Source organism: Lepidothrix coronata, unplaced genomic scaffold (assembly GCF_001604755.1).
Source record: "Lepidothrix coronata isolate B3197 unplaced genomic scaffold, Lepidothrix_coronata-1.0 Scaffold199, whole genome shotgun sequence".
NCBI classification, from domain to species: domain Eukaryota; kingdom Metazoa; phylum Chordata; class Aves; order Passeriformes; family Pipridae; genus Lepidothrix; species Lepidothrix coronata.
Genome location: NW_016690379.1, coordinates 1595453 through 1664804, shown reverse-complemented (window position 1 = coordinate 1664804; position 69352 = coordinate 1595453). Strand labels below are relative to the sequence as shown.

The 69352-nt window shown below is 55.4% G+C and overlaps 1 protein-coding gene and 1 long non-coding RNA gene across 3 annotated transcripts in view; both read left to right on the top strand.

The window, feature by feature from the left end:
* The first annotated feature begins 23792 nt into the window (after positions 1 to 23792).
* LOC108505798 lies at positions 23793 to 31522 on the top strand. Of its 2 annotated transcripts, none has more exons than XR_001877592.1 (3): positions 23793 to 23864; positions 31219 to 31339; positions 31427 to 31522. It is a non-coding gene; the product is annotated as an uncharacterized LOC108505798 (long non-coding RNA). The 2 variants fall into 2 exon arrangements; XR_001877593.1 differs by having other exon boundaries at positions 23795 to 23853.
* Positions 31523 to 44260: 12738 nt separating this feature from the next.
* Positions 44261 to 69352, top strand: part of FOXP4 (forkhead box P4) — a 56575-nt gene continuing 31483 nt past the window's right edge. The window contains 2 exon segments of the mRNA XM_017832258.1: positions 44261 to 44357; positions 64083 to 64284. Coding sequence (XP_017687747.1) covers positions 64099 to 64284 — 186 coding nt within the window. The 5' untranslated portion in view covers positions 44261 to 44357; positions 64083 to 64098.

Here is a 69352-nt window from a genome sequence, read left to right as displayed (position 1 = left end):
CTGTCAGCACAGTTTGGCCTCTGCCTTCTTCACCAGCAGCCAGAGAGTGTTGGATGATCCGGTTGGGAAGGGACCCCACGGGCAGGGCTGGAGCAGGAGCAGGGCAGGGACAGGGGCTGGGGGAGCTGGTGGCAGGGGTGGAACCTCCTGCTGTCCCTGCAGCATCCCTGCCCTGAGCTGGGGCATCCCTCCCACTGCCTTCCTGCTCCAAACCCCCAGCCTGGCTGCTTCAGAGACAACTTCAGCTTTTGGATGCAGCCGATAACAGCAGCAGCCTCGAAGTTCAAGATATTCAGATCTAGACCAATCTTGAGGCCTTTTTTTTTTTTTTTTTGACAGCTGCTGCCTCTACTTTAGGCAAGGACATTAGAGCCGGGAGGAAAAAAAATTTGATTTTAATGCAAGCCCCAGTAATCAGCTATTTGTGATGGAATTTTATCTGTCCTGGTCTCTAAGGGATGAGAAGCAAGCAGAGAGGAAAGAAGGGTCAGAAATTAGTATGCAGAAATATCTGATCAGCCAAAGTAATTTTCTTTAATAATCGTATTCATACTGGCTGCTCTCCGCTCACTAGAAGAATTAAGTATTTAATAGTAATATATTTCATCTGGCAGCAGTTCCGTTTCGTTAGGAGCTGTGATGCCTCGCCGGGGTGGGGGTGGGCAGGGGAGGCAGCCCCGGCACAGGGCGACCTGACGGGGACACAGAGCTGCCACCGGCGGGTCCCGGGGGGCCGCGGGCCCGGCCAGCCCTCCCTGCTGCCCACGGCCGCTGGGTGAGCTCGTTAGGGAGAGATAATTAACGGGGAGCGTGCTCGTGGCGAGGGGAGGGGGCGTGTGGGGACCGGGACGTGGACGTGGGGGAAGGACCCGCGTGGTTCCCGTTGGGCTCCGTGTCGGGAATCCTGGGCTGCATCCTCGAATCCTGGGCTGCATCCTCAAATCCTGGGCTGCATCCTCGAATCCTGGGCTGCATCCTCGGGGCTGTGGAGCAGCAGGTTCACCAGGGAGACAGCGGGTTCCACCCCGGCCTCAAATCCCTGGTTCTCTAATTGCCAGGAGTTGCACTAATTATTGTTATTGGCACCCACTCAGCCAAGTGTTTAAGCGGTCGCTTAACTTGAGTGTCCATAAGTCCCGTTGGCTCCAATGGGACTTTAGTACCTTCCTAAGTGCTGCCCTGAATACTGATGTTTTCCCAAATCGGTGATTATTCACAACAATGCCGTGCTAAATGAGCAGCTCAGCCTGGGTCTGTCCCTGTGCCCACCCCATCCCCTCGGTCACGCACTTCCAGGGATCAGCAGCGTCTTCCTGCCCTTCCCAGCCTTGCAGCAGCTCCAGTGCCGGGGCAGAGGGGAGGGAGCCTGGGCAGCAGCATCCCTGCACCTTTGTGTGGGCAGGATCACCCCCCAAGGGCTGGGTGGGCTGGAGGCCCAGGGAAACACATCCCTGCTTATCATCCTCAGCCCCACGCCTCTGCCAGGGCTCCATCCGAACCAAAGGAATGGGATCACCCACCCCCTGCCAGGCCTGGCTCCAGTGCCAGGACTGGCACATGTAGGGTGAGAAATACCATGGAAAAATTAATCCATATTCACTCGAAAAAGAGACAGAGAGAGAGAAATTAGTTTGTGTTCAGATCCTCTCCGTTCTTTCAAAAGCACATGATATAAACAAATGGAAAGTGATGGTGGCAGGTCAGATCACTCAGTAGTCTGGAATTAAATACCTGTTTAACTGACAGTTCTCCAGGCAAAGGGGAAGGAGGCAAACAAGGATTTCAGGGTGCCTTGGTGGAGCAGTGACCTGGGGATAACTGCCCTGGAAAGGTGGGAAATGCACCCCTGTGGGCCACACTCCTCCAGAAATACCAGCAGCAAACCAGTACCACAAATCCTTGTGTTGTTATTCCTTTCTGGACTATTTACAAGCAAATTATCAATGGCAAGGCCACATATTGAGTGATTCAAGCTGGTCACAGGGGACAGACCTATTCTTTTTCTTTCTTTCTCTGTCTCTCTCTCCAAGTTTTGTGTTTTATGTTCCCAAATTTGCCAAGCTGCAGGAACCAGCACACCTTTCCCTTTGCTCCCTCCATCTCACTTCCATCCGTTCCAGCTCCTGGAGAGCTCTGGTGACGTGGGCTCTGCAGCAGGACCAAAAGCTGAGGTGCAAAACCAGCTCAGTGGAGCTTGCAAATGCCAGAAAATACTCTTCTGTTGAGGATCTGGTGAGCTGGGACTCGGCTCTTGTGATGAATTTACTGTAGTGTGGGAATAGTGAGTAAATAAATAGTGTAGCAGAGGCTGAGGTTTCTTTAATTGCAAAAATAGCGAAGGTTCAGGGTGTTAAAGCTCTGAAGTGATGGAAAACTCTGGTGCTGATGGCAGTGGGCTCTGGATAAAAGGCAGGATAAGTGATTGAGATGCAGAGCTTGTGTGATTGTGCATTTGGGGCTTTGCAAAATGATGTCCTGGCCTTGCCTAGGACACAGACAGCCTCCTTGGGGACAGGGAAACAACTGTGAAACCTTGTGGGGTTTCAGGTGTTCCTCGATGCTCCTGTCTGGCCAAACCTTGGTCTCTTCTTTCCCTCCTGAATGACTGTTCAGGCACACCCTGTGTGTGTGGGAGGGAGGAAGGGATGTCTGTCTGCACCCTCTGTCCTCTTGTCCCCACGCTCTGAGCCTGTCCCCGTGTCACCCACTGACAGTGATGTGCCCACGGGAATGGGCAGAGCTCAGTGCAGCCGAGGGTGCACCGAGCAGGTGAGATGTGGGCTCATCCCCTGCTTTCCCTGTTACCCAGCAGCACCCCGTGATGCCAGGCCCCTTTGCTCCACAGCTCCTTTCCACCTCCCTCATCCCCAGCCCCAAGTTCTGCCGCCAGCTCTCCTCCCCTCGGCACCGGAGCTCCTCCGGGGCTGTCGGTGGCACAGGACGAGCACTGGCCTGGCCTGTGCCAGTGTTCCAGCTCCTGGCCAGCACTCTGTGGATGGGTGACCCTGGACATCCGTCCCATGCACGTCTCCTTCCTTCCTCCCCTCCTTGCCGTCCTCCTCCTCCCCGAAGCGCAGTCTGGGCGCGCGTGTTTGTGAGCTCACAGGGAACGGCGGGACACGGGCCTTTCTCTCAGCTCTAATGAAACCCTTTAATCATATTCAAATAGGTTACTGTTCAGGGGGAAAATAGAAATATGGATTTGATAGCAATAAATTTCCCTGGCTGGCTAAGCCCAGTTCTTAATTGTCCTGTCCCAGGGCTCGCACATTTCATTGTTCGTTAGGTGCTTAAGTCCCTGCTCTCATTTTGTGGCGGTGACATTACCGCTGATGGCTCTAATACTCTCATAATTTGAAAGGGGATTTGCATGATAGAACGCAGAGTATTAAAAGAAAAAGAAAAAAGGAGAGTTAAAAAAAAAAAAAGGAGGGAGGGGGCGAAGAAGGAGTGTGGGGGGGGCAGGGGAGCGGATTCAGCTTCCACTTAAAAAAAAAAAAGTCACTTTCTTCAAAGTCAAATCATTGTTTTCATTAAAGTGAGGGAAAAAAAGTGTCTCCTCTGCACAGCCAGTCCGGCCTGGCGCTGGTATTATCCTTATTGTTGCTAATGGTTATTAATTATTATTATCCTGCTACACGGAGCACTGCGGACGTGATGTCCCCAATGTCCTTGGGACAAAGAGAAAAAAACCGGCGGGTGTCCGAGCCGGGGCGGCTCCGGCGGCGGCGATGGGAAGCCAGAGGGGTTTGCCATTGTCTCCATTCAGCAGTGTTTTGGCAGGAGCCTTGGCAGGGATCCGCTGCCAGCCGGGCTCGGCTCAGCCCCTGGCTTTGATCCTGGGCAGCCGCGATGCTCTGCCTGCTGCCACCGCTGCCCACGCCCAGGAAGGGGTTATCTGGGGAGAAAACACGCGTTTAAACTGGGTCACCCTCATGCCTTTCTCCCCAAACCTCGGGTAGTGTTTGGAGACCAGCCCAAATATAGAATCACAGAATCGTGGAATATCCTGAGCTGGAAGGGACCCACGAGGGTCATCAAAGGTGAAGTTAAATTGTTGATCCTCGATGTCCAGAGAGACTCAGCCCTGTGTGCAGGTCCCAGTACTGGCAGTGGAGCTGGGGCAGGTCCTGCACGGCTCCCCCTGAGGGGGGAACCAGCCCCCACTGCAGAGCTGAGTGTTCCTAATCGCTGCTTTTAAAGCTGGGAAGAGCCATTATGATCGTCTGAACTGCAAGTACCAGACCCCCTCAGCACCTGGGGCGTCAGAAATCCTGATGTGGATTTTATAGTGGCAAACCTGTCTCTGCAGAAAGAGAGGGACACGAGTCCCCAGGCTGTCGTTTTGGGACATAAAACTCGTGGGGAGCAGTGATTTCTGCCTCTGTGGCTGGCACAGAGTCCCCGAGCCAACACAGAACCCCTACACTGCTGATACCTCTGTTATTAGTGGGATTCGTGCCCTGTTGTGCTCATATCTCCCTTTAGTTCAGCTGGCTGGTTTTGCCCAGGCATGGAGAAATTCATCCCAATCCCTTTTTTAACCTCTTTATGGGAAACCAGAGTTACATCCTGTAGTTGGTCTGAAATGTAACGTTGGTGCAGGGACACACACTGCAGTGTTCCCGTGCTCCAGGGCACAGGAGTCTCTGGGAAGGCTTTATCCATCAGCTGTTTATTTTCTAACAATAAAGTGGCAGTCAGGAAGGTATTAATTATTATTGTAGTGTCCAAGGCTTGAGCAGGGTCATATTTTGGCTGCTGTTCTCTTACCGGGTGATTTAGCATCACTTAAGGTGAGCAGGGCCCAGTGAGTGAAAATCAGCCCAAGTCTGTTGATCTGGAGTGATTTTCCACAGCTCAGGATGCTGCTGTCACACCTGCCATCCCCTCTTTTCCCTGTAACTCCCTCCTCCATCCCAGAGACACTGGCAAAGCCCCAGGCTGTGAATCCAGATGCTTTCCTGGTTTCTCCACATTTGCATAGGCTCTTTCCAGGCTTGTTTCAGTGGAAAGGATCCTCTGGCAGTTCATGGAGCTGATTTTAGCCCCAGAGCCACACTCTGACCTCCCTCCCACCACCTCAGGTATTTCCCAGCCGAATTCACCACATGTGAGGCCCAGAGGTCTCCGTGCTTGGCCCATCTCACCAAGGGCTTCCATGGGACAGGGCTCCAGGCCCAGGGAGGAGTATTGCTGTGTCTGCCCATTCCCGAGACTGTTCACCACCCATTTCTGGGAATTTCACCATCCCTAATGCCCATGGGAAGGAACCCAAAGGGCAGAGGTTTGTTTGTGTGGTTCCCACCGCAGACACCCCAGCCCAGCCCAGCAGCAGCACTTGCAGGGAGTGCTCAGTCCAATTCCCAAATTCAGGTGGAATTTACCAGCCCCATCCTGAGCTGTTTGCCCTGCCCTTGCTACCAACAAATCCTCTGGCAAAAGCCAAGATTCCTTGCCTTGCTCGCCCCAGGCCTGGAGCAAGGGGCAGGGATCAGCCGTGAGAGAACCCGGAGCGCGGTGAGAGCCCCAAACCTGCCGGAGGGGTGCGGAGCTGCCAGAGCCCTGCTGGGGAGGGATGGGGATCCAGCACCTCAGATGTCTAAACCCAGAGAGACCCTGGAGGGTGTGAAGGAGCCGTTTAGCGGCACCTTGAGGGAGGGATCCTGGTCAAAATAGGATCATCCCGTCTCTCTCCTGTTCTCTTTCTCTCGCCGCCGTTGGACCACTTCCCACTAACATATTTACCCGGCGAGGTGACTGCCATCTGTCTCCTCTTTATTAAAATACTCCAGGATTTTCCCCCATGAGTCGCCGCCCTTGGGAATGGGAAGAAAGGATGTCAGTGAGCTGGAGGGAGGGCTGGGAAGTGGGTCATACCCTTCAGGAGCGCTCTCAGCCCCTCAAACTGGGGCACGCCGCGAGTCCGGGGACACGGCGCTGTCGGGCTCGGCTGCGCGACGGATCCCGGGGCGGTTTTTGCCTAAAGCTGCCATTCCAAAGGGTTCTGTGCGCTGCCAGCCCCCACCGTGCAGCAACTTGTTCCCTGATTACGTCACCCTGGATAAAAGGGAATTATTCAGACCTTCGTTTCAGCTGAAACAATACAGCAAATTAGCTAAACGTGTGCTCGCGCCCCCCGCCCAGCTGCCGAGGAACGCGGCTGGAGCCAGACCTGCGCCGAGGTTCGGGGGATTAAGTCACTGAAGCTGATCTTGTGGAGTTCAGAAAACGCCTATTTCCTTTGGAAAAAAGGGCGAAAAGAAACCTAAAAGGGGCCTTGAAGCAGGTCCCTCAGCAGCAGAGGCTGCAGCCGCTGCCAGGCACGGCGAGGGTCTCTGGCAGCACCAAGCTCTGCTCCCAGAGCCGTGCCCACCCTGTCCAGGCCCTGCAGTCTCTCTGCACCCCTCCTGCTGCCCCTGCTACCTCGAGCCATCCCCTGTGTTTGGACAGCCAGAGGTCTGTCCAGATGCCCCCGCCAAAGCCTCAGCAGCCTCCACCACGAAGGACGTGGCCGTGCCCTTGTGTTGCCACCCCAGGGCCCTGTGCAGCTCTCGGGGGGATCCCACCACCCCCAGATCACCCCCTGTGCAGCAGAGCAATGTCCCCACTGCTCTCAGGTGGACGGTGGGTGTGGGACATCTCCCAGCACTGTCCCAAGGCCCGAGAACAAACCAGAGCCAAAGTGGAGCTTAAATATTTTTGTTCTCTCATTCACTTCGGGGTGGGGGAGGAATGAAGGGGGGAGAAGGGAGAAGAAGGGGAGGGGGACCAAGGGGGTTTAATAGGCTCCAGTGACAGCACAATGTCCACATTGGGAAAAGATTAATGACGAAAATTAATCGCATGACCTTTCTTTCGAGGAGCTGGAGGTGAGGCGAGCCATTAAAGCCTCTTATGTTGTAATTAACGTTTGAGGGGAGAAAAGACTGGCTTTAGAATGGATGCGATCATTTAATTAGGGTTATGCGTCAGTGCCACAACAGGTTCAGAGAAGTCATAATTTAACTATAGCTTTAAATTACCCAGTCAGAGCGAGGCTGGCAGGGTTTAATGGCAGGGAAGCACTGCCACCGAGGAGCAGGGAAAACAATTAAATAAACACCTCGCATGGCAGAAGGAGAGGAGACACGGCTGCAGGGGCAAGGAGGGCATCCCGGGCAGGGGACGTGGAGCTTGGGGTTGTTTGAGTGGGAATCCTGTGAAATCAGAGCAGGACGGACCCTGAGCCGCCTCCGTCCAGCTTTGCATCGCCAGCCTCATGTGTCCTCCCTGAACAAGGTTCCCAGGGCAGTGGGGCCTCTTCCCCAGCCCAGGATTCACTGACCAGCCCTGATTCCCCCTTTTTTTACCCCAGTGGGCACAGGCTGTAACTTGATTCATGTCTGGGCACTGTGGCCCAAGATGCTGCCTCAGCAGAAACTCGTATTCGATGCTCCTGAGCAGGCACGAGGCACCTGCGATCACACCGACGAGCAAAACAGCGTCTTTAGAAATATAAGACTTTCAAAAAAGGTCAGGAATTCTTTTTCCCTTCTAGGGGAAAAATTCACAAAAAAAAAAAAATCCAGAGAAATGCCAGGTTTCCCCTTCGCCTGAGCAGAAGCATCCCCTGGGTGCGAGGGGGAAGCTTTGTCACTTTGGGTGGTGACAAGGGACTGACATGCTGCACCCCAGGGCTGCTGGCAGAGCTCCCCAACCCTGTCCTGCCCGGCTTCTGGGGAGCTGGATCCGATAGGGAAAAGTTGGATTGCATTTGACTTTGGCGCAGGGAAGAGGTTTAACACTGCTCGGTGTGTTAGCGAGGAGGTGAAGGTGGATGTGAAGAGTCTTTGCAAAATTATACGTGAGAAATGAGTGTCATGATCAAGTGCCGCATATTGGATGGATTATTAAGGTTCAAAATTAAAACATATACAATATTGCCGATGCCAAGAGCTCTCTAATCATAAATCAGTTCCCCTGACCCCTTCATAATCATGAGATTGCCCTAAAGAGCATGAGATTTTACATAATAATAAATGTGAAAGGGGTTTTTTTTTAATTGGCCTGCTGGTTTCCTGAGCCTGCAGTGGTCCCGTTTTCAAACTCTTCTTGGCCATTGGAAGGATATTTTATCTGGTTTTAGTGGAGGTTTTTCTGTAACGCCGTGTCTTTGTAAAATTGTGCTTTAGTAAAAAAACAGACATTCCTCATGTGCCCTTTCTTTGGCAGCACAGCAAACAGGGGTGATGGAGTTGGAACTCTGAGATCCCAGTGCTGAGCTCCTTCATGGCATGGGATGGGGGAGCAGCCTGGAATGGCAGCTTAAAGGCAGCGAATCAGAGCTCTGAACTTGGGGCAAATCACAAACAACTCTGCTGCCTTTGCAGAGCCAGAAATCTGGAGTAAATAGTGCTCTGAATCCATCCAGCTGCCTAAAATCAGCACAATACTCCTGATAAAAGGGAAGGAATTTTACATTCTCCTTTCTTGTCATCATTCCTGTGGTTGTCCTCTCTCTTTGGCTCACTGAGGGATGTGCTCACTTGATCTGTGCCTCTCACTTTGCTTTTTATCAGCGTTGTCTTTCGGTGAAGGTCCTCCTGTCCCCCCACTCCTTTGGGTTTGGGCTGTGAGCCCTCACTGCTCTTTGGGGACAATCCCTGCAATTTGTACAGCTCATACAAATCGGGAAGGAAGCCCCCAGACCCTCACATGTTCTGAACTGTGGGCTCTGCAAACCCTCCTCTCCCAGCCCACGTTTTCTGAGCACCTCTCACTGAACCGGTGCCACCCCCGTGAGCAGCAGCCACCTTTGTGTCACCACCTTTGTATCACCACCTTTGTGTTACCACCTTTGTGTCACCACCACTGTCACCCCCAGCCCACACAGCTCCCCAGGAGCAGCAGGAGCAGCTCCTTGTATTTTAATCCTGTTGGGGTTTTATTCTGAAATGAGGGAGAGCAGGAAGGAAAGGGAGAGTCCTCAACTCCCGCTGTATTTCACAGAAGGGACCCTGGGCTGTGCTGGGTGCTGTCACTGCCCCCACTGTCATGCAAAATGCTGAATTTTCCACCCTCTCTGCACTTTGGCAAGCATGGCCATGGTCCTGCTCCCCGGGGTGGGAGCTGTGTGCAGGGATACAACTGCACAGGAGGATCTCAGGACCATCACCTGTTCCACCCCACACCCTCACGCTGTTGTGTGTCAAAGCAATCACCTCATTTCCCCCCAAACACCTGTCTCTGCAGGAAAGCCTGGGATTTGGGAAGAATCACATGCAGAAAGAGAGCAGTAGCCACTCCAAGCCCACACTACTGGGAGCCCCATCCTTGGGGATGTGGTGGGACCTCTGTGACCTGTCCTGGGCCCTGCCCTCCCCGTGAGCGTGGGGGCCACGTGCCTCATCAATCCCCGCTCCTGACTGTCCCATAAACCCCAGTGCCCTCCGAAGAGAGGAAAAATGGAAATGACTTCTCTCCTTCACGGAGGTCTCGTGGCCTTAAAACTTAATAGTCTCTCAAATGCCGTAATGCAAGAGGGGACTTTTATGGACTCGACAAGGGATAATATTATTAAGGTGTGTTATTATATTAATTCCAATATTTCATGAGATGGGGCAGGGGGAGAGGGTGAAGAATAAAACCTTTCCCTGGGGAGTTCTGGGTTGTGTTATCCCTCCCCAGGGATGCTCAGAGTGGTCAGTGAGGCTGCTGGGGGTCCTGGGGTGGCAACCTCAGCACTTTGCCAGAGGGGAATAGCAAATATCCAGGGAGCTCCCTGTCCAGTCACCACAGGCACAGGCAGAGGCAATCCCAGAGATTCTCAATCCACTGAACTCCTTCACTGCCCAAACAAGTGCCGTGGGATTTTTTCCTTGCCTAATTCCACCTCTTTCTCCTTCTTTCTGTGTTTCCCTGTTCCCTTCTTTTTCCCTCTTTCTACTCCTCTTCCTCCTCCGAGCCAAAGCGGCTGCTGGGATTTTGGAGTCCAGCCACTGCCCAGCTTTCACCGTGTGTGGGCAACCCCAAACAAACAGTCTGTAAATAAAATACCCCCTCTCACACACACACATATTTTCTCCATTACCTCCGCTAATACTGTCTTTCTTCCATCTTGAGTTCAATGTTGTTTTTTGTCTCTCCCAATCCCCCCCTCCTCCTCCTCCCTGCAATTTATTCCAGCTGTGAAAACCTTCCTGCCACCCCCTCTGCCACACGGGCGGATAGGTGAGTGGCAGCGAGAGAAGCCCCTCTAAGCCACTGTGGCTAATCTATCCCACATGTGGGGCCTGGCGGGCGTTCCCGGCCGGACCGCGCGGCTCCGGCTGGAATCAGCCTGGCCCTTCCCGGCTCCGGCTCTCCCTGTGCCAGCGGAGCAGCCCCGGCACAAAACGGGCCAGCTGGAGCTTTTCTGCCCCTTCTGCCCTTGGTGTGATGGTGTGGGGAGAGCCGAGGGGGCTCGGGGGAAGCCTGTGGGGTCAGCGGGAGGAGGACAAGAGAGGACGTGCCACGAGCACATCCCGATATCCTGAGCTGCTGTGCTGACCTGAAGGGTGCCAGGAACCTTTGAATCTTTGCTCTTTGATACCGTGAATCTTTGCTCATCTCAACACCTTTAGGGAGCACTTTCCACTCCAACATCAGCCCGTTGGGTGACAGGCACCGTCCTCCCCACGGGCTGCTGGGGCAATGGCGTGGCACAGGTTGGGGTGACTTGTCCCGGATCCCACCTGAGCCCTCAGGGCTGAGGGAAGAGTTTGGCTTTTGCCTGACCTGTAACCACACAGGATTCACCTCCACAAGCTGGGAAAGGGACACAGGAGCTGTGACACCCCAGCTGGATGCACTAAACTGTTCAGCTCTGACGTGTTTGGGTCCCTCAGTGGCTGATGGAGACAAAACCGAAGTAAACCCGGCACATTATTCCCGTCCCACGGCGCTGTATTAGTCAATAACCCATCCTTGTTCCTAAGCATAAAGAGCTCAGAGCATCAAATCCTTCCATCTCGCTGTTGGTTTTTTTCTTTTTTTTAATAAATACGTATCGAGGCTTCTGCAAACCCGGACGGAGCCGCGTGTTTGGTGCTGGCCAGGACTTGGTGTGGGAGCCAGAGCGTGTCCTGCCCCGCAGATCCACTCATGTGCCACTCAGAGCTGCCAGTCACGGCACCCAGGGGACAGCTGAGAGCCCCAGCCCTGGAGAGCTGGGGGGGAAGAGCCTCACTAAACCCTTAAAGACCACTTGATTTAACAGAGAGCTTTAGCTAAGCAGTGGCTCCTGCTGGGCTGTTCTCCTGGTTTCCCTGTGGTCTCAACACCAGCAAACAGACAGGAATTCCTGTTGCAGCCCAGAGATGTGGTGAGAGGAGAGGTGTGCTCCTGGCTTTCAGGCAGGGTTGAGGCAGAAGGGACCTGCTCACTGTCCCATTGTGCCCGTTGCCACCCATGGTGTGGAAGTTGTGTCTGTCTGACCACGTGGCTTGGCTGGATTTTAGACTGATGAGAATCTTCACATCTTTCCAACTGCTTTCATCACAGGCAGCTGCTTCTTGCCCAGGTTGTGTTTCCAGCCACACTGGGAAGTAGAAAAGACCTTGAGGAGGCTGTGTCCTGGTGAGACAGCTGAGAGTGCCCATCCAGAGTCTGTGACCACCCTCAGCCCTCCCCTGCTGAGACAGAACCTCCTCCAAAAACCACATCCACGTGTGCAGACACCAACACCGTGACATCCACAGAGCACAGAGCCTTGCCACCCTCAGAGGGCAAGTTATCCCTAATTGCCCAAAAAGAAACTGGGGCAGTCAGTCAACCCACTCACCCCCCACTCCTCTCCCCTGCCTCTCACCTTCCACCAGGGCTGCAAGTAAAAACAAAGCAGAGTGTTGGAGGACCAGCGTGCTGGGGAGCTCTGTCCCACCACCATGAGCTGGTCGAGCTGATGAGCTGCAGCCTGTGCTTTTAAATGCGGATTTTAGAAAGGCAGGAGCTTGTTAAACATATAAATAGGAGCTGCTCTTAGTGAGCCTGTCCCTGAGGCAGAGCAGAGGATCCCTGTGCTGAGAGAGCCGTGTTTCCTAAATGCAGTGTACGGGGCTGTGCAGGGCTCAGATGCAGCAGAGAGGTCCTGACTCCTCCAGAGGGAACATCTGCTCCATAAATGTTGTCTCCCATCTGATGGAAGCCGTTGAGGAAAGGTGTGGATTTGTTCCAGATGGGGAGTGTAGGTGCCATGGTCTGAATTCAAACCAAAACCCTGTGAGCTGAGCTCTGCTGAAGGGATCGTCTTCCTCCCGCTCCCACTGCTTCCAAGCAGGAGGCAAAGCTGAAAATGGGAGTGCAATGGGAAGGTGCAAGGACAAAGTGCTGGCTCCTGCTCCCCTCCCTGTCTTCTGTGCCTTCTCCCTGCTCTCCTTCTCCTCCTGGTCCCGCTCTTGCCTTGCATTCCTGAAATAGGGTGCTGAGGTCTTTCCCTTGTGGGACTGCCCTGGTCATTCCAAAGAGCAACACATTTGACAGCAGGATGGAAATCCCACTGCCCAGAGGAGAACAGCTCCTGCTAAAGCCCCTTTACCACTTGGGCAAGGTTTGGGCCCCAGGTGATGGGGAACAAGGACAGCAGCCGGGCGGAGGGGTGCAGCAAGCAAGGATGGGAGCAGACCTGTCTGGTGTAACTCCTGGGGTATGGGCTGCTGGGACACAAAGGTGGGGAGAAGAAAGGAGAGTAATGGCCCTGGATTTCCCCCAGATGTGTGGCGGGCCCACATGATTGATGGCATCTGTCTCTCGCTTTATTAAACTTGTGCAGCCATGTTCAGCCGGGGATTTGCAAGCGGCTTAATGAGCATTAGGGAGGAATCTCCTGGCAGGACGGGGAGATTTCAGGGGTTTGCTGAGCCACTGGCAGGAAATGTCCTGCACCAGGCAGCGTGTCCTGCAGGACACCAGAGCGCAGGGGTGGTGCCTGAGGGCGCATTGCTCAGGTTGTCACCTCACCCTGTGGGGACAGAGGGGTGACAGAGAAGGGTGACACAGAGGGGTGGCAGGAGGGCTGGTGCTGTCTGAGGAAAACACACCTTTGTGCACAAGCGGGCCAGGACATCAGCAGGAATTGATGTCACAGCCTTGGTGTTCTCTCTGGGTCCTGAAACCAGAGTCAGAGCTCAGATAGGAACATCCTGAGTGACAGTTCACTGGTGTGTTCGGGGACAAGTTGGTGTGACAGTCCCTTTCTGTGGGGATCAAAGGCATTTTGAGAGACGAGTTAACCCAGAACCTGAGCCCTGCCCTGGGCTCTGTCAGCCCTCTGCTGTGCACAGGCTCATCTGAGCAGCCTCTTCCTCCTCTTTCCCTCCTTGACAAGGGATTTCAGGGTGCCCAGACCTGTGTCATACACCTGCTTTTCTGAGCCAGGGTCAACGTACCTGAACATGTGCACACAAGTGTATATATTGGGTAAATGAGTATAATCATATATATATGTGATATTTGAGTGTGTGTATGGAAGATTGACATGGAACTTTCCGTTTGCAAACGTTTCCAACTCAAAAACCTGATTAAATAGAAAAGTTTCTCTGCTACAGAGGAACACAGTGCCTTCCACCATGTCCCATGACCTGGGAAAACAGGGTATTTCCAAGTTGATTCTCCATCCCTGTTACATGAAGCACCATGTGAGGCTGCCTGGGCTGTGCTGGTGTAAGGGCCCGGGTAAAGCTTCCCTTTCCTCTGCCCCAAGCACTCAGAACACACAGTGCTCAGTCTTCTGCCAGACCCACTGCCCTCCAACCCTGCAGGTCACATTCCCTTCTTTCAGACCCTTTTCTGCATCACTTCAAAGTCTTTTTGTGATGGGAGACACCCCTGGATGAGCCACTGCCGTAGGAAACAGTTTGCCTTTTCCTCTGCCAATCTCTCCTCTAATCCCTCACCTACGTCACTCCCGGCTCCCTCCACACCCTCCACCCTGGGCACGTCACCATCACAAGTCTCTGCACAAACTCTGGCCTCTGAAGCACAAACAACAGTTTGAAATGGAATCACTCTGGTTTTGTTCCATTCAAATCCTGAGTTTTCACTTTGTGGGGTTTGGGGTTATTTTGTTTAAACCATCTGCCTGGGCCACAGCAGCAAAATGGTTCATTTTGTGTTTTAAAAGAAATTCTGGGGTCCCACTTCCCCAGGGCTCATGCTGAAGAGCTTCCAAACAACTTTAAAAATTATAAAGAAAGGGGATTTGGGGAGAAAGTGGACCTGGAGCAGCAGGATCCCCGTGCTGGGGCTGGCTGGGGAGGCACTGGGAGGCGATTCCCTCCTCCAAGGCCAGACCCAGGGAGCAAACCCCAGAGCTGCAGCCCAGCCCCGCTCGGGAACGTGCCCTCTGGCCTCCCATCCCTCCTTCCTCCCTCCAGCCTCCGCGCTCCCTCCTTCCCCCCGAGCCTCCCCTCCTGCCTCCTCTCCAGCTCGGTTGTTTTTCTTATTTTAATTTTTTTTTTTTTTTTGGCAGGGATTTTTTTTTTGGTGCCTCTCTTTGTCAGAATTAGTCAGGGCTGAACTGCCTCCACTCCCCAAGGAGACCCTATTTCACCCTGCCTAAAGTTCACCGCCTTGTCAAACCGAGCTAATCTCCTGCCGGGGAAGGAAAAAGGCTCATTTCAAACTGCTGCACATTCGGGGAGCGGCTGGGGGAGGAGGAGGTCTTCCTGGCTCCAGCCTGAAAAGACCCCGGACAATAATACCCCTTTTGTTCTAGGACAGTGGGAGGGGGCTCGGCGGTAGGAATGAAAGATGGGGGATATTAAAGGAGCAGGTGAAAGACATGCGTCTTCAACAGGCACAGATAAGAGCCGACCCCCTTCTAATCTGACTGAAGCTTATTATCTTACTGCCACAGTCATTACCATTAATATTAAATATGAAAAAAGAAAACTGCATGAGACAACAACCCTAAAGAGGCGGCTTTAAGGCATCGGCAGTGGCAGAGGTACCACCAGCGCTCCGGCTGGGCTGAGGACGGGCTCCTTGGGATGCTCCAGTGGGGTTTGTGGGACAGGAGCTGCTCTGGCTGCGAGTGTCCCTTGGGGTCGAAATGTTTGGTGCATCTGAGCCAGAGGCTCTTCTTACTTTTTTTTAGCAGAAAGCAGCAAAAGTGGGGTCTCTGGGCATGGGAGGGCGAGGAGTGTCTGCACTGCCCAGCATGGCCCAGCCCTGTGAGGGAAGGGGATCCAGGGAAAAACTGGCACGTGGGGGTACACACTCCCTATTCCCCCCTGCACGTTCCTTCTGCCCCAGCATCCCTCCAGCCCTCGCTCAGCCCAGGGCTGCCCAGGCCCCGCCGTGTCACCACCGGGCTGTCGGGGGAAAGGTGACCCTGAGCCCACCATGCAGCACCCGGGACTCGGTCTCTGAGTGTCCCCCCAGCTCCATCCCTGCCACAGGTGTCCTCGGGGAAAGCACTTGGGGGCTCTTTGTCCCCTTTCCCCTCTGCCAAGGTTTCCTTTGTTCCAGCAGCCGGTGAGCTCTGGGGCGGGGGATCCAGCGCTGTTTGCTCAGCGCTCGCCCCAGCAGCCCCGCGGCCTCGGTAAATACCAGCTTGCAGCCAGTCCTGCTGCCTCCCGCAGTCCTGCATGAGCAGGAGGGGAACCAATTCCCCTCCCAGCACGAGCCAGGAGCTTCCCAGCCGAGCAGAGGGCCCGTTTCTGCTGTAGTTTGACAGACCCTGTTTCTGGGGCGCTGATGCTTTTTGCCCATGGAGGGGAAAGGAGGGATTTGAGAGTTGGGGGTTACAAAAGACCAGCTGAGCATTGCACCAACCTAAGGTGCAATGCTCCCAGGCTGGCTCAGGGACTGATCTGCTCTCCCAGGTGGTTCCAAATTCACTCCCCAAAGCCCCCAGAATGCTTGGACCCCCTGGAGGACCCCACAGACCCGGGGCCAGCATCAGAGGGTCCGAGCAGGCTCTTTGTGTGGCAGCTGAGGTGCGGGCAGGCGGCAGCACTGGCAGGGCTGGGATGTTTGCTCTCCCTCTGACCTCCCCGTCCACCTCCTGCCCTCCCTGGCAGCTCCCCCTCGGCACAGTGGGGGGGCAGCAGGGATGGACAGTGGCTCCTGCCAGATGTGGGGATTTTCCTGCTGGAAAACTTCAGGGGGCCCTCGGCTGCCCCGGGGCCGGGCAGCAGCTCTTGGTGTTTGCTGGGCCATCATTTATTGACCAGCTGGGACAGGAGGGACTGAGGGGGGAAAAGCCACGAGGAGGGGGTTGGCTGCTGATTTGGGGAGGGGGCTGTGGGGCGTAACCCCCTTCCTAACACTGATGGTTCAGTGGACCCTGAGTGCGAGGACACAAAGGGATCAAGGCCAAGCTCCTGGCACAGCTGTGCCTCTGGGGAAACGCTGCCCACTCGCAGGGACGGGCTGGCGTGGCCACGTCCTTCATCCAAAAGCTCCGGGGGCTGATCCTGAACCTCACAGACCTCATTCCAGTAAAACAACCCCCAAAAGGGCAGCCGGGGCCCTTTCCCCTCCAGCTGCACCTGCACGGGGTGGGCAGAGCAGGGTCCCGTGTCCGGCCGCCTTTCCCAGGCCGTCCCGGCGCGGTGGGAGAGCTCCCGCCCGGGTGAGGCACCGGGGAGGAATGTTTGCCGCGGCCTCCTTCCCCTACAGTAAACATGAACGGGTGACCCCGCAGCGACATGCGAGGGTTCAAACAGTCTGGCTGTGCTCGGCGGAGCCGTGGGAATGCGGCCGCGGCGGCGCGGCCTCGGCACCGGGGCCGGGGGTCCCCGTGCCCGGGGGTCCCCGTGCCCTGGCCCAGCACGCGCCTCCAAACCGCCGGGGCTCGGCCGTGAGGGGAGGGAAAGGGAAGGTGATTATTTATTATCAGCAGCTGGCTGGGCTGGACGGAGCTGGGAGAGCTCAGATGGGTTGGTTGTATCGAAATACCCCTCGACTTTGGGATGGATTTGGGCATGGTATGTGAGGGAACAACCTTTGCACAGCGGCGTGGGTCCCTTATTTCCATCTAAGACAAGCTTCTGGAAAGAAGCTGGGGAAATGGCTGCAGGGAAACAGCTCAAAGCTTTGCTAAAGTTTGCTGGGATAGAGCAAAAATGGGAAAGGTCCACTCTTGGAGCCGACGGGCAGGTCCAGGACACGAGGAACAGGGCTCCTTCTGTTACACTTTCAGATTGTTTTGAGGGTTTTAAGAGGGCAGTTCCAGGAGCCCAAAGGCCTCTGGGCAGTCTTTTACTCTTGATGCCCAGAGCAGTAACTCAGACGTGGAAGGGTGACTTGTTCCTTGGTTTCATGTTCCTGTGGAATCAGCCCACTGAGGCAGGGATGGAGGCTGGACCAGTTTCACGCATCCCAGCAGTTTTCCACTCCTGTTTCTCAAAGCTGGATCCATTTTTTTTTTTGCTCTAGACAGCCTGAACGTCCAGCCCCTTATCTAATCTCGTATTGATGTGTCTGTTAGACAAGGAATGTGGCCTGTGTCACTCCTGAACACCGGCATGCAGGGCCAGCCACTGCTCTGGAGAAACCAGGAATATTTTTTGCATTTCACACCGCACAGAACTTTTTCTTTGCTGTTCTTAAAGCACTCAGGTCATTAGTTACTTCATTATCTTCCAGTTTATAAACCGGTTACAAGCAGTGTCTATCCAGACAAGCCAGCCTTTGACACACACATGAAACCACATCAAGTGGAGGGAAACGACAGCAAAACCAGAGATATAACAATTGCAGGGAACCAGACAGCCCCCAAAATAAACCCAATTCCCCGGGCTGCATCCAGCATCAATGCAGTCCTGAGATGTTGGTTATTCTGGTCTTAACAAGTATTAATTAAACCTCTGAGGATGAATGTTTGTTGTATCTTTGGCTCTTGACACAACAAAGAAGCTACAAGAGCAGCAAACAACTGTGTTTAGTAAATATGTGGAAATACCCTGGCCCAGCTGGATGTTCAGGGAGGTTTTGCCCTCCTCTCCTGCACGGGCTGGAAATGCCATCACAGGGGTGGAAACAGACAAAATTCCAACAGAAAATGTTTGTTTCACCTTAGTTTTAAAGAAACATTGGGATGGGACAAACCAGCCTTCTCTCTGGGAGCCCCAGATTCCTCATCCTTCAGGCACTACATCTTCAGCGGCCAGAATTTTTCCAGTTTTGGCCATAAATCCATATTTAAGTGACTGAACAAGAATCCTCCGGATCCCGTAGCTCCTGGGGGATGGGGATGTGCTGTGGTTGATGCTGTGGTTGGTGTTATCATCACCAGCCCCCAAACAGGGTGTCGGGTGCTTTATAGCTCGTCGGAAGGAAGAGCCTCCTGTCGAGGACAGCGAAATCTGCCCTGGAATTAATTGTGGGAGATCGCAGGCAAACACATGGATGTGCTCACATTTGCACTGCAATAGGGCAGGAAATGGGGGTTTCTCTGCTGAAAACGTGACCTTTCCTCCAGGGGAGATGACAAATCAGCCTCAGTGCTCCCCGGAAATGGGGCTGCAGGAGAGTGGAGGATGCACCGGGGGGATGTGCTTGGACCCGTTGCTGGATTCACCAGGATCCACTGCCTTTCTGGAAGGGCCAGGGGTCCCTGCTCTTGGTATAGTTCGGTTTTAAACTAAAAGTTGAATTATTCCTGGAGAAAAAGGCGCAGAAATGTGTGGGGAGGAAGGGAAGAGACACAAATTCCACTGGCACTGGATCCGTTCTGGGCACTGCGGGGTTTGGGCACGTTGGGTGGAAACAGGGACAGGACTCGGGGGGTTCCCCACGTGTCTATGGGCACCAGCACCCTCCGGGTCTGTCCATGGGTGCTGTGCCACCGGATTTTCGAATTGATTAAAAAAATAAAAGGAAATAAAAATTCGAGGGGGGGAGGGGAGGCAGGGAAGGTGGAATAAATAAAGGAACAAGATTAAAAAAAAAGAAAGGAGAAGAAAGTGTCAGGGAAAAGAGCAGAAGAAGAAGTAGCTTCACAAAGTGACACTTAATTCCAAGCTTTTACTTCGGCTTTTCCACCTCGGGAGCATGAAAGCAGCTAAATTAGCAAAACAGAAGTAAACTGTTGACTGCTTCATTGCAGGATTAAGTGTGATAAATGGAGGTTTTGTTCAGCCTCTGTCCAGATGTTGTGTCTACGCTGGGTGTTTTTTCTTCTTTTTTTTCCTTCTTCTTCTTCTTCTTTTTTTTTTTTTTTTTTTTTTTTTTACATTCTTGGCCTAAGGCCCATATATATTTTGGATACTGCAGGGAGTATATAATATCATTGGAAAATGATGTGGTCTGGTAACCTTTTAAATAACATTTCCTCCCTCCTCTCTTTTCTAATAGTTTGTTTTTCTTTCCATGTTTTCCTTTTATTGGGGGGAAATTTTTGTTGGAAATTAATGAGGCCAAAGTTTTAAAACAAACAAAACAAACAACCCCCCCAAAAGCAAAAAAACACACTATTTCCCTCTCCATTTAGGGGGGAAAAAGAGTTAAGGGACTTGTAAGGGCCCAGGCAAAGGATGTGTTTGGGACTTTTTTTTTTTTTTTTCCTGTCTAGAAAACCTTCCTGATTATTTTTTAACATTCCCAGTGCACTTGGCCCAGAAGCCAGGCTGGGTTTGGGACGGCACTTTCAGTTCCTCACTCTGTTTGTGATGTCGGAGCCCCCCGACCCCAAAAGCACATTTTTTGCCTCGTATTCCATGGATCGGAAGTACCTGTCACTCCTGGAAGCACTGGATGGAGGAGGCTGATGACCTGCCTTCCCTGAATCCCAGGACAGCTTCCAGCAGGAATTCAGGCTCCCAGTTTTAGGCACAACAAGCCGGGGAGCTGCTGAGGGCAGAAGAACCCTCGGTGGCACCGCCGGAGGGGAGGAGGTGCCCGACCCCTTCCCCACAGCCAGGCAGCATTCCCAGGGATTTTATCGTCCCCTCCAAAACCAGCAAAGCCGTGGTGTTGCCTCCCCATCACGGCGTGTTTTGGGAGTGCCCGGGGGCTGCCGGCACCCCCTGTGCCCCCACCACGGGGGTTCCATGGTGGGCTCAGCTCCACGCTCCCCTCGTGCCTCCCCTGCTCCCCACAGGATCCTGGGGTTTTTTCCAGAGTCTACCTTAAGATCCCATCTGGGCGGCTGTGCCTCCCTTGGCTCGGGCTGGCTTTGGGAGCCGAGCCCGGCCCAGGCTAAAATTGGGCTGTTGACTCAGGCGCTGGCAGGGCCGGGGCCGGCACACCACGGCAGGGCGGGGACGGCAGCCCTGGGGTCTCACCCGGGGCACAGGGACCCCCTGGGTTAACCCTGAAAGGGCAGAGGGGGAGAGCCCTCCCCTTCCCTTCCCTTGGGTGTCTGTGGGAGAAGGGGGAGAAATAAGGGAGCAGCGTGGATGGCAATGAGGGGTCCCAAAATGGGTGATTTAACCCGTTTATCGCAGCCAGAGCAGGTCTGGCACTGGGGGAGTTGGGGCAGGACAAAACGAGGGTGTTCCCACTCAGACACAGGGTTTTCCCTCTTGGTGTGGATGTCAGCACTGACAGTACTCAGGACTAGATTTGCAGTGACTTTAGGAGCCCTGTACTGTCCCACTCTGCCAGCGCAAGGCGAAGGGCGAACCCACCAGCTCCCTGACCAGTGCCGGGGGTGTTGTAACTGGGAACATCTGGGAAGGGATGTGGGAGCATCCCTATGGTGGTGCCATGAGCATGGCCAGCGTGGAAACCCGCTGTGGCTCTCGGATGCTGCCCCTGGTTGAGGCACAGACCCCGGGCACCCCTGCCCAGGACACGGGGCTGTCCCGGCATCGCTGCCGGCACCGGCTGGCCCAGGCTGCAACGGGACAAGTCCCCAGCCCAGCACGGCCCCGTGTCCTGCGTGTTTTGTTTTTTTTCCAGGGTGACATTAAACAAACCGAACCCAAAAAGAAATAATAATAAAAAAAAAAAGGTGAGAATTTCAGCAGATAAAACTGCAGCGCGGCGGCCGTTCGCGGCAGTAAACACCTCGGGAAGTCGCTCGCAATTTTTCTCCCCACCATCACCTCCCTGCCTCCCCTCCTCTCCCTCTCCTTCCCCCCTCCTCTCTCTTAAGGTAGCAGCGTGGGAGCTTTGCCAAAACACTGCGGTCCCGTGGGGAAGCTTTGCTCTCACTGAAAGAGCCCTTGCGCCTGCCAGCCCAATTAAAACAACGTGCAAGGAAAGCAGCATCTGGAATTGCGCTGCTCTCACAGCCAAGTCACAATTGTTTAGTCTGAAAGTCGTTTCAGGGAGAGCGGGGCTGGCGGGAGCGCCGTGGCCCCCACATCTGGATTTGCGGCTAGACAGCCTCTTTGGCTGCAGGCCTGTGTGCATGTGCATTTTTAACTTTAGGATATGCTGACAAGTTAAGAAGTCAGAAAGTCAGTCACAGTAACAGCCTCCGCGGCCCCTTCCTCCCTCCGCCCCTTTCTAACACACACACGCAGTTGACTAAATACAATTTTCTGACATCCTTTCATCTGGAGAGAGTTTCTTCCCGTTCCAGCCTGCAGCTCGGGTCCCTGATGAGTTATTTGAGCTGAGCCAACACATGTGAACAAAAAGTCTTCTCTTTGCTGTGTGCTCAGGGGCCCGGCTGCGCTGCCCCCGTTTCGTGGCAGTGGGGCTGCCCCACGCAGGGACCCCGGAGCCACTGCCTGTGGGGGCAGGGACGGGCTGCTGTGGGGTTCACTCAGCACAGCCCTGGGGGTGTGAGTGGGGCCGAGCTGCCCACTGGGGGTGCAGCACAAAGGGGAGGGCAGGGCCGTCCAAAAACGAGCTACTGATGCCGTGGGCGCTGCGGGAGCCGAGGCGGCCGCGCCGGGCTTGGGCCAAAGATTTTGCCTGTATTTATTTTCTCCTCCCAAGCCCTGGCTGTGCTGAGGTGTTGGGGTGTTGGTCATTCATTTATCAGGCAGGATCTCCCCAGAAAAGGATGGGGAGGGCCACTAAAATGGGGGATAAAATGAGGGACAGCTTCCACTGGGAGGTGGTTGCTGTGGGCTGGGGGACCTGCTTCCACCCAGACCCTGCTCTCAGACCCACCCCACCTGCACAGAGGCTGCTCCACACCGTGGCCATGGGTTTTCAAAAGTGGCCACTGATTTGGGGGCTGAGCACAGGCAGGGTCTGGGGCACAGATCCCAAGCACCCCACACTCGTGGGTTCCCATGGAGAAACACTGACCTGCCCCATTAAGGCAAATGCCATAAATCCAAGGTCTGAAAAGCCTGGGGGCAACACTCCAAGGTTTTTTCCTCTGGGAAAGCAACGTTTGGGGGTTTTCCCTTGGTTTACACCTAAAACTAAGCTTATCTTGCCCCTACCCGTGTCAGGCCATGTTGCTTGGTCTTGGCTCAGCACCAGGAAATGGGACTCCCCCCGTGCTAGAGACAAGACTGGGGGGATCCCTGGGAATGACTGGCCACGCTGAGCCCCAGGATGGGAGGTGGGATGTTGTGCTCCGGTGGGTGGCAGCTGTTCCAGCCGCCTCTCCCAGTGTCCCTCGTCCTGCCCTGCACACGCAGCAGTGTCGCCACCAAACTGGTTTAGCAGCTCTGTGGGGCGAGTTCTGTTGTTTCGAAAGGCTCCCAAATACGTGTTGTTCAAAAAGTTCCCCTGGATAAATAAATACTGGCATTTCTGCCCTGACCTTTGCTCTTTTGCCGGGTTTCTCCTAAATGCAGAGCACACAAAACCACCGGATAAACCCCCGGAGCAGCCTGGGCTGCCCTGTCTCTGTGTGCACAGTGGTGCAGAGACATCTGGGAACTCTCCTCTCCATCCTCCTCCCTCCCACAGCCTCAGATTTGGGGCTCATGAGAGACCCAGAAGCATCTGAGCTTCTCCTGCCCGTAGCAGAGGGGCCAGAGAAGGGATGGAAAAGCTGTACCATCAATGCCAGCATTCACAAATCCCATGTGGGGCCTCCAGCTTATTCCAAACCAGGCTGGAAACCCACACCATGATGCTGCAATGGCTCTCCATGAGAAATCTGTTGGGGTTTTCTTTATTTACCTTCCACTTTCCGGGGTAGCAAGGTCAGATCTCCAAGTGTGGCTGGGTGGCCAGAGCTTTTGCAATTGTGTCACGAGTCTCGTGGTAGCTGCTGTTTACTCTGAAACCTGTCCCGTGGCTTTGTTCCCTCCGGCTTGCTAAAACCCTGGGAGATCAGGGAGGAGAGGAATATTCATATGGCAATAAAAGGAAATAAAACCTCCAGGAGCCTAGACCCGGTTACAACTTTTCCCTGCAGAGCCTGCAGTGTAGGTTGATGATTTTTGGTGATGCAAGAGCAGCCCTTCGTCCTCTGTGTGAGGGAGTGAGGGACCCCAAGGGTATTGGATGTCAGAGCATCGCCCGTGGGCTCCCAGCCCTGGCCATCCCGAGGGTGCTGTGCCGCTGGAAGCGGAGCCATCGACAGCTCCCTGATTGAGGGCTGGGTAAACTCGCCTTGTTTACCAACGTGGGTGTCACACTGACAACAAACAGGTCCCTGCCTGAGTGTGTCATAAGCGAGGGAGGACAGTAAATACGGAATGACACGTAACGCTGCAGAGCCCTGGGCTGCTGGAAGCAGGGGAGCAGATTGCTGCTCTGCATGGTGCATCAAGGGCTCGGTCACTGCCTTGGAAAGCACTGGAGAAACGGTGTAAAGTGCTTGGAAAAAGGTGAATGTTTCACCCTGTCACTCCATTCAGGGTCTCGGGGGTGGGGACTGTCTTTATTGTGAGGTTTCTGTCTTTATTGTGAGGTTTCTGTCTTTATTGTGAGGTTTCCCAGTACGTGGCCACCGTGGCAGAGCTGCCAGGAGAGCTCCGTGTGGGCACCACGCACCCAGGGCAGGGCAAACGGCCCCAGGTACAGCCAAGGTGTGACTTCTAAATACTGAGGGCAAATGCTTTTCCCACTGCATGGTTCAGCTCCTCCAAAAGCACTTTCAGTCTGTTCTCTTATTTCTTCAGCTGGTGTAGGACTCAGAAGTAGCAGATCAGCCTTCCCTGAAGTGGGACTATCCGGCATTTAAACTCAGCTCCAGTCCCTCCCATTTACTTCCCAAGTGTCCTTGAGCACATCATTTCCCTCTGCCTCAGGCTCCCCACCTGTGAAATGGAGCTGAAAGTGCAGAGACAGTGTAGAGCTCCTCACTGTGCAGGTATTCTGGTCCTCATCCTCATCCTCACTGCTCTGGCAGTAACTCTGACATCTCTTGTTTTTCCCGGTGGTTTTATGGTCCCTGCTCTGTGAAGTGAGCAGTGAGACACTGATGTGCCTGTGGAGGTGATGAGCTGGCTGTCATGGACCCTGCTGAAACCTGCTAGAAATATATAACTCAGGGAGCTCTGCACTGATCACTGGGATGAAACATTTCATGGGAATAGTGTACGAGATGGGATAGCAACACGGGATGCTGGACCCACAGATCAGAGACACTAAGGATGGCATTTCAGGAGGAATTTCTTCACAGAAAGGGCTGCCAGGTGTTGGAAGGGGCTGCCCAGGGAGGTGGTGGAGTCCCCACCCCTGGAGGTGTTCAAGGAAGGACTGGACATGGCACTGAGTGCTCTGGGCTGGGGGACAAGGTGGGGATCAGGCACAGGGTGGACTCGATGGTCTTGGAGGTCTTTTCCAATCTCAGTGATTCTGAGACTGTGACCCCAACAAGGACAAAACTTTCCCTTCCCTCCTCCCTGCCTGGTCCCCTCCACCCGTGCCACACGCACGCACACGCACACACGGACTTTCTGGGTTTATTTTATATTTTCCCTCGTAAAGATTTGTGCCCGCGCTGCTCTCGTATCAAAGCCAGCAGTGGCCCCTCGGATAAACATGCGGTCAGAAGACAGAAAACTCCAGGCTCAAACACTATTCGTTTCACCCAGAGCAGCATAAACTGAGAGGCTTTTAAGAAGGGCGAATGGTTTTCAGTAAATCTCTCATATCAGCAGAAACCTTTGAAAGAGTTTGTTTAAAGGCTGTGGAGATAAACAGCCCGGCCAAGTGTTTGTTTAAGATGTATGTACTCTGTGTCGACTGGTAGGCTGGTATTTATATCGAGGGGGGGAAAGCAGGGCTGGGATCTTTTTGACCCTTTGCTGGCTCTGGCTGCGTGGACTGGGGTGGTTTGAGAGGGGCTGGGCTGGGTGTCACACAGGTCCTGGGTCACGGCTGGGGACGGAGCCCGGTGTGGGTGTGAGGGGTGCAGGGGTTTGGGTGAGTGTCGGTGTTTCCCTGCAGCCAGGGGAGTGCAGAGGTGCTGCTGAGATCGCCGTGCCAGGCACTGAGAGATAAATGTCTGTGAGGGATCCCCCGCCTTGGACGGGCTGTGAGTGGAAAGAGCCCCACAGAGGGAACGGGAGGAAGGAAGGATGCACAGCCCAGGCTGCCCTTGGCCGTGCAGCAGCCGGGGGCTGATGTGGAGCTCAAAGTCACCTGAGCCCCACATCCCTGAACGCTGCATCCCTGGACCCCACAGCCCTACGGCTCAGATCCCAGATCCCAGCATCCCTGAGCCCCACAGCCCTGTGCTGTGCCTTCCTCTGCCCCCGGAACCGGCCTTTCAGCAGCTCAGCCAGGGCTGGATAAAGGTGTGTTGTGTTCAGGTGACATTGGCTGTAGGGCACAGAGCTGGCAGTGCTTGGCAGCCTGCTGGCACACCCCCACCACAGTGATCCCAGAGATGGGACAGTCCTGGCAGAGCTGAGGAGGGGTCTGGCAGTGCCCCAGGGGAGCAGCAATTCCAGATGGGGAGGCACCTTCCTCCCTCCTTACTTTTAATCATGACTGGCCCCATTTTGGTCCAAGACCCAGCTGTGCCTGTGATCCATCCTCACCACGTGCCCACCCCAGCACTGGAGCTCAGCTCCTGGGGGTCCCACAGCAGGAGGGGAGGTTGAGGGGGGTCAGTCTGCCCTTGCCTGCCGGGACAGGAAAACACACCAGCAAAGAGGGAGCGGAGACTCTCCTGGAGACAAGCTGGTTCTGTCACCTTCCCTTCCAGACCTGTCCTGTAAATCATCTGGATGGCTTTTCCCCCCTAAACTAAACAGAACGTGGATGCTGAGCAGCCTGTCTCGGGGAAGGAGGTGCAGTCAGAGGGGACTTGCTCTAGATTTACCCTCGTGGAACAAGAAGCTGAATTTGGCCTGTAAATAGCACTTAGAGCATCTTCCCTCATCCTGAGGGATCCCAATAGCACATATAGACCTTCCAGGTGCACTCAGTGCTCCTCCTGCCACGTCTGGGACAGGTCCTGGGCTCAGTGTCCTGTTCACACCACCTGCTTATTGAAGCACCTTGAAGTTTGTGATGGAAATGCTCATTTCAGCCCTGCCCCAGCAATATCAACATCTGAGACCGGTTTAGGGTGAGCACCCAGCTCTGCTCTGCCAGTCCAGGTGGTGCTGCCTGGGGGATGCTCAGAGGGTCAGGTCTCTCTCACAGGTGGCATCCAACCTCTTCTCTTAAGTCTTCTTGTGAAAGATTGTGACCTCCCCTGGTCACATATTGCAGAACCTTTGTAAGAAGTTTTCCCTATCCCAAAACTGCAAGCAAAGCCCCTTCCTGCTCCTCCCACACTGGGAATGTGAGAGCAGTTGATCCCTGTCCTCACCACAGCAACCTTTTATAAAGCAAGGCCATTATCACCTGCCCTTCTCCGGGCCAGACTAAACAGACACAGCTCCCCCAGTCTCTCTCGTGGGTCATGTTTTCCAAACCTCTTATCTTTGCTTCTCTGCTCAGCTTTGAACTCCCTGAGCTCTCCAGTCTCCCCCGGGTGGGTGATGGGAAGGGCTGGTGCCCAGCTGGGGGGTACCTGGCAGAGCCCCACAGCACCCCCTGACCCCACTGAGGGCTCTCTGACCCTGCACGTTGTTGCAGGTTCACACCAACTGTTGTTCACCCCAACCCTGTGGTCAGACATAACTCTCCAAGCCTGTCCTTGCTGGGAGTGGTGGCAGCACCCGAGAGGGGGTTTGTGACCCTCAGATCTTGGGGGTGGTGGCAGCTGGGGAGGCTGGGGCTTGTCGTGGCTCTGGTGCCACGACCCTGCTCCTGCAGAGGGACAGGGATGTGCCAGACCATTCCCTCCTGCTCTTCACCATCCCCATCACCTCACTGCGTGTCATCAGACAAATCCTGAGAACCCACTTTCTTTGCTTGGTGGGAGTTTGGAGCTTCTTGGTTCTTTTTGCAGCCCATGCAAAAAGCCCATGCCTGTTCCCCTCCCTGGTCTGATTCTCCTCCACCCCCTTGCCATTTCTGTGCAAAGGAAAGTCCTGTGTGAGGCACTGATTTACAACCCAGAAGCCAATGCTTTTCTTTTCAAACCTCAGCATTTCATGTCCCTCTCAGAAGGAAGGAAGCCCCTTTTGTTGAGTACACAGCCTGTAATTTCGCTGTCAGATCCAAGCAGCGGGTCAGTGTTGTGACTGACTGCCTGAGGATCGCTCCCTTAAGGGTAATTACACTAAATTCCCGTTTGAAGGACAGCTTTCTCTGGATATGATACAAGGAACCCGCTCTTTTCCATTCACTTAAATTCATGAATTCAGTGGCTGTCACCAAGCGTGGAGCAGTCAGGGACCTGCACCCCTTCCAGCTCCGTGGAGAAACCCGAGGAGCTGCTTTGGGACACGTGGGCATCGTCCATGGAGAGCTGGGTTGGGACGGACCCTGCTGGGGATGGAGCTCCTCGTGGATGTGGAGGATGGAAGAGGGCTGTGAGTTCTCTGCCCACCTCCACACATCTCCCCTTCCCTTCCCTCCACCTGGGTGGCATCGCAAAGCTTCATCCATTACTTCCTGGCATCTCGATTGCTCCTGGGGGCTCACCCACCATGTGTCCAGGAGTCACTCATCAACAACAAACAGTTAAAAGGAAGAAAATAGGCTGGAAATATCAATGCACTTTGGTAACAATAAACCCTGCTTTTAATTTATGCTAATATGTAGGGTTGTGGTGACAGTAAGAACAAAATTACAGAGTGGCTTTCTAGCTGGTAATTATCCCTCCATTTTCGTTGCTCGGGAAGATGGACACACAATTATGCTCTCTTGCTGTATATTAATACGGATTCTTGACATCTTCAGCAGACCTGGAGCTGTCATCGGGCTTTTTGTCTACTTTAATTGAAAATTAATGGTTACTGTGTTACCACGGAAACCGTGGCAATGGACGCCAATAGCGCTCACATATCAAACAGGCACTGGTGGCATTGTCTGTCCGTGGTGACCTTGAAAGTTAAAAGAAAAACTTAAACAAAAAAAAAAAAAAAAAAAAAAAAAAACCAACCAAACAAAACAAAAAAACCCCCAAAGTTAAAAAAAAAAATAAACAAAAAAAAAAAAAAGAAATAGGGAGAGGGGTAGGAAGGAAGGAAGGAAAAAAAAAAACCCCACACACGGGAAACAGAGGGTGGGACGAGGGGAGGGGAGAAGGGGAAAGAGGGACCTGAAGGGAAACTTGGTGCTTTTGTATCTCGACGGGGAAAAAGATAGAGCTCTGAAATGAAGGAGTGGGAGTGATGAAGAGGAGGAGGGTGTTGGAGTGTGTGGTCCATGAGCATGTCTCGAGCAGCTCTGGGCCTCGTGAGGCTCTGCCTCCTCAAGTTGCTGTGAGAGGAAAGGGTGCCTGTGGGGCCACTGGTGCAAACCGGGAACAAAGAGTGTGGAGGAGCCTCAAGGAGGGTGGGCAGCGCTGTGAGAAAGTTCCTAGTCTGTGTGGAGATAAGAGAGAAGGGTTAAAAAAGGCAAGAAAGGGAGAGAAATAGGCTGGGGGGGAAGAGAATCCAGATTTGCTTGGACTGGAAGTGTTGCCTGGACAGTGGAGGTTGCAGAGCCCGTGGATTAAAGCAGCCCCCCCTTCGGTGCTCTGGAGAGCGTTTGGAGCTGGACACCTCCTCTGCCACACGGAGGGACCCCGAGCCCCTTCCCCTCCCCAGAGATAAGAGCAGGAGGAGGGGGCTGGGGGTGTGGGGGGACCCCCCTCCAGTGCCTGGGATCGCTCAGTGTGGGAGGGCTGAACCCACCTGGGGATCCTGAGCCCACCCAGGGATCCTGAGCTCACCCGGGGATCCTGAGCCCACCCGGGGATCCTCAGCCCACTCTGGAGCAGGTGGGACCTTTCCTTCATGGAAATGCAGTTTTAGGTAGGTTTTGCTTTCCTTAGCATCCAGCTTGGGCTGTGTCCTCCCTTCCCCAGCTCACCAGGGAGAAATGAAGCAGTGCTGGTCCCTTGGGCGCTGCAGATGAGGGAGAGGACCCAGAGCAGCCTTTGGGAAGGGAGACCCCCAGCTCTGCTTGCTGGGGTGCAAACACACAGCAGCCCCTCCCTGGGGACAGGGGAAGCAGGGCAAAGTTGTGACACCAGGTGACAAGTGGCTGGGTCTCCTGGGGCCACGGTGGGGAGCAGCAGGGACTGAGGTGGTCCCTTGCCTGCTGGGGTCCCTGGTGGTCCCGGTGTCTGGCACCTAAATGAGCTGCACCACTGACCTGGCTTTTCCTCCTCCTTTCTTGCTCTCCCTGAGGTTCCCACGGTTCCCATGGTCCTGCTTTTGGCAGGGGCTGGAGCGTGGGGAGAGGAGGCTGCTCTGCTTTCCCTTGTGGAATAAAACCACCCTGGAGCAAAGGGATTTGCAGCTGCAGGGAGAGTTGTCACCACCCTGGTGTCTGCTGCCCCAGCCCGGGAGGGAGTCAGGGATGACCCATCCCAGAAGCACTGTGGAAGTGGGAATAGTTTGGTTGGGAAGTGAAACAGTGACATTTTGGAAACTTCTGTGAAAAGGCAGATGCTCCTCAGGCTCCAGGGGTGTTTAGTGCATCCTCCCACGGGGCAGCACTGGGTCTGCCTGGGCTCTCCCTGTGACCACGGTCCAGCTGCTCCAGGGACAGCAGAAAGTCTCCACTGCATCCTCACTCCCCTCAGACACCTCCTGCTGCAGCTCCGAGGTGAACTCTGGCCTCTTTGGGAGCCTTTTAAAGCCAGGAGCCCGTCCTCCTCCCAGCAAACACGAGCACAAACACCGCGGAGATGCTCCTGAAAAGCCAGAGTCTTTTTTCATTTCCCCCACATCCCTGATCCCAACCTTAATCCCTGCTCTGAATCCTGTCAGCCCGGCTGTTCTAGCACTGACATTGCTGCAGGCATCATCTCCGCTGCCTTCCCTCAGATCTGCCTCCTCCTGGGACATCTAAAGAGGACTCGGAGATTTCTGTGTTACCGGATGATTCAGCCCGTGCCCTCCAGCAAAGCGCGGGGTCCCGGGGGGCTGCAGGCAGAGCAGGACGGGGTTCGGTGCTGGTGGAGGCTCCAGAGCTCAGCCAGGACTCAGGGCTGCTGGTTGGTGGCTGTGGGATCTGGACATCCCATGGGAGTCAGCCAGGAGCAAGGGATGGGCAGGGAAAAGGGAGAGGGTGCTGCTGGGGGGGATGAAACCGTCACCCCAAGACCCCGTGTGCCAAATTCACGGCCAGGTCGTTATGATAATGATGTGCTGGAGTGTTTTCCCAACCCACCATCGATTGGGAGCTGTGAACACTGTGATAAACACATCACTGGGCCGGGGGCTGGGGGGGACAGCAGCTCTGAGGGAGCCTCCTGCCTTTCCCCTCGCCCACCCACGTGCCCAGCCAGGCTCGAGCGAGCCCACGGCCTGGCCAGGGTGGGGATAAACTCCAGGGAGGAAAAGGGGGAGTCTCTGGGGGTCTCCAGCCCTGCACTGAGAGGGGCAGGTGCCACGAGCTCGCTCCCGTTGGTGTGACAGGGAGCAGACACTCCTGGTGATGTGCAGAGCCCCGAGACGAGCCCGTCTCGCTTTGAGTCTCTGAGACAGTCTCTGGGACAGTCTCTGGGACAGAAGGGGAATGATCTGCAGGCTGAAGTCTCCTTGTTCATGTTCTGTTGCAACAACAGCACAGGGCCTGGATTGCTGCGGGGTCTGGGGATTTCTGCACCTCTGCAAAGGGGATGGCCCCAAACCCCAGATCCAAACACTTCCAGTGTGGGTTTATGACAGGAAAGGTGGCAGTATTACTGAACTGCTTGAGACACAGGAACAAGAGTGGAAAGACATTTTCAATGGGCCTCTAATAAATAACAAAGAACCTATCCATTAAAATGTTGTAAGTGATAAAAAATATGTGTATATTGTTGAAAATACACATAGTCCTCGGGAAGTTTAAATCCATTATTAATCTAAAAAGCCAACTTTGCCCACTGCCCAGACAAGAACATCCCTGGGGATGCTCCATGAGGAGCCTGGCTGGTGCCAGGGCAGACACATCGCCGGGAACCCCCCGCCTTCGGGGTGAAGTTCTCCTGCTCTTTGAACACCCACAGCTGAAGGTAAAGTGGGCTCTGAGGCCGGCGGGAGGAGGGCTGGATTCCTGCAAGAGCCTGGAAATATCTTTCTCTTCTGCAATGTTTGTACAGCATGACTTGGCCGATTTACCTCCCAATATCTCACGCTGGCCTGCAGCCGAGGGCATTAGCGACACTGCGAGCCAGATAAATGATTCGAAGGCTTTTCCTTCTCCCTATCTGCTGCTACAATAAAAAAGGGCCTTTTCCATCCAAGTGCCTCCCGTTAACCCAGGCCGTGCCGGGGGGGAGCGGAGCAGGAGGCGAGAGCAGCCGGAGGGAGCAGGGGCCGGGTGTTTGCACAGCCGGGAGTGGAAAAAGCGATGGAGAGCCTGGATGCTCCCTGGAATGGCTGTGGAGGTGGGGGTGGAGGCCTGGAGAGGAGGGATCTGCAGGTAGAAGTGTTGCTGGAGGGAGCTGGTTTGGTATTCCCGTGCGGTTGTGTCAGATTCAGTTCCCAGCTGACGAGATATTTGGATTTTACGAGCCTGCATCCGTGGGTTTATGACAGGAAAGGCGGGTGCTTTAATGAACTGCTCAACACACAGGAACAAGCATGGAAAGACATTTTGAATGGGCCTTTAATAAATAACAAAGAACCTATCCTCTCCAGAGGCTTTGTATTCCCTCCAGCTGCCATCTAGATGGACTCCAGGATGGCACCTGCACCCATGTTCAACTCATGGCAAGAGGATTTGGGGTTTGTCACCTGCTGGCTGGTGTGACCCACAGCAGGAGGGGACACAGGTAAAGAAGTGGCACGTCCCATGTGGGCCAGGACATCACCTGGGCTGCAGGAGCTGCTGCAGGAAGGGGGAAGCATCCCTATCTCCTTTCCAGAGCACAAACCCCCTCTGTGCTGGCAGAGGTGCAGGAAGACACATTGGAAGCATGTGCAACAAAGGTTTGGTTACAGAGGCAAAGGGGCTTTAATATGAAATAACCCCAATTAACCTGCAACGAATTCCCAGCCCTTATTTTGTGGTGCTTGCGGGGAGAAGAGCAGGACTGGGAGGGCTGAGGAGCAGGTTTGGGCTGTGAAATTGCTGGGGCAGGAAAGGGGGTTGGGGAACCAGCAGGGTCCATCTTCCCCCAGTCTGCAGCTCAAGCCCTGCAGAGAGAGCTTGTTGTGACCTGAAGCAAGAAAATACTGATTTCTCTCAGTTAATTGCTTTAAAAAAGGACAAATCCATCAACGCTAAAGTGTTCAGGCACTCAGCACACGGCTCACACTCGGAACTGGGGTTGTTTTGCTGGGATGTGGTGGCTCCAGTCTGGGGAACAGCTGCCTTTGCAGCATTTGGGTAAATTTGGGCATATTTTGGACAACAGTCTCGCTGGCGAGGCCTCACCTCTGAGACCTGGAGGGTGCTGGTGCAGCAGTTAAATACCATTTTCACCCCAACCAGTCACTGCTGAGCATCACCAGAGCAGATGTGGGAACCAGAGAGGCAAAGTGGTGCGGAAATGCCTGTGCAGTGTGTGTGCACACGTGTGTGTGTGTGTGTGCAGGGCTGGGGAGCAGAGGATGATCCCCTTTCCAGCCATGCTGGGATTATTGCTGTGCCAGGGCAGGGTCAGGTTGGATCTCAGGAAAAGGTTCTTGCCCCAGAGGGTGGTTGGGCACTGACCAGGCTCCCCAGGGCAGTGGGCACAGCCCCAAGGCTGCCAGAGCTCCAGGAGGGTTTGGACAACGCCCTGAGGGACAGGGTGGAATTGTTGGGGTGTTTGTGCAGGGCCAGGGCTTGGACTCAGTGATCCTTGTGGGTCCCTTCCAGCTCCGTATATTCCATGATTCCATGATTCTGCTCCCCTAAACCCACGGCAGTGAGTGGGGCAGGGATGTTGGGGGTTGGCACCACTCGGGCTCTCACACCCATCCAGCCGCTGCTGCATCCACGCTCAGGTACCTGGTTTGGCCTCTGGGAATTGTGCCACAATTAATTTCCAGTTTCCTGGGAGATGGGATGGGGCTCTGGAGCGAGCCCAAATGCTGGGTTGGGACGAGCCGAGCTCCTGGCACACCCCGTTTGGACCGGGCTGGTCCACACCTCCCGAACGTTGGTGACCTCATGCCGCAGACATGGATGAGGTCACTCGGATAATTGCTCTCCCAAAACGATGTATCTTGCGGGAAGAGGATGTTATGAAGCCGGAGAACTTGCTAGGGCAAAAAAACACATTGCACGCCCCTGGCCGAGAACGCTCCAAGGGGAAACTCATCCACGGGATGTGCCAAGAGCTCCCAACAGCGCCGGCAGCTCCGGGGGCATGGCAGGAGAAGAGACGCCGGGCAGCTGGGATGCGGCACGGGGGGGGGGCAGGGGATAATTGCAGGAGGAAGGTGTGAGGTACCTGGCGGGGAGGGAGAGGGGCCGTGCAGGGACCTGCCCTCCCCAGGGCACGGGTGGGCAGAGCAGGATGTGCACCCTGAGCTCTCCCTGCCGCCACCCGGCCTGTGCCAGGCGCTGCCAGGGCCTTTCCTTCGGGGAAAGGGCCACGCTCACCCAAGATCTCCTCCTCATGTTGCCTCCTTCTCCCACCTCCTCCTTCTCCCCCAGTTAAAGCCCTGCTTCTGAAACTCCCGGATGGATCAGAGCAGATGCCCGGGGCTGCACAGGGTACCTGGCTGCAGGGTCTCTGGGTGACCCCCTGCAGCACTCCCTGCCTCAGTTTCCCCACCTGCGAGTGCTCCATTATCCTCACAAAGCACCCACAGAGCCTTGCTGCAAAACCAGCCCAGTTATCGCTCATCTACCCCTCCCTTCCCTTGCCAGGGGAAGCTCCAGTGTGTTTTACCCTCTGGTGTGAAGCTGCTGCAGCCGGAGCGACGTGGGCTCAGCTCTGCTCGCCCGGGGTGCTGAGCCTTCCCTGCTGCTCTCAGCTGTTTCTTCTCCCCACAGCCCCTGACAGGTATTTGAAAAGAAGCTGAGAACAATCCTATCAAACCTCTGCAGTTCCTGGGACAAGCCAGACTTTAAGGAGTCTGAGTACGAGCGCCTTCCACAAGAAAACAAACAGAAATACTTCTGTCACTGCACTAGAAAAAAACCCCCAAGAAGTTGGGGAAAAATCGCCACTCTATGGAAAAAATCAACTCTTTCCTGAATAAAGCGGGGGAAAAAAAACGCGGCCGTATTGAGCTGTGACATATGGTTACACAAATAGAAACCACAGAGGGGAAAATCATGTTTTCTCTTTCATTATTTATCACTCTCTAACTGTCTCCAGCTGGGTGAGTAAACAGCCTCATTGGGCCGTAATGAGAACAGCCTGCTGCCACTGTGCTCGGGGGCTGCCGGAGCCCGGCGGCGCGGGGCCGGGCCGGGCTGGGACACGGGGGCCTGGCCCGGGAGCCGGACCCGCTGCCCTCGGGCCTCGCCGGCAGCGCCGGGATCCGGCGGGACCGCGGGCACGTGGCCCCGGCACCCGCAGCATCCTCCCCCGGCACGCGCTAACGAGGTACAGGCGCGGAGTTAAATTAAGCGGCTGCTCCGGTTATTGTTCGGGGGAATTATGTGCCCAATTTCCCCCCTGAGCCGCGTTGCAAATTGACTCCTAAGTGTCCCGTGAAATGGCTGCATAATTTGCCCATTTGAGAAGCAGGAGCAGGTCCGAGAGCTGGTTCTTTGCTTCGCTTTGCTTCCTCCTCCAGCTCAGCCGGTTTTTGCTGGTTTTATTGCCGGTTTTCGCCCATCCCGCGGCTCTCGCAGGGTTCGATCACAGGGGCCGTGGGCTCTGCCTCTCTGAGTGCAGCCACCCCCCCGGCCCAGCTTGAACGGCTCCAAAAAGTGACTTTTGCAGCTCTCGCCTCTCTGGGACCAGACCCAAGGCCACGGTCCCTTCCCACACCCAGTGCCCTGCTCGGTCCCCGGGAGCCCTGAGGAGCCTCTGCGGATCCACAGCAGCTGGTCCCCAGCTCCCGAATCCCACTGCATCTTCCCATTTGCTTTATTGGGGGGAGGATCAGACTTTAAGATTCAGATTCCCCCTGATTAGGGCAGGCTTTGGATTAGGCTCTGAATTAGGTCAGGGTATGGGATGTTCCAGCCACCCAGTTGCTGTTGTCTTTCCCTCCTGCCTCTTTCCCAGGGCAGGGATGGACTGGATCCTCCCTGGCCAGCACACAGCTCGTGTTACACCCACAGGGTGAGTTACACATGGGAAGTGGGCACAACCACCACAGCCCAGCTTGGAGCAGCCCCTTCCCTCCCCGCTCCTCACCCCCAGCACCCTGCCAGGACCCTCGGGAAGGGGCCGTTCATGGGCACCACTGAGGCACCGCATCCATCCGAGCCTTTCGGGGGAGAAAGGCCTGAGCTGAGAGCCAGAAAGTCCTTGAGCATCACCAGTGGTGAGGAGTGATTTCCCAGGAAGATTAACCCATTTCTGCAGCCAAGAAGGGCAGCCGTCCCCTCTGCGCCGCGCGGCGTCTGCAGCCGATCCCAGTCCTTCCAACACATGAAAAACTATTAGTAAACGGAAGCGTTTTTAATGAAAACTGACCCAATTTTGAATACCACTTCTCCTCCCACATCAAGAATAGGCTGTGCCAGAGTTTGAGTGAAATTAGGTCATTGTTGAACAAAGGTCATGAAGGAACTTGAAAAGCTTTTTGATGGGAAACCCCGGTTTTTATGGGGTTTTGTGGAAATCCCCTCCCAAATAAAGTTATAAATAGGGTGACAGAAAAGCACATGGAGCCAACCATCCCTGTGTTACCCATCCTGCCCTGCTGGGTCCTGTTAAAAATCCAACTGCAGATTTCCCCCTTCCTGAACTTGCAGTTAGCTGGGGGAAGAAATGGAAAACCTGGTGAGAACGTGACCTTTTTTCTGACTAAATCTTTGCATCCTTCAGGCCCAGCCACTGCTGCCCTTTGGCAGGACGGGGATTTGAGGAAATGTCCCGGGACCTGGAGTTTGGAGTGCGGGCAGGGAGGGCTCGGCTGTGCCTCTGATTCAACACATTCCCAATCCCATTGACGGAGCCCTCGAACACCCTCCTGGCTGAATCAAAGGCCTCTTACAGTAAATACTCCCTCCGCTTTCACAATCGCCTTGGGATGATCTAATCCCTGCCCGCTTCCCTGGGAAGGGATTGCACAGGCAGCTCCTTTCTGCAGAACCCCGGAGCGGATGAGTGCCAGAGTTGGAATCACTGGGGAGCTTGTACAAATAAGAAAATACAAGCGGAAGTTTGGGGTTAGGTTTGCCCGAGAAAGTTTTCAAAAGAGCAGAGGATGGTTGAGGGGGCTCCTGTGAGGTGAGGGCCCCTCCAAACCGGCTCAGGTACAGACACATCTGATCCAGGGGTGTGTGCAAATGGAGCAGCAGCCTGAGAAACTCCTGCCTTTGGTTGAGTTATAGGATGAGGAGGCCTAATCCACCAACAGAGGCAGCTCTGATCCATTGAATGACTTGATTTTTGCAGGTTCATATTCACATATATTCGTGTCTGCAGGACAGGACTCAGTGTTCTGTACTCTCTGACAGAAGTTTGGGCTCCATTGTCTGCTTTAGGCAGTGGCTCAAGGTTTTGGTGGGGACTTCCCTGGCTGGTCTTGCAGGACCAGCTCACTCCTGCCACTGCCCACTCCTGCCACTGCCCATCCCTGCTCTTGCCAGGTTCAGAGCCCTGCTGCCACCCCGTTCCCATCCTGCAGGGGCTGGAGCTGGTACAAGAGCACAGTGAGCACAGGCATGGGCTGCACGTGTCCCTGCTGTCCCCTCGCTCCTGAGAGCAACTCGGTGGCTCTGGCCAGGGCCTGGATCTGGTGCCAGCCCCAGGGATGCAGCAGTGTTGTTAAACCAAGGAGCCCTCGGTGGGGGCAGTGGCTCGAGGGGCTGCACTCCAGCCCAAACAAAGCGCTTTTGTGCTCCATGGCTTCCTGCTGCCCTGCTCTGGGGCTGCTTCCCCCTTCCTCCTCGTCCTGTCCTGCTGCTGGAGCACTGACCAGGCTAGACCTTGACCTCCAGACCTCCTCCAAACCCACATTTCTATCCAAGTGCACAGTCTGCTTCACCACCTTTCCCCCTCCTCCTCCTCCTGCCGTGCCATTAGCATCCTCCCCGTGTAAATGTTAATGAATTGTCATCAGACCAAAGTAATCACCAGTCAGCAAAACTTAATTTTACTAAAAGACAAAAAGAGGCTTCGCTCTAATTGATGGAAAATTGGTCGTTTCTTGTCAGGTTATTGTTCATTTCCCGCCTGTTAATGACTCGATCCCGCCAGCCGTGCCCAGCCCGGAGCCCTGCGGAGCCCCTGGCAGCTCTCACCCTGAGTGGAGCTGTTAGGAAACCTGGGATGAAGAGGAATATTTTCATTAATAAACTTTAAAAAGGCGATGCAGTGGGAACTTCCAAAAGGAGCGAGGAAGAAGAGCTGGCATCCTGCCTGGCAGCTCTGGGGAAGTGGCAGCAGCATCAGTGGTTTCATCAGGGCACACAAACAAGCACCCACTATGGATAAGAGAGAGAGAGATTACATTTTTGGATGCCTGTCTGTTTTAATCACCCCAGGGGGTTGGAACTGGGTGATCTTTGAGGTCCCTTCCAACCCAAACCATTCTCTGATTCTGTGATTCCAAGACGAGAGCCAGGCATTGGAGCCTGGAGTCCTGGTGCAAACCCAGCAGAGCTGTGCTGGATTCGTGGCCTCAGACATCAGAATGTCCCTTTACCACAATGTTCTTGGACTGTGAAAAATAAAAGAAGATAATTTCCTTTCTCCTCAAATATTGGCAGCCCAAACGAAAGCAGACCTGCCTCCTGCCATCCCAGCCATGGGATTTAGGGATCCCACTGCAGCAGTGCCCAGGGACCCTGCTCCGGTCCCACCTTGTTTGGTGCCACCTGAACACACCCGTGGGGTCCGTGGAGCCTCACCCCGGGGGGGAGCAGCCCCCGGGCTCCCCGCGCCGCTCCACGGGCTGGGTCTACACAGGCTATTACGGTAATTTGATAAGCCAGTTCTTCGTGATATGAATCTTCGCCTTCGTTAAAGGGAGGAAAAAAAAAACCATCGCGTTTTGATGGCTCACGGGGGCAGTTCATTAAGCAATCAACCCTTTTAATGAAATATTTCTTTGTTAAAATATTCATTGATCTGCCGCGGGTTTGCGCGGAGCAGGGGAAGGACCGTGTGTCCCGAATGCTTCTCTGTTGAGTCTTCCCAGGCACACACTGGGTTGTGCCCTGGCATTGCCAACGTGGGAATTCCCACGGCCACCCTTGGCAGGGACCCTCTGGGGAGCCTGGCTGAGCCCTCAGCCTGGAACAAGGATCTGGGGCTTTCCAGGTTTGTTTTTCCCACCTCTATCCTGCTGTTCTGCCTCATGATGGCTGAGGTGTCACACACCAGGCCCTCGGCCCTTGGAGGGATGGTGGGGCGGGCTCTGGTCCCCCTTGGGCAGCGTGTTGGTGCTGTGGTGGCCGGTGCCATGTGGGGATGTCATGGCAGAGACAGGGGAAAGTTGGGCAACTGTGGAGCGGTGGAAGTGGGCAGAGTGGGAAGAGGGGGGTCCCAAGAGGAGGGATGAGTTCTTCCAGCTGGATATGAGGGAACAGGGGCCATTTTGCACCCATGGGACAGTGCAGCAAAGGACATTTTACATCCCACAGGGACTTAGCCAGACTCTCCAGCCCCAGTGTAAGACCAAGGAGGAGGGAGCTCAGGGAGCCAGAATGGAGAACATTGGCAGGAGAAGAAAGAGAGGAGGGGAAAAAAAATGTATCAAAGAGTGAGAAATGAACAACTGCAGACAAAGCATTGAATCTGGCCTTCCCCCTCCTTCCTCAAACCTTACACCATGAGTAATTCCCGCTCGGCACCGTGACGGCTCAGACAAGCAGCCACCACGTGCGAGTGAGCATCTCCCCGAAGGAAACAAGGCAGACAAACACCAGGAGCAGGGAGTGCAGACGGGAGTGGTGGGTGCCGGGTCCTGCTCCAGATGAGTAACGTTGTTGGAAAAGCAGAGAAACGAAAAAAAAATGAGGAGAGGGAAAAAAATAACCTCCCACACGGTGGCACACGCCCATGGGGAGAGGGGAGCCAGGTGTCCTGTGTCCGTGTGTCTGTGCTGGTGGCACAGCTTGGCTCGACACGGCTCGCAGGGTTCTGAGAGGGGGTCCGGCTCCATCGGGGCTGGGAGACCTGCAGCTCCTCTGCTCGCAGCTCCCTCCTCCCCCAGGCTGAGGCTTTGCAGGCACGGAGGGAAATCGGTCACTGTCTGGAGACCCCCCCTCGCCACATCCTCCTCTCCCTGTGTGGGAGCAGCCCTTCCAGGCACCGGGGGTTTTGCCTCACAGCTGCCTCTCCTTTATCCATCACCTTCGGCTCCCTAAAATCCAGCTGAGCCCGGGCTGCCCGTGCAATGCGGGGAAACTGAGGCACAGCCCAGCTGCCGGCCAGGGGGGCTGCCAAGGGCCGGGGTTAAGGTTAGGGCTGAGGCTGAGCCCAAATTGCTGCACCCCCCACAATATTTCCCCGTGTCCCCCTCTCCGTGTGCAGCTCCCGGGGTGTCGGGATCCCCCTCCGGGAGAATCCCCGAGGGATTTCTGGCCAAGCTGCAGGGGCCCCCTGGGCCAGGGCAGGGGGAGCGGTGCCAGCCCCCGGGCAGGCAGCGGCCTGTGGCTTTCGCAGGGAGCCAGGAGCCGCTCATCACTTACAGGAACTCGGTGCATCATCGCTTGGCTTTACGCAAGAGGCGAGCGGGGTCCAAGAGCTCCGCAGCGGCCGCGGCCCCGCCAGCGCGTCCGGGCAGAGCCGGATCGCTCCGTGTGCTCGGCAGCCCGCGGGCCTCGGACCTCCCTCGAGGGTCTGCGCGGGACCCCCGGGCTCGCCAGCCCCGTGCCGGCGGGGGATGCGGCGCCCAGAGCTGCGGGTTTGCCCCGGGAGGGGCTGGTCCCGCTCCCGGGAGGAGCCCCGGGGTGAGCCCCGGACCCCCGGGCAGGGCAGGGAGCGGGCACGGGGCTGCGCCGTGGGCACTGCTGGGCACCGCAGCTCCACAGGAATGACAATAGCTGGAGTAATTTGGGTGGAAAACCAGCTTTGCTGCCCATCTCTTGGAATTTCCACCTTGGAAAGGATGGGACTCTGGGGTTTAGCTGTGTCAACGCAGAGCTCCATGCCCAAAACACTGCTCTGAAAGGGAAAAGGTACTTTCTTCCCTCATTTTCTCCATATTTTCCTATCCCAAATTCCCCTCTTTCTCATCTTTCCACATGTTTCTTTTCCTTGTTTTGCCTTGAAAGAAGGAGAGAGAGAATCCGAGACAAGGCGGGAAGCAGAGGAATTCAGGGGACTTGTTCCCATCAGCAAATACAGATTTTTCAGATGAGCATCTTCAGAGAAGTCAAATTTTGTTCCTGAAGTTGCTCTTTCCATAGAGGAAAAAATAGAAACCAAAGGAGATGTTCTCCACCACCCATTTGCCAGAAATGCCAATTCATAACCTGTGGTAACGGGCTTTGGATTCATCTTGGAGAGGACTTTCCTGGAAGGATGAGGATGTTGCCTGATTCAGAGCTGCTTTGCCTTGGATGGGATTCAGGACAAACCCAAACTGACCTTTTCTGTGGAAGATGTCATCTTTCTGTCAACCTTATGCCAAAATGGGATTGTTCCCAGTCAAGGCAAACATGGGATCACAATCCTTCAGCTGAAAATTTTCACTTTTTAAAGGTTTTCAATATTTTGGTTGCAAGATCAGACACTTTCTGGAGGAGGAAGAAAACCAGCTTTGTTAGAAAAAAACCAGTTTCCCACAGTTCAGAGTTTGGGGGTAGATCGCAGAGGCACAGAGCGAGGATGAGCTGGGAAGAGGTGGGAGGAGGAAGGTGGAGTTTTCCTAGAAGAGCTGAAGGACACTGTGTTTGGGACTCATCCTTCACCCCACCCTGACTCTGCTGCTCTGGCCACGTGGCCCAGTGCTTTATATCTATGCAAAGTGTATAATCCCAGAGCTGTAAATCCTCCTGCCTCCTTGGACCCTTTGGAAGTGATCCATGCCCGAGGCTTTGCCTGGTGGAGAACAAAAGGAAGTTTTTTTCCCTTCCATTTCCCTCTCTTTCTCTCTCTTTTGGGACCTCAGCACTGCTGCAGGAGCACCTTAGTCTCTCTTGCTGGTGCCTTCCTGGGAATCTCCTCCTCCTCCCTGCAGCGTCCCCGATGGCCCTGGGGGCTCTTCAGGAGCAAGGTGGATCCTCGGAGACCAGATCCCACTGAGCAAAGTGCTGTACAAACCCTGACTGAACCTGCTCCATCCCAGTCTCCTCACCCCGTTTCCTCCTCCCTCCTCTGTTTCATTTCCAGACTGACACAGATGAACAAAGAGGGATCTTTGGGCCACGCTCGTTTCACCAACTCCCCTCGGTGGAAGGCTGCCCACGTCCTTTTGTGCGGATCCTTCCCGCTCAGATGATATTTGATGTCTTCAAAGGGGCTCTTCTTATGTCAGGAAAAGAGGGCAAGCGCAGGTTGGACGAGGCTCGGCACTCAAAGCTATTTTTTCGCTCAGAAAAGTGCCAGTTTGGGATTTAAAAAAATATATATTCTGTTTTTCATAGACTGATATGTGGGTGGATAACTCATAAAGGTCTCGGAGCTTCCAACGCTCCCCGGGTTTGTAACGTGCCAGGAGGGATCTGGGCTGAACTGGGGGATTGAAGCCGCTGTGCTTCCCACGTGGGAACCCCCAAAAATGGGTTGGGGTGTCCTGTATCTCCAAATCCTGAGCACAGAAAGGATTGAGCCAAAAAGGATTGATCTGGGGGCTGGAGCCCCTCTGCCCTGGAGACAGACTGGGAGAGCTGGGGGTGTCCATCCTGGAGAAGGGAAGGCTCTGGGGAGACCTTAGACCCCCTTCCAGTGTGTAAAGGGGCTCCAAGAGAGCTGGAGAGGGACTTTGGACATGGGCCTGGAGTGACAGGAAGGGGCTGCTCCATCCCTGGAAGTTCAAGGCCAGGTTGGACAGGGCTTGGGGTGACCTGGTCTAGTGGAAGGTGTCCCAGGAGTGATGCTCTGGGTTGCAGAGCCAGCCCTGCTCCACCATCCCAGCCACGAATCTGGGGGTCAACTGGAATCAGGGCTGGGGGTGGCTAAAGAGGTTCTCACCTGTTTTTTTGTGTCAAGGGAGAGGGGAATGCTGTCCCTCCCCAGAAGAAGGTGGTGGCAGGAAGCGGAGCCTCGGCGCCGGGCACCGCAATTCCGGGAAACGGGCCTGGGGCCCCCTTCCAAGAAGGTCGAGCTCCTGCCACCAGGACCTGGTTCTGCATAAGTGGGTGCAGCAGAGACTCCCCAGAGGGGGCTCCAGAGGGGCCGACCCCTCCAGAAAATCCTGGACCTCCAACGGGACTGGGTTAAGACCTGAGTTTAAGGCTCGGCACAGCCTGAGAGCCAGCCTGGTGCTCGCCCTCATCCTGTTTGTCCTTTGGGTGAAGACTTTTGGGGGGGCAAAGCTGATGGGGTCTTTGCTGGGGCCACCAGATCTCACAGTTGGGGAAAACCAGCTTTTTCATCTCACAGAAATCCCCAAATTTTTCATTCACTAATAGATTAAAAAAAAAAAAAAAAAAAAAAAAAAAAAAAAAAAAGCAAGCGGTCTTCCTGTAAAAAATTAAATTATAGGTGAAAAAAAAATCCAGGTGGGTTGAAATATTTTTCATTCCAATTTCATCTTCTAAAACTATTTTATCTGCCCGTAAAATGGAAATTTCAAGAGAGTTACTTTTCAAATGAAAACACGAGAACGCAGAGTGGCCACACTTTGGTGCCATTGAAATGTAACTGGCTTTGGAAAACTCCATTCCACTCCTTCCCCGTGGGAGGGGCACCATCTGTCCCCAGCCCACGCAGGTGCCTGTGGCAGGTGGGAATTCGGCTCCCAAAGTGCTCGGAGCCAGGCACAGAGGCAGGGCTGGAGTGCTGCTCCTGCTGTGCCCTGGCTGTGCCACCCTGACCTGCACAGGGGCGGCCCCAGCGCTGGGCAAGGGTTTGGGACCAGCACCTGGGTGATGGTTTGTACTCAGCACTTGGGTGCTGGTTTGGGTCCAGCACCCTGACATGACTCTGCCCCCCACCCCGGGGCTCTGGGGACCCTCTCCCTGCTGTGGGTTGGGCGTTGGGGTGTCACAGGGCCGGGCTGGGGCTGTTGGGGTCACCGGCTCAGCGCCTCGCTGTTCCCATCTGTAAAATGGGGTCGGCGAGTCTGTCCCGGCTCTGCCACGTGTGTTGGACTCGATGATCTCTCCGGTGTTTTCCCACCTAAACGATTCTGAGATTCCACGCTGCGGGTGGAGGCCGGTCCTCCCCCCCGCCCCGGGACCCCCCGCACCCCACTCGCCCGTGCCTCAGTTTCCCTCCAGCGAACCCCCGCCCGGGCCGGGGCTCCGCTGCGCGCCGGGGACCAAACGCAGCAGAAACCAATTAGCGCAGTCATTAATGAGCAAAACGCGGCGGGGGGGGGCAGAGAACGACGGGGGGGGGGGAAGGGGGCTCTAGGCGGTGATGACACCTCCTACCCCCCCCCAAAACCAGCGAGCGGGGGGTGCGCTCCCCCCTCCCTCCCGGGCGGGGGAGGAGGCTCGGGCGGGGGGGGGGCCGGGCGGGGAAAGCGGCTGCACCTGCTTTAGAGGAACTATGGTAGGGCGGCCGGCGCCCGCCCCGCGCCGCCGCGCCCGCGCCGCCGCCGCGCCGAGCGGGACCTGAGCGCGGCCACGGCCCCGCCGCCCGCGCCCCCCGCACGGCCCCGCTCCGCAGCACGGCCCCGCTCCGCAGCACGGCCCCGCTCCGCAGCACGGCCCCGCTCCGCAGCACGGCCCCCGCGCCGCACGGAGCCCCCCGCCATGCCGCGCCGCTCCTGAGCTCCGGCCGCGCCGCGCCCGCCCCGTCGAAGTTTGGGGAAGGTGCCGGTGCGGGGGGAAGAGGAGGAGGAGGAGGAGGAGGAGGAGAAGCGCGGCTCATGCCCGCCCCGGAGCGCGGCGCTCGGCGCGACCAGGTGGGTGCGAGCGGCGCGGGAGGGTCCGCGCGTGTCCCCCGCGTGTCCCCGCGCGGCTGCCGGCGCAGGGGGCCGCGGGACGGGCCCCCCCGGGCAGGTGCGGGGGGCTCCGGCCGTGCCCCGTGTCCCCCCCAGCCCGCCCGCCCGGCGGGTCCGTCCCCGCGCTCGGCCGCGCCGCGCTCGGAAGTTTGTTGCGGCGCCCGGACAAAGGGAGCGGGGCCGGCGCTGGGCGAGCCGGGGGGGCCGGGGCGCGGAGGGGCCGGGGCTCGGAGCGCACCGGGCCGTGGGCGGTCCCCGGGGGGGTCCCGGGGGTCCCCGGGCTCGGCGCGCCCCGGGGTGCGCGGGGGTCCCGGGGCCCGCGGGGTCCCCGCTGCGGCCCCGGCTCGGGGCGGGCGCGGGGGTCGCCGCCGCCCCCGAGGCGTTTCGGCGGCCGGCGGAGTGGGGGGGGGGGGTCGCAGCCCCCTCGGCGAGGGGGGGTCGGGCACCGGGAAACTTGCGCTGCCGGCGGCAGAGCCGCGCTGCCGGTGCCGGATCCAGACCCGCCTCCGCTCCGGCGCTTTGGGGGTCTCGCACCCCACGAGGGGGCTGCGCACCGGGGGGGCCCGGCCGCCCCTGCCCTGCGGCCGCCCCGGCGCTCCCTTTGTTGGTGCTTCCCATTTTCCCCCCCGTCTTTCCTTTCTCTCGGGCAGTTTTGGTTTAATTCCGGCTGCTGGAGGGCTCGGGTGGGTTTTTTTCCCCCCTCCTTACCCCCCCTTCCCCCCATCGCATTTTAACTCAGCGTCAACCCGCCGCTCCTCGGGCCAGGGGGTGCGATTCCCTCCTTTGGAGAGAAATCCCTAAGTCTGCCCCAAGTTTTGCAATTCCTGGGAGAAGGAGCCGCCGCCGTCCCCGACAACCTGCAGCCAGCCCGGCCGTCGCTCCCGCAGCGCCCTGGGAAAATCCATCGCCGTGTCCAAAAGCGTAACCCAGACTGCAAGGTGAGGGAGAGGAGGACAAGGCACGGCTTCGGATGGAGCTGGAGAATGTTCCCGAGAAATCCCCGCAGGTTTGGATTCCGGAGGGGGTGACGGCAGCCGGCTGCCCCGCGGTTCACCCATGCCTGTGTTTCACCCACTTGTAAAGTTTGCGAGGGTTCGGTGTGCCTTTGTTTGGACAGGGAGCGAAGCTGGGGGGGTTTCCCAGGGCCTTGGGGGTTCCCTCTAACCGGACACCGTGCCCGGTGCCGCGGGAGCTCGGGGCGGGCTGGCTGGGACGCCGCCGGCAGCGGCTGCTCGTGGTATCGGCAACAATAATGGGCTCGGATGGAGTTTTTATTACGGAGCGTCGTCTTCTGGGAGTTCAGAAATTCCCGGGCAAATAGCATGTGGCAGAGCTGGTGGTGGGTCACCTGGAGCCCCAGATCAGCCTCTTCCATCCCCTTCCCGCCCCGGTGTCCGCCGTCGTTCTGAGATGCTCTCCCGGCGCTGGCAAAGTTCAGATATTTCTATTCTTCCCGGCTCCCTCTCCCTGGTCCGTGGGATAAACAAACGCGCCTCTGTCTCCTCTCCCCTCTCCCCCTCTCAAGGAGAAAAGGCACTTGGGGAAGTGCCTCGTTCGCAGCGGATGGCTCTGGATATTTCTTTTGGTGTAGGAAATCTGGTTTGAGTTGGCAGGCGCGTTCGGAGGTGTGGATGGGAGAGAACAAGTGGAGCGTAATTGGGTTTTCTTTTTCCATTTGGGAGTGATTCTGTTTTTTTTTTCTTTCCCCTTTTAAAACAGAAACAAGCCAAGGGCCGAGTCTCTCCCTGTCTCCCTCCTGTGCACTTTTTAATACAAATGAAAAATGTGTGGAGGAGAAAGCAGGAATAATTCACAGGCGCCTGCGAATCCCACTTTGCTGGGAGTCGTGGTCGGGAAGTGCCCGCTTGGAAAACTTGTGCTGGGGTTATTTTTTTTCTTTGCTGCTCTTAATATAGTCCTGGAGGAATTTGTGTCCAAATTCCTGCCCGGGATTGCTCCTTGGCTTCAGGCAGCTCTTCCCTCCCCATCGGTTGATACCCCAAGATTTGCCTCTCCCCACCCTCCAAACCAACTTCCATTGGATTGAGACCTCACTTTTCCACGAGCGTTGTAAAGCTGTGGGGCAGACAATAAAATTGTTATTAGTTTCTGTATTAAAAGGTTGGGTTGTTTTTAACCCAAACCAGAAGGAGGATTTACTTTTACAAATTTCTTCTGGTGTGTTAAAAATTTACACGAGAAATACGTTCTGTGGAGAGCAGGGATTTGATGTTAAATCAACCCAACATGTGTCTGGCGCGGGCGGTGTGACCCGGTCCGGGTGTCGGCGGGGACGTGTTCCCTTTCATGCCTCCCTGTATCCTCAGTTAAACATAGCAAAGTCTCAGGGGTTTGTGAGATTTAACTCTAAATTAGGTGTTGTTAATTTTTTTTTAATTTCCACCCCACCTTAAAGTCCATCAAAAAAAAAAAAATTAACAGGCTCCGGGGGTGGGTGGATGGAGAAAATAATCAGATTTGGAAAAATTACCTCATTCTCCCCCTTTTTATTTATTAATTTTTTTTTCCCCCTTTCAGGTCGCTTAAATCAAACTGGGAAGGGGGAAAATGTGGGGGAGAAGGGACAGAATTCCCTGTGCCGAGCCTGGGAGCTTTGTCAGGTCTTGGAGCCCTGGGAGGCTCTGGCTCCTGCCTTTCTCCTGCCCTTTGTGGAGCGGGGCTGGGGGCTGTGGGGAAGAGCCTGGAGCCCTCCCGCTGCCTCTGCTCCGAAATAACGCTCGGGAGCGCCCGCTTTGAGATGCCCCCTGTTCGTTTTTATTTTTAAATTTTAATTTATTAGTTGTTGTGGGTACCCCCCCCATCCCAAGCCCCTCTTCCTGGGGTGCTCGGGGTGGGGACGGGGGTGGCTCCGCTCCCAGCCGGACCGAGCATCGCTCCGCTGATAAAAGCCAAGGCGGCCCCGTCGCACAGCACGAAGTTGGGTTTGGTGGGGGGGGAAAGTGCAGGAGGACGGGATCGGCGTGGAAAAGCCCCCCCTGAACCCGTGCAGCCCGGGATGTGTCGCCCAGCGGGGTCAGGGAAGGCGAGGGGAGGGCGGGGGTCTGCGGGCGGAGGGGGGAAGGCTGAGCAAACAGAGCGAAATGAAATAAAACGGATTAAAGTTGCTGCTGGGGGAGGCGGGGAAGGGGCTACTCTCAGCCCTGGAAAAAGATAATACTGAAAATATCTGTGAACGCCGTGTCCAGCCCTGCTCTCCTCCCTGGAAGCTGGGCGGCCGTAGGTTTTGCGTCCCCTTCGGAAAGGGAAGAGCAGGGAGCGTTTGAGGGGGAAAAAAGAAAAAAATCTGTGCAATGTATAAAATCAAGTGACACTAAAATATCTCCTCGGGCCCTCGGCCTTTCTCTCCTAATAACCCGGCAGGAATGCGAGTGCACTCAGTTGTGAAGTTGCTGCCCGGAGAGCCCGGGAGCTTTTCTTTTCCGCCGCTGGCGAGGGGGATGCTTTGAGTCTGCTGATGTTTGTGTCTCGCTGTGGGGCTGGGAGGGGGGGGCCGGGCTCCGGCTTTCAGGGTTTTCTCTCCTTTTATTTTATTTTTTTCCCCCCTTCCCTTTCTCTTTTCTTGTCGGTCCGGCGGGGAGCGGGGCCGGGGGGAGCGGGGCCGGAGGAGGAGAGGTGCGGTGCTGGGCTGGCCTTTGTGGCAGCAAGGTGGGGGGCAGGCGGTGCCCCCGGCCGGGAACCGGCTCATTCTTCCCTCCGGAGAAAGGCGGGAGAGCCCGGAGGTCCCCGCGGTCAGAATTAATACACGTCTGTGGCTCTTTCCCGCTGCACAGGCGGCTCTGGGAGCCCGAAGTATTTGGGAAAATTCCCTTATTGCTAGAAGGGAGAGCTGGGGTGGTTTTGCCGCTCCATCCCTGTTCCCCGTGGTGGGTTTGAAGCCTGGGAGAGCCCTGCGTTGTGGCTGGCAGGTGGTTTGTGGGGGTCTTGAGGGGATGCTCCCTGTTCCTGGCATCTCAGCGTCTCCCTGGATGTAGGGGGGGCTCCCATCTCCTCCTGGGGGGCCACCCTGGGTTTATCCTGCACTCCTGAAGTGGCCCTGCGGCCGCCTCGGCATCACCTGCCACTTCTGGAAGTGGAAACTTGAAATTTCCTGTCCCGTCCTCTTTGATTTCCAGCTCCTCCAGCGCGGGCACTGGGATTCCATGGGCTGGGGGGCTCGGTCCTGCCCCATAGGGGTGTTCCATGGGCATCTTCCCCGTGGAGGGATGAGCTCTGTTAGGGGGAGAGGAAAGGAAAAAGGGGGAGAATAAAACCCTGAATGCACTCAGGGCTTGGAATTCCATGGGTTTGCCTCGGAAGGTGTAAAAATCCTCCGTGAGCCACTTCTGGAGCTCCCGATGCACCTGATTGAAACTCGGGGGTAGGTGCTGGCTCAGCACTAACCCCAGGAGCTGGGCCATCACTGGCTGGTGACCCTTGGGGTGGCCCCTGGCTCCTCGAGCCACTGTGGGGCTGTGGCCAGTGCTGGCTCCTGGGCTCGCACCCATTTTATCGCCTTGCAAAACCTCCCCTGCTCACTGTGCTGCACCTTTTAAAGTCAAATAGAACTTGTAGATCAAGATGGGGCTGGGCACAGCTGGAAAAACTTCCTAATTTTTTCCTTCCCCCACCCCCTGCGAGTGTTTGTTGTATAAAATCCAGCCAAGATGCTGCTCGAGGGTTGTTTTTTTTTTTTTAAAACTTTTCCTAATTCAAACTGCTTTTGGCATCGCGCAGACGAGTCTCCACGATAAAACGTGTTGCTGGTGATCCGGCTGCCCGTGACAAAAATGTGTTTGCAAGTGGAATGGCATCGGGGAGAGGGGAGAACGGAGAGGCAGGAGCAGCAGAGGAGGAGAACTGCTCCCTTCGGAGGCCAGCGAGGAAGAGGCAAGGACAGGCGTCCGTCCATCCCGTGATTTATTTGGTAGAGATCCTGCTGGAGCAGAGATTAGATCTGGGACAGAGCTGGAGGGAAGTGGAGGGAAGTCATTAAGGGATTACACTGCCGTGGGCACGGGGCAGCCTGTAACGGTCCCGGGGTGCCCAGGGAAAGGAGCCTGGCGGGAGCGGAGTGCTCGGCCTGGGGAGTCGGGATCCTTTCTCTTATTTCTTTTATTTATTTTTTTTTTTTGAGGAAAAAGCAGTGCTGTGTTTGCAGGGTGTGCTGCCGAGCCTTCCCCGGGGTGGAGCGAGCGGGTGCTGGCGTTCCCCGGCCCTGGGTGACACTTCCCGCCGGCTCTCCTGCCCTGGCAAGTTGGCAGCAGCCCCTGGCAGCGCGTTCCGGCGGAAGCTGTCCCTCCTCCCGGGCCGTGCAGCCAGGCTGGCAGCAAACACGCGGCTTTCAGAGTAAAACAGGGAGCGGAGGGTTGCTCTGGAGGGAATTTCACCCGGTCCCCGCTCTGCTCGGGGCTCCCGGTGTGTTTATCAGAGGCAAAAGTTAGGGTAATAAAATTATTTTATGGAAGGTTACTTGCAAAACTGTGGAAAGAGGGGAAAAAACCACTTAAGGTGGTCGAGGAGGAAAAGAATCTCGTAGGGGGCCCTGATTTGGAGGTGATTTGAAAGCTGTTTGTTCTGCCTTGTTTGCAAACCTCCTCCATGTGACCGGCTCTGGTGGGGAGCTGGGACGGGGCGGATGGGACTGGGCAGCACCGGGATGGTCCTGGTGGGAGCAGGGGAGCTGCAGCCCCCGGGAGGAGGAGGAGGAGGAAGCCCCAGTGTGGTGGGTCTGTGCTCTGGGTGCCGTGCAGGGCGTTTGGCAGCTCTGAGGCTCAGGGAGATGCTGCTCCCATTTAAACAAACATGGATCCCTGGCCGGGATGGGCCGGGATGAGCCGCTCCCCCGGAGCAGGTGGTGATGAAACAACTTATTTCAACACACCTTTGCCAGGTTGCTGCAGAGCCGGGTTTATCCAGTGGGACTTAACTGCTCCGAGGCTGATAAAGGCACAGAACAGCAGCGGTGCCACCTGGGGCAGCTCCCGGGACCTGGGCAGGACTGGCTGAGCATCCCACTGCCAGCTTCCCTTGGGATCTGTCAGCTCAGGTCCCGAACCCTCCCTTCACTTGCTTTTTCCAAGCCTTGGTTTATTCCGCAAGCTGTAGATTTTAGGTGAGTGATTTTCATTTTGCTGCTTATTGTGAGTCTGTGAGCCAGGGACTGGCCTTTATTTGTTCGCCTGTAGCGAGATGTGGATGGGACCACCTGGGAGAAGCTGTCATGGACTGGGAAAAGATGCCTTCATCCTTGGAAAAGAGGGACAGCGGAGGAGTGCTTGAGGTTGGTGATTTAATGCAGAATACAAGGCCGGGACTCGTGCTTGAGAGCGAAGGATGTGCTGGGATTCCGTGATCCCGGGAGCATCCCCTTAATCTGGTGGCCCCTGGGGTTTGCATTCCTGCCTCCCAGGTGTCTGCTGTGCCTGTTGGTGGGGATGTGTTTGCCCAGTGACCTTCTGCTGGTGCTCGTGGCCCAGGGACAGCTCACTCATGTCCTGGGGCTGGCACTGGGCTCGTGGCTCGGTCGGTGCCGCCCATCCCGTGCCAGGATCACGGTGCATCCATGGGTTTGGCCACCATGGGATGGCGGTTCCAGCATGGGGGATCCTGCTTTGACCCTGGAGTCCTGGGTCTACTGGGAGGATGCTGCTGGTGCAGGACTGTCCCCAAACGCTGCAGGGATGGGGGGCTTTGGGGGTACCTCAGCTCCTGGATGGCTTCACCTCCAGCTCCTGGGGAAGGAAGGGCCTGGCTGGGATGGCAGAGAGTGGCCATGTGGGAATGTCTTGCCATGTCTTGGGGTGTCACGAGTGTGTTGGAGGAGCTGCCCAGGGTGAGGGGACAACTTGTGGCAGGAAATACCTGGCAGAGATGAAGTTTCTTGTTGAGCATTGGGAGTTTTTGGCTGAACTGGACCAGGGTCAGGGTGGGAATGTTGGGCAGAGACTTTGTACTGGAGAGGGAGAAGTGCTCTCCTGTGACCTGGGGTGTTGTGTGCCCTCTGGGTGCCACTTGTCAGGCTCTGTCCCTGCAGTTGCCGTGTCCCAGCCAGGAGAGAGGCAGGAGGAGGTGCTGAGGTGCTCTGTGCCACCAGGAGGGTTTCCCAGTGGGTCACCATCACCCAGCAGGTTGGTCCTCCCTCCAGAGTGTCCCAGCTGATCCCTGTGGGATGCTGCCAGACCTGACAGCAGGAGGGAAATTCCCTGGAACACGGGGTAACTCAGGTCTGGAATAGAAATACGGGCCTATTAAGAAATGGAAGAAGAAGAGAAAATAAAGGCGTGGGGAGAAGTGCCCCATAACTTTTGTGGCAGGAAATGTGGATTTTGGAAATGTGCTGTGCCAGGCAGAGCTGCAAAACCCCTGATTTTTGCCAAGATGGATTCAGGTGGGGGCAAAGCCGAGGGTTTATAAGGTGCTGTCTCCAGCTTTGCCTTTCCCTGGGATTGTTTCCCGAGAATTTACGCTTTCTCTTTCACACCCCAACCTGCTTTCCCTGCAGTGAAGTCTCTTCCCAGATGGAACAATCCCACCCCTGTTCTGCATTTCTGCAGCAGGGTCCCAGTGGGATGTGGTTTGTTTTGTGGGTAGGGGATGGTGGCCCCCTCCCCATCTCCTGCTGCTGTGCCCTGTGCTCGGCTCCAGCTCTGCCAGAGCAGGGTTTGGGGAGCCAGGCTGCCACAGATGTTCACTGTTAGTAAATTAAACCCTCAAAATCAGCAGGATTTCTCATTTGGAAAACAAAAGGGATCCTTGTCACCCGCTGAGGGGGTAAATCTGGGGCTGGGGGAGAAGGAGGAGGGTGCTGCTGTTCATCCCATTGCTCCCAGTTTGTCTCAGCCTCTCAGCACCTCCAGTCGGGTCCATTCCCATCCCTGCAGCCCAGCTCCAGCACTGGGGGGTGGGTTTGTAGGGTGCTGCTTGCACCCCATGCAGAGGTGAAGGAAAGGGACAGGCAGGCTTTGCATGGGACCCGATCCTGACGGGGTCAGAGCTGTCCTGGTTTCCACAGGAGCCCCTGATGGATGGGGATAAAGCCTATGGAGGCATCTGTACGGTCTTGGGGAAGCTCTCCCCAGTTTTAGGTTTGTTGTGAGTGTTGGGGAGGGGAGATGCCCAGTCAATGCACTCCTGAGAAAAACAGGTTAAGGAAAATGTCCCAAAATCCATCCTGTGGGGGGTGGGGGTGCGAGCATGCCGGAGGAACCCTGGGAAGGGATTCCTGGCCGAGCTCCGCTCCCGTGGCGTGACACGGTGTTCATTTCATCCCTCCTGTGCCGCAGTGACAGGCGGAAGATTTGTGCTGAAATTTGGGTCGGAGTTTTCCCGGCTCCTCTGCTCCGTGGCTGCAGCTCTGGGGCTGCAGGGTCCAGCTCAGCTCCTTTGCACAGGATGGATCCCAGGGCCGGGCTCTGCCTGCCCTGAAGGATGCTCGGGACCCTCTGGCTGCGGTGGCAGGTCGGGGTCAGCACAGCTCTGTTCGGGTTATTCACAGTTCTCCTTTGAACCCGGGTTTTTATTTATACCCAGCGTGGCCTGTTCGGAAATCCCTTGAAGTCTTTCCCTTGATGCTGGTGGGCTCAAGCCCTGAACAAATGTCTTTTTCTCTGGAAGTGGAGCCGCAGCTCCAAAACTGGGTCAGAGTTCGGAGCTGTCGGAGCAGCCCCGTCCATGGATCAAACCCCACCTGGTCCCTGCTCCACGCAGGAGTTACCCCAGTGCCCACACCGGTGCCGGGCTGGGCGGGAGCACCCGGAGCGATTCCCCTCCGGAGGGTTTAAAATACTCCCTGATGATGAGTCTGGTCCATTTAGGAGTGCAATGGGATGGAGTTTAGCAGGTGAAGGGGTCATTTGGGGGTTGTTACTGGCTTTGGGGAGGGTTGGTGCCGTCTGGTCCCTCGTGTCCCTGCCGTGCCAGAGCAGCGGGTGCCGCGATGGGGAGCGTCGGTGCTGCTGAATTTCCAGCTGTAGATTTGGGATGATGCAGGAGGAGACAGTGGCTGTGCCCCTTCTTCTGGGAAAGGTGCAGAAGGACAGACCCCTGTCCCCTGCCCTCAGAAGAACTGTGCATGTCCTTCCATGGCAGGGTTGGTTCTTTCTGACCGCCGTGGAGATCTCCGCTGGTCCTCACTGTTACGGGTACAGATGCTCTGGGAATCACTCTGGGAACAAGCACAAGTTGCTGGTTTTAGAGGGAGGTTTTCAGTAATAATTGGTGATTGAAAGCTCCTGGCAGTGGGCAGGAGCCGTGGACTGTGTTGGGGCCGGAGTGGACAGGTACTGGTGGCTCGGGCAGGGAGGTGGGTTGTGTCCCTGGGGGACTTGGTGATCCAAACTGTGTCCCTTCATGTCTTGCCTGATGCTGTATCCTGATGTTGTTGCCTTCCCTCACTATGATGTGATGATTTTTGGTGCAGGGAGGATGAGGGCTGTCCCCTGGGTTTGTGACAGCCCCCGTGGCACCGTGTCCTATGATGGGTGATCCCAGCTCTCGCTGCCTGCCCAGGGCCATGTGCTCTGGGGACAGGGGAGGGGGCTGTGTGTGATGTGACCTGGTTGTGGGGGAGTGGTGCTGCGGGGAGCCAGGAGCTGTGGTGCAGCTGCCAAGGGCAAAGCTTCCTGTGGGCACCCAGTCCAAGGTGGGCACCCTCATCTGTGACCCATGGGAGAGCCCTGGGCTGGGGGTTTCTGGGTTCCCCCCTGAAGAGAGCAGTTTGTGCCTTGCTGTGCTTCCCATCGGCCAGGAGGGAGTCTTGCCCTGTCCAGGGGACACAGTGGGAGCCAGGGGGGCACCGGGTACCTCGAGCCCCTTTCTGCCCCAGCACCCAGAGGTGCTTGCAGGGGCCCCAGACTGGGCAGCAAGAGCTGAGGTGAAGTGTGGGGTGTTACTGCAGTTGGTGAATCATTGACTGACATTTTAAAGGCTGAGGGTATTTTCAGGAGGGGTGGAGGGAGCACAGTTAATGGAATAACCCCCTGGATTTGCACAGTGCTGTCTGTCCCACGCCTTCCATGGCTGCTGAGCCTGGAGAATCAGCAGCCACCTGGATGCTGCTCCTGGGCCGTGCCTGGTTCCTGAAGCTGGGCTTGTCTGGGTTCTCGCTGTTCTTGGGATGAGCAGGGATTTGGGAGGTGCACAGCACCTGTCCCAAACAAAGCAGGGATCTGCTGCCTGGATTTGGGGAGATGCTGTGTCCTGCTGTGCTGACTGGTATGGGCTGAGCCGTGGGGGTGCACGGGGCTCAGGAGTGTGGATGGATTGGCGTGACCTGGGAATGCCGAGGGTGATATTGGAGTGGTGCCATGGGACCAGATCGCCTTCCCATGAACGTGGCTCATCCGGGTGACAGAGAGAAGGAACACGGGGCACCCTTGGTGACCTTTTGACTTCAGCACAGGGTCTGTGTGGGGAAACACTTCCCGCAGCTGGAGGGATGCTCCACTGAGTCTTGCTGTTCCCGAGCACCCCAAATGTTAAGTGCACCTTCCCGCTCCCCTCTGTGGGCAGTGTGGCCCCGTGGCCACCCAGCACCGTTCCCAGTGCAGGATCCCAGCACAGCCTCTGCCGAGCACGCTGCTTCCCAGCTTTTAAGAAAGCGCTGGAGAAATGTCTGGTGTTATTCCTGTGCCAGCTCTGAGCTGAGCTGTCGGGGCTGTTGGGAGCTGTGTTCGTCTGCGGGGCTGGGTTTGCTCTAAGAGGGTGCCAGGTGCCCAGGGAGCCCAGGAGATGTTGAGTCTGTGCATGGAGGAGCCGAGCTGTGCAGAAATGAAATCAGGGAAGTTGTTTGGGAGCGTGGAGACGGGCTCTGGCAGGGCTGCGAGATGGAGCCGGCCTCGGGTCACGGTGCCTCCAACTGGGATGCAAAAAAAAAAGGACTTCAGACCAGGAGTTTGAAAATGCCCAAGGATAGTTCTCCCCTGCACTGCCTTTTTCTTCTCCTTTCTCGTGAGCAGCTTAATTTCTGGATGGAAACCAGGCCTCTTCCTGCACAGGAATGGGACTCGCAGTGGAAAGCATCGGCATGCGGCAGGGAGCGTCTAACCAGAGCGTTTTCTGGATGAATTTCTGCACAAACATGACGGAGTCTGGGAAAACTTGTGGCATCTGAGTTCCTCCCTCCTGCTCAATAGGCACCGTGACTGTTTTTTCCTTCCCTCTGGATTATTTAAAGGCCAGAAGAGACTTTTAGCAACCTCCGGTCTGACTTCACACGACTCGGCTGGGAAGTTTCGCCGGGGTGTGACATGGGAACTCGGGTCCCAGCGCCGGGTCTCTCCTGGGGATGGCCCTGCCATCGCTCCTCGTCCTGCTCCGGTGTGTCCCTCACCTGCTCCAGGTCATTTTCTTCCTCCCTGGCTCTTTCCTTGCCCTTTGCAGCCTCTCCCCAGGGGATGGGGCTAGGGCAGCTCCTGCGGTTTGGAGTTAATTTTGATGTAAGATCTTCCCCCATCACTGCCCCTTGCTGGGAACCTTCGCCCTTCCCAGGGGTGCCGGGTGCTGCTCTCGTGCTGCCGCACACCTTTCTCCCAGGGAAGCTGGGATGCTTTCCCGTGGCCCTCCTCTTTCTCAGCTTGCAATGTCCTTCGTGCCTCTATCCAAGAGGAAGATCTCTCCTCTCCCGGGGGTTCCCCAGGCTCTGGTAGGCGGGTGCCTCCGTGGGGACACCCGTGAGTGTGGGGCCATCCAGGCTGGCTGCGTGCAGGAGGCACGGAGGTGATTTTGGGGGGGTGTGGAGTGTTCTGTGTGCTCCGGGTGGGCTGAGGGCTCCGGCACCGCTGGGATGCTGCAGCAGGAATGCAGGGTGGGATGTAAACCAGGGCTGTGTGTCCCCACTGCGCCTGTGGCCGATGGGGTAAAAAACAGTGTGAGCCGGGCACTGGGCATGTGGGCAGAGGCTTGGACGGAGTTGGGATTTTTGGGGAGAAACCTTTGGAAAATTGATTTGGGATGATGGCTGCGTTGGTGGCATCTGCATCCCATCCCACGCCAGCGATGGGAGCTGCTGTTAATTATTTTAGTAGGATTTGGGGGGTGATTGTGCTGAAAACCTTGTCCCATATCCTAAAACCCTCGTCCCATGTGGAAGCGCAGAGTTGTGCGTGGTGGGAACTGCACCTTCTCCATCCCGTGTTATGTTTTTTTTTTTCTCCCTGGGAGTTTGGAGGGCTTTTTTTGTTCCCTACGATTTTTTTTTTTTCCCCCCACCCTCTTCATTATCATTTTTGTTAATTAGATTGTGCTGGGGAACGGTCTCTATTCAAAAGAAAAACCTCCGAGATGGGTTTTTACAAGTGCGTCTGCGTTTCGGGGCGGGAGAGGGGGGGGGGAGAGCAAAGATGCTTGAAAGAAATAATTTTTAAAATAATTTCTTCATAAAGCTCTTTTAAAAAGAGAACCCCAGGTCCCCTTCCCCCACCACGGCCACCTCCCCTCGCCCCCCCCCCTAATTAAACGATTTGAATTTTCACGTTAACCGCTTGGTGCTTCCTCGGCGCCTCAGATGATTAGAAAGGGATATTCATTTATGCCTTTTAAACGCCGCCCCGATTAAAATCAGAGAGATTTTTTCCTTCATCAAAATCTAACATCCTTGAAAAATTAATTTGATGCCTCTTGTTATCAATTAATTGAATCTCGTTGGGAGAGAGGCTCGTGCGGCGGGTGGTTGGAGCTGGCCCTTCTGTTCTTAGTTGCTTTCCCCCCTCTCTGCTCCCTCTGCTGCTTCCAAACACTGTGACATTATAAAACTCTGCCTTTTTTTTTTTTTTTTAAAATATATTATTTTTAGTCATCTCATAAAATAAAATAAATGAATAAAACTTGGTCTCTCTCCCCGCCCTCCTCCCCCATTCCCTTGAGTTCCTCTCGTATGAAAGACCCTTTTTTTCCCCTTCTTTTCTCTTATCCCTCTTTCCTATAACTTCCGAGGAAGGGGGAGAGAAAGAAAAGTTGGGGCTTTAGCAATTTCTCGGCGTAGCAAAGCGGCCAGGGTCCGTCTTTCTTCCTTTCTTTAACGGGGGATATTGGATATTTCATTTGAATCTCCTTTTTTTCAATTAAAAGTGCCCGGCTCCTTCTCTTCCAGCCTCTCTATTCTCCTCCTCTGGCTCGGCAGCCGGAGAAGCGATTTTCCTTTCTTTAATATTTCAGCTCTTCCCCCGAGACGGGCTGCCTGCCTTATTTTTTTTTTTTTAATAGACTTTTTCTCCCTCTATTAAACTTTTCCAATCTTCGTCCCTTTATTTTTTTTTTCCCTTCCCACCTCTTTAAACAAAAAAAAAAAAAAAAAAAAAAAAAAAAAAAAAAAACAACAGAGAAAGAGGAAAAGTTATAAAACGTGAAGAACTGGGTCATTCAGGAAGTTATTGAAATAACTTAAAAATTAGGCGTTCGCTTCATTTTCACTCTCCTTGGAGTCATTTTCCCTGGTTGCTGTTGGATTCAGACCCTTCCCTGGTGGCTCCATTATTTATGTCCTGTTGGGAATTTGGGATTGAAGGGTTTGGAGGAGTTTGGGGATAACTTGAGTGAGAGCCGAGAGGTGGTTTGGTTTTCTCCAGAGGACAGGTCTGTGCCAGACACTGGTTGATTCCTGCTGGGATGGGGATGTAGGCGGGAGTGTCCCATCCGTGGACTCCTCATGGCTGGTGAGGGGACGTGTCCCCCCAGTCCAGTGCTCTGGGCAAGGGGTTATTTGGTGCCAAGACCCCCGGTGGAGGCATTCCCTGTGCCATGAGGGGTTTTGTGCTGAGCTGGATCTGGGATCCTACAGGTGAGAGGTGCCTCTGCCTCTTCCTGTCCTCGCTGAGGTGCCTCTTCTGCTCCTGGGAGGGTCACCAAGGATTTTAGGGATGTTCTCCGAAGGTGACCCTGCTTCCATGGGCACAGAGGGCCATGTCTGCATTTTGGGATGTTTTGCCTTTGAATTCCCACTTGGAACACGCTGGGCAGAGGGCAAGTAAGTTTTTTTTGGAGATGAGGAATTGGAGGCTGCTTTAAGCTCCCTCCCTGGTGCCAGGGCTGGACCTGGCACTGCAGTGGCTGGTGTAGCTCCACAGGGACTTCCCAGAGCTTGAGCCCGGCCTTGCTCCCAGTGTGCATCCACTGGGACACGGGAACCAGACCTGCATCCCGACCTGATGGGACACAGGAACCAGACCTGCATCCCGACCCACCGGGATGCTCCAGCACCGCAGAGATGGTCCATGGTGGGTGCAGACCACCAGCACCCATCGAGGGGCTGCCCTGCCCGGGGCCCCCTGGCCCCCCACGTGTGGCTCTGGAGCAGCGAGCCGGGAGCCCCCCATGCTCCACGTCACTATTTAATTAGATGTCCCTGATTAACAAAACTTGGCGTTCGGCTTCCTCCTGCCCTCATCTTTCCTGGCTCCGAATCAATGGCTTTGATATGCTAATTAGGGAGTAATTTAATTTCAAAAGGCCGCAATTAACAAGGGTGTTGTGGACATGCTGTAGTTAAGCGGCGTAATCTAATTTGCATTAGTAACAAGCAGGGACTAATTAGAAGCTTAATTAGACACTTAGACGGCTCTTGTGTTTACTTTCTTAATGAGATGGAGTGGGGCTCTTTTTTTTAATCTTTTCAAGAGCACAGCGAGGGAAGCCAGGATGGAGCAGGATGGAGCAGCGGCCCCGGTGCCTGGCACGTGCCCAGGGAAGCCAGGATGGAGCAGCAGCCCCGGTGCCTGGCTGTGTTCAGCCAGTCCCATGTCCGCTCTGGGAGGGATTTGATATTCCTTGAAGCTTGGCAGGGCTTGGGAGAGGTGCCAGCCAGCCCTTGGTGATCTCCGGGAATGCCCCGCGTGGGATGGTTCGCTGGGATGGGCACCGGGATCTGCTATGGGTTGGCTGTGGTCGGGGTGTCTGGTGTGAGCTCTGGAGAGCAAAGGATGCTCGGAGAGTGATGTGGTTTGGAGAGGCAGGTGGGGCAGTGCCGTGTCCCACTCACAAGCACAGTCCCAGGGCTTCCCTGCCGGAGGTGCTTGTGCTTCCAGCTGATCTGACCCCCCTTCCTGGGAGAGGAACCTCGCTGGGGTCGTTCTTGCTTGGTTTCTGTGGAGCAGCGGCCACTCTCTGCTGCCTGATGGTGATCCCGTGAGCGTGGCCAGGGTGTGATGGCACCAGACAGGTGAGGAGAGCCGGGGGGTGAAGGTGAGCGCCGAAGGCTGGCTCTTCCCAAAGAAGTTGCTGGGAGCAAGATGAAAGTGGGAGATGAAAGTGCCCAGAGGTGAGATCCCATTAAAGCAGTGACTGGGCTTAGCCAGTCCCTGGTTCCTTAAATATCTTCTAATTTACAGTAATGCTCTAGATTCGTCTCAGCTCCCCCAGACTTTTATTTTAATCCCCTTTCCACATTTCCATGTGTTTATGTGTTAATTAAAGGATAAAAAGCCACTCTCGGAGCAATCCCGGCTGCTGCTTCTCTTCCAGCCGAAGCCTTTCAAGATTAGGAGCCGCTTCCTAAAGCCGGCGGTGCCGGAGCAGGACGGGCAGGCTGCTCAACTTTCCGTAGCTCGGAGCAGATCCGGTGCCTGGGATCCATCCTCCCCGAGTCCTCTTCTCCCAGCTGTGCAGAGGAGCATCCCACGGACTTCCGAGAGCTCTGGGGGGATTTGCTGAGTCCGTTGCACCTCCAGGATTTGCTGGTACCTGTGGGAGCAGCTGCTGGAGGGAGGACCCCCAGTGTGCAGCCTCAGCTCCCCTCCACGTCCTGGACAGGCTGGAGCTGGAAGGAAGGGTCTGGAAAATGCACTTTGGGGCCAGGATGTGGTGGGAAGGGCAGAAATAACCTCTGGAGCATCTCAGTGCTGTGCTGTGTGTCAGTGTGTGGTGTCACCTCTGCTGTCCCGTGCTGGTTCATCACCAGGGCCTTGCTGAGCTCGTGGAGATGTGGGAGCATTTTCCCACTGGTGTTTCCCACTATTCTTCCTCATCCCTCCTTGGGTGACGGTTTTGAGCTCTTTGAGTTTGGATCTGGGGAAACTGAGGCCGAGGGGCATCCCCAGTGGTTGGGGTCAGGGATTTGGAGACAGGGACTCGAGGACAGGGGCAGTGGGGAGGAGGTGCCTGTGGCACTGGGCCCATACGTGGCACTGGTCCCTCTGGCAGCCCGTGAAGGGCAGCCCAAAGTTACAGAGCCCCTGAGGATCGTGGTATCGAGGATAATTAAAAATAGGGAAAGCTGCTAAAATAGGTGTTGAGGCAATTGCTTCTGAGGAGCTCGTGGTGGGGCTGAACCTGTTCCTGTGGGTCCCAGGGGCCAAGAGGTGCCATTTAATTTTCGTGTCCGTGGAGCAGAATCAGGTGCAGAAGTGGCATTGCTTTGGGTGGGTCTGGACACCCCAAAATTCCTTGGGAGCTTTTGGGGAGAAATCACTGTAAATGCTTCATCTGCTATTCCTGCTCCTGAAGATCCCACATCCTTTGGTGCAAGTGTTTGTTCTGAGTCCGTCGTCTCTCTCTTGCCTCTGTGTCCATCCTTCCCTTTCTCCCGGTACTCCAGAAGGCTCCGTGGCAGTGCCAGGCTCCGTGGCACGGCACACACGTGGTGCTCCCACGGGAAGCGTGGCACACGCGTGTCGCTCGCATGCGGCGGGAGCCGTGTCCAACATCCCGGCAGCTGATCCGCCCCCTCCCTCGCAGGGAAGCTCCGGGCATCCATCAGCCTGTTAATTGCGCTAATTAGAGAGTGTGGAGGTGTTAATTGGAAAACCCTGGGATCGTGCCTGTTTGCGGGAGGGATGGATGTCAATAAAGCGGGATTGATGACTCGGCGTGGCACGTGCACCGCGCAGGTTCGCGGCGAGTCGGGGGATGTCAAGGAAATGTTACTGCTCAGACGAAGCAATTGTTAATTAAAAGCAAGGGTAATTAAAACACCCTCGTTGCCATATGGTCCCGCTGAAGGCAGGGGGATTCGTTGCTCCGTTTGTAATCTCCGTTTCCTTTTCTTTGTCCTACGGAAGGTGCGTGGTTGAGTAAAAGGGAAGAAAAAAAAGGCAGAGCGGTGGTTCAGCGAGGAGATTTTGAGTCTGAAATGGTAATTAATGGTAATTAACGATCCACTGGCGCAGCTTCTGTTGCTGTTGCCATTGGAGGGGGCTCCTTCCTCCCTCCCCTTTTAACTAAACCCACCCTTTCCCACTTTATCCGGGTGTTGCATCTTCCCGCTGACTGTGTGGACGCAGTCCCTGCCTTTCTGCCTGGGGGAAGGTCTGATCCTGATTAGACCCTCCGGATACCAGCGTATGGAGAATCCCTGAAACCCTGGCTGTGTTTGAACTGCAGTAGATGAGAAGCAGGAGCTGGGATGCTGTGGATCCCCCCTGGCTGTGTGCAGGGCTGCACGTGTGCTCGGCATCGCAGCCGCTCGCGAGGCTGAGTTTCACTCTTCCCAGTGTAGCCTCAGTCATCCCGGAGCAGTCCTGGCTGGAAAAGTGCTCATTCCTAGTTTAAATCCACTTTATAATGGTGCAGACACTGGCTTCATTTTTTTTTCTTTAAGGTTTTGTAAAACTTTTATAGGAATGGAAATATTTTCATTATTATTATTATTATGACTTTCTTTTATGACTTCCCTTGCAGTGTTGGGATCCCAGACGCTCCAGCATCCCGTAGGGTTTGGGAACGGGAAGTCGAGTTTTACTAGACTTGGAGAGGGAACCCAACTGGCCCGGTGTCCCCGGCTCCGGGAATCACCCGGCCTGCGGGAATCTGCTCCAGCATCCCGCCTCTGGCAGGGCTGGGGCCGCCGGAACGAGCCCACAGCTCCTCCACCAGAAGAGATTTCCTCCTAATTCCCAATAGTTAAGCTTCAGTTTATGCCCGAAGCCAGGAAAGTTTTATATCCTTTCCAAAACCTTTTTTTTTTTTCCCTTTTTTAATGCTTCCTGTTGTAACTCTGGATATTCTTGTTCTCCGTATAAAAGTCAAATCCCTGTTTGAATCCCGACGAGTTTCTGGCCGTGGTGATGCCGTGTGACTGCTGGACATGGGCAGAGCCCGGCACTCCCTGTGGTGCCTGGTCAAAACACAGAGCAGGCAGTGGATTTCGGAAGGAAAACGGGAATAGGAACAGCAATAATTTAACATTTCTGCAGGCATTTGTTTGAAATTGAAAAGGGGGAAGGAACAAATGTAGTTTTTAAGGCAAAAAGTGTTGTCTTTCTTCTAGATTTTTACTGCTAACGCAGCATCCTGTGAACACCTCATCCTTTCTCAAACCTTGGGAAGCTGCTCCAACCATGCCATGCTCTCATTCCTTCTCCTGTGCTTCAACCAAACCCAAATCCCAGTAATCCCGTTAACCTTGAACTGTCCCGCAGCTCCTGGTGTGTCACCCTGTGTGGATTCGGGAGCACCGGGACAGTGGGAGGGAACCAGCAGCTCCCCATGGGAATTAATGTCAGTCATATACCCTGCGGAAATGACTTTTGAAATGCATATAATCTCAAACATGCAAATGAGCAGCTCGCTGCACCCTGTTTAATATGAATGATCAGCCCTGAATAGCGATTATTACACGCCACATTTCAGCAATTATGTTGTTCGTGGTTTGTCTCTCCGGCTTTTGGGGCGGGGGGGGAGGAAATGGGGAAAAAAAGAGGGGGAGAAAGAAAAGGGAGAGGCAGTGTTGCTTCTCCCTGTCCTCTTTATTCCCCTCTTGTTTCAAACTCTGCGAGCGGCGCTGGGTGAGACTGATCCCACACCGGCACCCACCGGAGGGGATGGAGAGGGATGGAATGGGATAAAACTGTCCTCTGCTTTCCCACAGAGGAAAGTGTGCTGGGAGGAGGGAGAGCCCCTCACTCTGGGGGGGTTCCCTCGCCCCTGATCGCTCTGTGTGTGTGTCAGGGCTGGATGTGGCCCCAGGGGTTCTGTGGATGCTGTCGGAGTGGCAGGAGTTGATGTTGGATGCGGTGGTTCTGTTTCCTCCAGTGCCAGCCCAGATCCAGGAGTTTCTCCCAGAAAAGGGGACCCTCAGGTTCACAGCCAACAACCTGCCCACTAATCCAAGCCAACTGAGCAAAGGCTGGGAGGAAGGGAGGATTTTCCAGCTGATATATCACTGTGTTCTCGTTGCCGTGTCCCAGCTCTGCCGAAACTTTGGGCTCCCTCACCCTGCCAGTAAACCTTCTGCTGGCTGGTTTCTCCTGCCAGGTGGTTTTTCCTGCTGGGAAGTGCTGGTTTGCTGGGAGCTGAAGCACTTTGAGGAAGTGTTTCAACTTTGCTGGGATTTTCACAGTGAGATCTGTGGCACAGGCTCCTCACACTCCGTGTGCAGCCTCGCTGGGACTCCAGCTGTGCTGTCTCCAGCATCTCAAAGTGAAATATTTTGGGATTCAGTGAAAATACCCGGATTCCTGGGGCTTTGTGTCTTGCATCAGGCTCAGAGAAAGCTGGAATCATGGGTTTTCCTGAGGAACGGGTTGCACTTGCCTTGCCCAGGGATGTGCAGGGCCGACAGAGTGTCTGTGGCACCTCGTGCTGCTGCACGTTTATTTTATGGGGTAAATTGAACGCAGCTAAAACTGGACAGGGTTTGACATCCCACCCCTGCAGGATGTCACGGGGATCAGGGGCAGGGCAGGTGGAACGGGGATGCCAGCCAGGGATCCCGGTCTCTGTTCTCAGCCCCTGCTCTCCCTTCCTCCTCCTCCTCAGGTCCTGCTAGCGAGTCATGATGGTTGAATCTGCCTCGGAGACGATACGTTCCACTCCCTCTGCCCAGAACGGGGTGAGCAGCCTGAGCCAGCAGCCCGATGGCGGCGGGGGCGGCGCGGGGGGCGGCGGGCGCGACGGAGCCGCCGGCGAGGCCAACGGAGAGATGAGCCCCGTGGAGCTCCTGCACTTCCAGCAGCAGCAGGTAGGACGGACACCCCCGTTCCTTCTTGCCAGCCTTACACGAGGCAGCACAGAACTGGGTCTTTCGAGGGTGTGGTTTGGGGGCAACACTTGGTTTTACCCCTCCTGGTCCCGTGGGTTCCACCAGGCTTGGTTGTCCCTGTTGAGGCCGGAGTGCAGGTGCTGCCCCAAAAAGCAGTGCCTGTCCTTGGGGTGCACGTCCCTCAGGAGATGGAGCCCATCTACCCCTGGGGTTCCCGGTGCCCCCGAGATGGCTCTGTTTTGAGGGGGGAGATCCTGCCTGCTCTGTCCCCCCTCGGCCTGGGAGAGCGGTGAGGAAGAGGAGGAATGTGAGGCCAAAGCCTTTGGCTGTAGCACAAGAGCAGGTGTTCTCCAAGTCTGTATTTGGTTGTCCAGGTGGGTGAGCCGAGCTGGTCCCCCATTCCCTGGGGCTCCTGGTGCCTTCAGCTGAAGAATTAACCTCACACACATGGCTGAGAACACGTGTGACCGTGACATGTGTGTGCAGCAGCTCTGTCCCTGGGCACACGTGTGTGCCCCTCGGGGAGCCCCTGGCACACACGTCCCCTCGGGCAGCCACGGGGAGGGGGGGCCGTGCCTGCAGGTTACCTTTCAAAACAAACTTTGGCAAAAACATAAATTTTCCTCCTCGGCTACTAAATAAGGCAATGATCCCTGCCTCGTACGGAGATCGCCTCCCTGAGCCATAAATTCCAGCGTGAAAGCTGTAAAAAATTGCTGTGTCTGATACTTTAGTAGTGAGTGCTGTAAATCCATTACCTGGATAACAGCCGTTTCGCACGCAGTTAAGCCCCTGTTCCCCGGATCCGAGGGGTAATCATGCGTGTAATGCTCCTGCCAGTGCCCGCCGAGGAGCCGCCCGCGCTCCCCTCCCCGAATTTCCCCTCCCCGAATTTTACCGCGCGACACCCGGAGTTGGGGGGGGGTGTGGGTTGGAACGGGAGACCCGTGATCCCACACAGCCAAAATGATGCAAATCGTGGGTGTGAAACAGGGTATCTCCTCCAGAAAATCAGCATTAAAAAGGGCTTTTCCGAAGCAGAGGGCTGTGCTGTCGGCTCATCCCTGGGGATGCTCCCTGGGCTCGCCCGGTGGATCCTGCCCTGCCCAAAGCAGGGCTGATGTTTAATTTCACCCTTTTGCATTTCTTCTCTCGGGTTCCTGGTGTGATCACCCTGGGAAGCTTGTTGGCACATGGAATTATTAAGGCAGAGGGTTTGGTAAACTTCCAAAACCAAATGGCATCTGCAGTGCCAGCGCCTTGGGAAGGGGGAGGACCCATCCCCAGGACTATCAATCTTCCTGCTTCAGGGAGCAGGCTGAGCACCAGCTGGGGTCAGGAATAAATGTCCCCATATCGGGAGTTTTGGGCAATTAGGTGCTTTATGGAGGCTTTGCACCATCCTCGGGAGCATCCCAGCGTTCGCCCCGCGTTCTCGCACCACTGGGCTCTTCCCGGCTGATGGCGAATCCATCCCGGCTCCCGAAATGTCGGCACTCAATCCTTATTCTTACTGTACTTTATGAAATGCCCAAGAAACCTTTGGAAGCCTGGAGGGGTGGGGGTTTGTTTGGGTGATGCAGCTCCCGGGGGCTCGTGCTCTGCCCTCGATTTTGTCCGGTTTGGACCTTTTCCAGTGCCTGTGGCCCCTCTGCTTTCACCCCCTTCAAGGGGTGAACCCAGACAGCTCTTGCAGGGACTTTGTGGGTTCAGGCTCCTCTCTGAGGGTGCTGCTGGAGATGGGTGCCCTGGGTGGGATCTTGAGGGGAGAGGGGTGTGTCGTTGGGTGCTCAGGGGCCTCCGAGGCTGTTTTGTGGCTTGGGATGTTCCCAGAGCAAGAGGCCGTGGGTGTCTGGCAGCACCAGCCTGGTTTGCTGAGACAGGGGCTCCCAGCTCGGTTCCAGCTCTGCTCCCCCACGGAGCACAGCGTTCCATCACCATCCTTGTCCATCTGTCCTTCCCTATCCGTGTGACTGCAGAGCATCTCGTGGTCCGGAGTGTCTGAAGGGAGAGCAGGAGAGGAAGAGGGGCAGATCCGAAAGGAGAGTGGGATGGGGTGGGGAAGGAGCATCCCCCTCCCCTGCCTCGCTCTCCCCCAGCCCGGGGGCTGGCTCTCGGGTAAATCCCTGGATTTCAATGGTGGGATTGGGCTGAAAAGCCTGAATAGCTCCCGCCCGCTTTGTGCCGGGGTTGGCGGAGGGGAGAGGTCGACCGGGGGCACGGGAGGGCCCGGGACCCCCCCGCCGTTGCTGTGGGAACGTGGTGGGACCTCCGGCACTGCCGGGCTCCAGAGGGCCCCGCTGGCCCCTCCTGCCATGCCAGGCCCCCCCAGGATTCCCGGCAGAGGAAGGCTGGGCAGGAAACGGGGGCAGTGGGGTGATGGGGGAGTCACATCCCTGGGCTGGGAGCAGGAGGGAGATCCTCTGGTTTGGGTACAGGAGTGATGGAGCGAGGGGAGACCCAGGGGTGGGCTTTGCACAGGCAATGGGTGCTGCTCTCCATGGTTTTGGGTTCTCCAGGGTTTCCTTGATTCCTAAAAAAAACCGTGGGTTTCCAGCTCTTATCCTGGAGCTGGAGTTTAAATCCATGGTGTGCAGAGAGCCTGGGGCTTGGGGGTCATTGCAACTTTGGGGTGCAGGGGTGAAAGGCATGGAGGTGCTTGTGGAAGGATGGCCTGGGAGAATCGTGGGGAAAATCCCCGAGTCCAGCACCGCACGGGAGCTTCTTCCAGCTTGCAGTCCTTGGAAAAGGAACCATCTGGAAAATCCAGCTGCTCTAGCGTTGTTTGGTGTTATTTTATTATGCAAAAAGTACATTAAAAAGTGCAGTTTATTGCAGACAGACGTCAAAGAAATGGGGAATAATAAACAAAAATAAGCCTTGTTTTTGAAAAGAAGCAAATGGGACCTTTTTGGGAGTTGAGGAAGGGTGTGGAGGGGGGAGGAGAGGCACTTTGCTGCCCTCAGAGAGATACCATTCCATAAAACATGTGATCACATCTCAAATATATTGTGTAATCCGCTATTATTAGGGTATTTAAGATAAAAACGAGGCTGGAGCACTTAAGTGAAACTCATCTCTCTATTCGCTTCCCTGATTCATATTTCATATTTTACTGAGGACAAACGCAGGAGCCTTTTTTTTTACTCTTTTTTCCCCTTTTTTTTCCGTGGAATGGGATTGTCAGGAGCATGTTCCTTGTGTTCTTCATTAGTGGGGATGGGTTTAACCCCTCGCCTGCGAGGACTGAGGAGGCAAGAGCAGATTAATAAAGTCCAGGAGCGTTAGAGCAGGGGAGCAGAGCTGGGGCTGGGACACAGACATGGAGTTGGGTAAAAACTCCTTTTTTTTTTTTTTTTTTTTTTTTCCCTGTGAAGAATTGTGTCATTTTTGTTAATTTGGATCTCCTGGAGTCATTTGGTTCTGGTTAAGCGGGGCCGGGCTGGTGGAAGTGCTCCTCAATATGGCATCATTTACTGTTAATATCCAGCTAAAAATATCCCTGTGTGTTGTTTTAACGGCTCTAATTCTGGAATGTGACGATGTCATTTTTATGAGGTTAGTGTAAAAAATCTTCCTTTTTCTTTTTTGCCATTTTTTTCATCCCTTCCCAACCCCTTTCCACCCTCTGAAAGAATCGGAGGGAAAAGGGAAGATACAAACTCTCTTACAGGTCCTCTTTCCCTGCAAAATTCTCGGTCTGATGTCATGTTCAGGTGGTTTTTCACTCGTTGGAGGGTAAAACCCCATGTAAAGCTTTGATCCAGGTAGAAAATCCCTCAGCTAATTTTGGGCAGCAGTTTCCATGGTGGTGACCCTGCTCCTGGCTCCGGCAGCTGGAGCGTCCGGGCACTGCTGGGTGGAATTAAAAACTGTCATCATAAAGTGAAATACCTGGTAAATAAGGGAATTTAAAATATCCCGGGCAAGATTTTCCATTGTACTGTGATTTTTTTGTTGGGTTTATTTGGGTGGTTTTGGTTTTTTTTTTTTTGGGAGGCTGGGGCTTGTGCTTTTAGGAAGACCTGTGGATGTCTCCACCCTCTCCAAACTTTTTTGAACCTCTTGACCTGTTTCTTCCCAATTGGGAGGCCCTGGAGAGGCTCTACTCGGGCAGGTTTTGAGGAGAAAAGGGCAACCAGGCAGGGATGAGGGGTTAATCCAACGTTATCCAGGCTGTAGGGTGGGATCCTGGTTGGGATGGGAGCCACTGTCTCCTCAACCTGTGCTTTTCCAAGGCTGGGACCAAGTGGGACCTGGTGTTCCTTGTGGGAGAAAGGGAAGTTTGTGGTGTTTGCCATGAGGAAGACAGCCAAAATCTGCCCCTCTTGGTGTCTGGAGGAGCCTCCATCATGTGCAGGAGTGAATTTATGGAGCCTCACAGGCTGGAGCACAAGCCTGTGGGGGAAGAATTAAGGATTAATCCCAGCAGGGTTTATTTATTGACCCCCTGCCCACCCCAGCACACACCTTCCAGCATCTCCCATCTCTCCCTGCAGTCCCTGGTGTGTTCCATGTCCCTGCACAGCCAGAGGGAGTTGTGGGCCTTCCCCAGCCTGGGTCACCTTCCTCTTCCTCAGCCCTGGAATGTGCTGCTGCTGCTGCTCTTGGGGAGGGCAAAGCCAAACCACATCGGCTCTGGATGTGCCTGAGACATTACAAACTTTTTATGGGATAATTTGCTGATCAAAGGGAGCCATCCAGGAGCTGACACAACCCATTCGTTCCCAATTACGGGTCTCGTGCTAACCACTGCTGGATGACACCGTGCAGCAGGAGAGGGGCTTTTTTAAAACAATCACTTTTTCTCTGGTTCCCAGAGCTGGGAGGTGAAAGCCCATCCACTCCCACGAGGGGACTCTTCCTTCTGCTTTCCCATCTCCTCAGCCCCGAGGAGAGCCTGTGGATGACGCCTTCCCCGCTCCTTCCCTACTCCTCCCTAGGCTTTGTCTCCCAGCATCTGGGCTGCTCCTCCTGCCCTGGGAGGGCAACAAGTGCAGATAACCAGGGGCTCTGCATCCCAAAATTCCATCCTTGGTGCTCCACG